Source organism: Phyllobates terribilis, unplaced genomic scaffold, assembly GCF_046119375.1.
Source record: "Phyllobates terribilis strain yellow unplaced genomic scaffold, ASM4611937v1 Scaffold_5__5_contigs__length_657084704, whole genome shotgun sequence".
NCBI classification, from domain to species: Eukaryota; Metazoa; Chordata; class Amphibia; order Anura; family Dendrobatidae; genus Phyllobates; species Phyllobates terribilis.
Window position 1 is genome coordinate 382,520,002 of NW_027362765.1, and position 72,089 is coordinate 382,592,090.

Consider the following 72,089-nt stretch of genomic DNA (forward strand, 5'->3'; position numbering starts at 1 on the left):
GTGCATCCAAATTTTCAAAGGGGTATTGGGGTGTGTCCAAATTTTGGCCAGCCCTTCCACTCACTGCATACTCAATAACAATATAGGAGACCCACTCTTTAGTAATGGGGACAACAACAAAGCATAACCGGCTGATGGCTTTCTAAGAACAGTGAGGGCCGACTGCTGGACCTTTAAAAATAGTAAAGGTCGTCTGATGGTCCTATAAAAATAGGCTTTGTGACTTTCAGAGTCCCTCCTTCATAAATGAAACAGGATGTCTCTGATCATGTCTCACACACCACATGGCCAAATAAGGTTGTAAAATGTTAAAATGACAAAAATCCATTTTGGTTTCGTTTTTGAATTAAGGCCTGGGTGACTTGTGTGGTTGGTGATTTACACCTAGTTGTGTTGCTTGTTTGTTAGATCGCTGTAATGTTGGCTTTGTTTGCCTCCTCTGGGCATTTCTAGTGTTTGCTCTAATCTTTCCTAATCTTGCTATTACCTGCCTAAACCTGTCTAGTTTCTCTCTTTAGAATTAGAGCACAGTGCTACCTGACAAATAAAACAAGAAAAATACCACAACCCTAGCACGATATCTTGACTTGCTTCAATATTCTATGTGTATTTTTTATACAAAAGTCAGCGGAAAATTAAAAAAAATTGTGGCATACTAAAAGAGATTGACTTTGTATAAGAGCATGTAGAAACAACTAGAGGAAGCTTATCTTTTGTATTCGTGACATATTTTTAGCATTTAGCCATATACGCCTTCCACCCTTTCCTTTCTCTTGTTTTTGCATGTACTTCCTTCCTTTCATACATAAAAGCTCTACTTTAATTTATAAAAATAAACACCATAAAGGGAAATTGACTTCTAACATTACCTGTTTCATGTGAATTTTCTTAAAAAATGTAATGAGTATACCTATGAGGAATACCACTATTTATGGCCATTATATAACTTGCTTCCTGTATTTTTCTACAGTTTTCCCATCTGCGGGACCTCTCTCTAATTTTCAGTTTTCTCTGAGCGTTTGGGAAGAAACTAGCTGGTATAGATGTCATGAGAGATTCCTGCTCCCCAGTTTCTATATAATCCATGTTCAGAGGCAGCAGCATTAAATAGCAGGACTGAGCTGTGTAGAAGTGAATCCAGTCCTGGGTGAGATAAAACAGAGAAAATAAATAGTGTCTGGGAATGTCTCTACCTTCCTCTGTCCCTGCCTTCTCCTCCCCACTACTCTCTCCATAGACTTCAATCAACAGCTAAGGGTATGTGCAGACGATCTGGAGCCGACTGCGGCCCCGAGGCTACAGAGAAGCCGCTTGCGGCTTCAGCTCATTATGCAAATGAGCGGCAACCGTTTTTTTTTTCTCATAGGCGGGCTTTCCCCATAGAGGTTAGGTCTATGGGGAAAGCCCACATGCGGACCCACAGGAGGAAATAGACATGTTGCGGTCTGGAAAGACGCGCCACACGCCAGTTTCAGCGGGTGTGCTGCAGATGCATAGAGGGCATGGGATTTGTATAAATCCCATCCACTATGCTGTAAAATCTGGCCTCTGCGGATTACACGCAGCGCACTTGCGTCCAATCCGCAACGAACACTGATCGTGTGCACATACCTTAATACTCATACCCTCCAGTGAGCTGACAGTTCATCTCGTCTTAACAAAGATGGATATTACCAGTTTTTCATAGTGGATGCTGAGTTCAGGAGGCAGGAGGAGGAGAAGTGGCTCATAATTGGAGAAAGAAGGTGTATAGCATAGCATGATAATACATATTGCAATGTTTGTTACATTCAGTTGTACTATAGATCTGTGTAAGTTACAGCAGTGTAATCTGTGTTACCAGGAAACTTATTTAAAAGTAAACACCAGTACCGGTTCTCCATTTTGCTGGTCATGCTTTGTACACAAACTCAATGTCACGTTGTAGACATAAATGAGGAGAGACAAGCTACAAAACGCAGCCAACCCATTACAATAATACACATAGCACAGGTTAGTTCATCCTGGTAATGATAGTTGACCAACAAGGATTACAGTAATATGTATAAGATATAATGTTCAAGTAAAAGGTCCAAGGATAGTCAGATTTCTATGTAAGTCACAGCAAGAACCAATCACTTCCAATTTAAACCAACAAAAGTAGTTTTTCCAAGTATGTGAACTTTCAGATGTTCCATAAAGCGACCTAGGTTCCTTTTAAGATATGTTGCCCCAGCCGGAAGCATGCAATAGTGAAGTACCACAGCCGAGCGCTTTTCTCTGTAGTCCATGTATTCTACATACAAGAGTTTAAATAAAAAAACATTGATACATCAAGTCTGACTTGAGTTTCACAATCACCGGCTTCTCCTGGGGCATCACTAACAATTTTTAATTAAGTAGAGAAAAAATACCCACCATTTACAAAGATTATATCTGTGGAGTGGCAGTGAATCGCCTTCCATCAGTTTCATCCATAAAAGCCAAATCACATATTCTTGATTAACCAATGAAAACGGCACATGAGGTGTTTTATTGACAAAAATAGGCCGATCGAGTGGGCAAAATGGATCAATGATTACACTTGCCTCATGGGCAGCACGATGGTTCAGTGGTTAGCACTGCAGCCTTGAAGCGCTGGGGTCCTGGATTCAAATCCCACCAAGGACAACATCTGCAAGGAGTTTGTATGTTCTCCCCGTGTTTGTGTGGGTTTCCTCCCACACTCCAAAGACATACTGATAGGGAATGTAGATTGTGAGCCCCAATGGGGACAGTGCCGATAATGTCTGTAAAGAGCTGCAGAATATGTTGGCGCTATACAAATAAAAAGATTACTATTATTATTATGTTCATCAGTACTGTAATGCTGGAATGGGAAGGTAAAGCCATTTTATCACCTGGAAAGATGGCAAGTGGTGCCAAAAGAATAATGCACAATTGTAGGGCTGAATAGAGCAGGACCTAGGAAGATGTTTTTTAAGGGGGTGTTGAAAAAGGGCAAGACCCTACTCATTTGTTTTTGGTTGTCAATGGTGTATAAGGCTAAATTAAGACACTATACACTTCAACTATCAGTTAAATAATAAACCAAACACTCAGAGAATGAGCTCAGATATTGGTGGTGAGGCACTCCCATGGATGTGGCAAATAGTAAATATTACACACAGAGTGATCTATTTCAAGTGTTTATTTCGGTTAATGTTGATGATTATGGCTTACAGCCAATGAAAACACAAAGGTCATTATCTCAGTAAATTAGAATACTTTATAACACCAGCTTGAAAAATGTTTTTAAAATCCAAAATGTTGTCCTACTGAAATGTCTGTTCAGTAAATGCCCTCAATACTTGGTCGGGCTCCTTTTGCATCAATTACTGCATCAATGCGGCGTGGCATAGAGGCGATCAGCCTGTGGCACTGCTGAGGTATTATGGAAGCCCAGGTTGCTTTTGTTATGCTCGCGCCCGGACTGACTGACGTGAGCGTGATTAGTGATCCCACTGTACCATGAACCGAGGAGTGCCTGGAGGGGCATAACTAAGTATCAACCCGATCCGACCAAGGTCGCACGGCGGCTTAGTCGACTCCGTGGACCAAGGAGGAACCGAGCAGAGGGACCAGGTGCGACTCCAGGTCAGACCCCGGTCACAGTTGTTGACCCACACTGAGGAATGCAGGAACAGGCAGGTTAGACTGGAATGCAGACAGGTGGGCAGTGGCAAGCACGGCTGGTATGCAGACAGGTGGGGACTGGCAAGCACGGCTAGTATGCAGACAGGGAGATACTGGCAAGCACGACTGGAGTGCAGACAAGGAGGTACTAGCAGGTTGGAGCGCAGGCTGGATAGGGTCCAGTACAGACTGGGAGACAGGTACAGAGCAGTAGACAAGCAGAGTAAAGCGAAACCGCCGGAGCGGAGGACAAAGCAGAGCAGAGAGGAACTGCTGGTGTGGTGAGCAAGCAGGTCGGAGCGAAAACCGCAGGTGAGGTGGGCAAGGCAGAGCAAAGAGAAACCGCAGGTGCGGTGGGCAATGCAGAGCAGAGAGAAGCCGCCGGAGCGGTGGGCAAGGCAGCGCAGAGAGAAACCGCAGGTGCGGTGGACAAGGCAGAGCAGAGGGGAACTGCCGGAGCGGTGGGCAAGGCAGAGCAGAGAGAAACCGCTGGTGCGGTGAGCAAGGCAGAGCAGATAGACGCCGCCAGAGCGGTGGGCAAGTCAGAGCATAGAGAAGCCGCCAGAGCGGTGGGTAAGTCAGAGCAGAGAGAAACCGCCGGAGTGGTGAGCAAGACAGAGCGGAGCGAAACCGCAGGTGCAGTGGACAAGGCAGAGAGGACAGGGCTCTGTTCACATGGAACAGACTGGAAAATACAGGAGGATGGCTAGAACACAGGAGGAAGATACGGAGGAAGGCAAAAGGGACAAGCAGAACCAGATACACATAAGGTACTTACTATGAAGTAGCGAGTGGACACAAATCTCACAAACAGAAGTACTGAGACAACGAGTTGGAGTAGGTGCAGGTTTAGATACTGCAGGAAAAGGGAAGTTACGGACATAGAGACAAACAGGTAACAGGCTAGGATACAGTTCAGACAGGAACTGCTACTGCAATGTGATACAAGAATGAGCCTGGGTATACAGCCCCCAGAGTGGCGGAACAGACTAGAAGTCAGAGATAACAGGCCTGGGTATACAGCCCCCAGAGTTGGCAGAAACGGACAAGAAGTCACAGATAACAGGTCTGGGTATGCAGCCCCCAGAGATGGCGGAAACAGACAAGAAGCAGAACTGGACCTGGCAACCTCAGAGTCAAGGAGCACACTGAATGTTAGTGTTGCTGAGGCACCTCCTACTGGGTGGAGGGGGTTTAAATATCCAGAGACTCACAGCAATAGGCTGGAGACGCATTAGGGGTGCGCCCACAGCATCTATAAGAATCAGGAAGTAACCGGGCCGCCGCCCTAAGCAGTCAGTCAAGAGACATGCACACAGCATGAACTGGAGCAAGATTTGCAGGCTGGACTGACAGGTAAGATTGCGGTCTTGCATAGTGGGAGGTGGTGCACTATGCAAGCACGCCACCAGGGATGTTACAGCTTTGATAGCAGCCTTCAGCTCGTCTGCATTGTTGGGTCTGGTGTCTCTCATCTTCCTCTTGACAATACCCCATAGATTCTTTATAATAGATTCTCTATGGGGTTAAGGTCAGGCGAGTTTACTGGCCAATCAAGCACAGTGATACTGTTGTGTGTAAGCCAGGTATTGGTACTTTTGGCAGTGTCGACCGGGTCCAAGTCCTGCTGGAGAATGACATTTCCACCTCCATAAAGCTTGTCGGCAGAGGGAAGCATGAAGTGCTGTAAAATGTCCTGGTAGACGGCTGCGCTGACTTTGGTCTTGATAAAACACAGTGGACCTACACCAGCAGATGACATGGCTCCCCAAACCATCACTGATTGTGGAAACTTCACACTAGACCTCCAGCAGCTTGGATTGTGGCCTCTCCACTCTTCCTCCAGACTCTGGGACCTCGATTTACAAATGAAAATTGGAACTCTGGGACCTTGTGGAGTGTGTCAATGACTGCTTTCAAGTCAGCAGTCTTTCCCATGGTTGTGCAGCATACTGAAACAGACTAAAGGGACCTTATTAAAAGCTTAGGAAGGAAGCCTTTTTGCAGGTGTTTTTTGTTAATTATTTAAATTTACTGAGATAATGACTTTTGTGTTTTCATTGGCTGTAAGCCATAATCATCAACATTAACAGAAATAAACACTTGAAATAGATCACTGTTTGTAATGACTCTATATAATATTTGATAATATAAGAGTTTCACTTTTTGAATTGAAGAACTGAAATTAATTAACTTTTTGATGATATTCTAATTTTGTGAGATGCACGTTTAACCCCTTAACAACATTTGACGTACTAATACGCGTCTGTGCCCTGGGACTTAAGAGCCAGACCCGTATTAGTACGTCATGGCGATCGCGCGCGCACACAGGCTGTGCGGGCGCGATCGCCACCGGGTGTCAGCTGATTGTCACAGCTGACACCCGGTACTATGTGCAGGGAGCGGTCCCGCACCGCTCCCAGCACATTAACCCCCACTATGCTGCGATCGAAGTCGATCGCAGCATTGCGGAGGCAAGGGGAGGTGATCGCCGATACTCACCTCCTCTTCCGGCTTCCAGCGCTGTCTGCCGCGGCTTCCCGGGTGTTGCCATGACGACCCGATGTCGTCATGACAACATCCGGGTCACCAGACAGCAGGAAGATTGTTTGGACATGCGCAGTGCATCTCCAAACAATCTTCTCCCTGTCCAGCGCTGACAGCCTGCATGGCACAGGGATGGTGCTGCATTCCTGTGCCATGCAGGCGATCAGAGAAAAAAAAGTGAAAGTCCCATAGTGGGACAAAGTAATAAAGTATAAAAACAATCAGAAAGTGAAAAAAATTTTTTAAAAAAATTGCAAAAATATAAAAAAAATAAAATAAAAAATAATCCACCAAAAATAAAAATATAATGTACCCATCAATAAATTTTATTATAAAAAAAAAACAAAAAAACAATAAAAGTACACATATTTGGTATCGCCGCGTCCGGAACAACCTGACCTATAAAACTGTCCCACTAGTTAACCCCTTCAGTGAACACGGTAAAAAAAAAAAATAAAAAACGAAGCAAAAAACAATGCTTTATCACCATACCGCCAAACAAAAAATGGAATAACACGCGATCAAAAATGCAAATATAAATAAAAATGGTACCGCTGAAAATGTCATCTCGTCCCGCAAAAAACAAGCCACCATACAGCTCCATCAGCCAAAAAATATAAAAGTTATAGCTCTCAGAATAAAACTATGCTAAAAAATAATTTTTTCTATAAAATTGCTTTTATTATGTAAAAGTGCAAAACATAGAAAAACTATATAAATGTAGTACCGCTGTAAACGTACTGACCCGAAGAATAAAGCTGCCTTATCAATTTTACCACACGCGGAACAGAATAAAAAAAACAAAAAAAACAATTCCTGAATTGTTGGTTTTTGTTTATTCTGCCTCCCAAAAATCGGAATAGAAAGCGATCAAAAAACGTCACGTGCCTGAAAATGGCACCAATAACAACGTCAACTCATCCCGCAAGAAACGAGCCGTCACATGACTGTCTGCCAAAATCTGGAAAAATTATAGCTCTCAAAATATGGCGATGCAAAAACTAGATTTTACAAAAAATGCGTCTTTTAGTGTGTGACAGCTGTCAGTCATAAAAATCCCATATGATTCTGGTATCGCTGTAGTCTCACCGACCCGAAGAATAAGGTCGTCTAATCACTTATACCGCATGAGGAATGGCGTAAAAAATAAACTCTCGGGTTAGGGTTGGGCTAGGGTTAGGGCTGGGTTTGGGGTTAGGGTTGTGATGGGGTTGGGATTTTTTTCAAAAGTAAGAAAAAAAGATGACGATATGGCGACTAGTGTTGAGCGCAAGTGGTCGCTACTTGAGTTTGCATCGGGTGTTCTGGTATGCATTGAGTATCGTGGGTATTTGAGTGACATGCTCGAGTCTCCGCCCCATATGCTTCGGGGCCAAAAAAACTTTGCGGGGATTGCCTGCCATGCACGAGCATTCCCCGCATGTTTTTTTTAGGGTGTCTAATAACCGTGAAACATGCTGAGCAGGGACTCGAGCATGTCACTCGAGCACACGCTGTACATGGTGCATACCTGCGTACCCGATGCAAACTCAAGTAGCAAGCACTTGCGCTCAAGACTAATGACAACTTATTCAATATGATGACCTAATGTTATCAAATTCTGTGTCGTACCTCTGGGTTCAAAATGTTCACTATACACCTTAATAAAATCCTTGAGGGGTATAGTTTCCAAAATGGGGTCATTTGTGGGGGAGCTCCACTGTTTAGGCACATCAGGGGCTCTCCAAACGCGACATGGTGTCCGCTGACAAATTGAATGGATAATCGGCTCAAATTGTTACCGGACGCCATGTTGCGTTTGGAGAGCCCCTGCGTGCCTAAACATTGGAGCTCCCCCACAAGTGACCCCATTTTGGAAACTAGACCCCCCAAGGCACCTATCTAGATGCATAGTGAGCACTTGGAACCCCCAGGTGCTTCACTAATTGATTTGTAAAAATGAAAAAGTGAAAAAAAAAAACACTTTCATTTTTATGAATCAATTTGTGAAGCATCTGGGGGTTCCAAGTGCTCACTATGCATCTAGATAGGTGCCTTGGGGGGTCTAGTTTCCAAAACAGGTTCACTTGTGGGGGAGCTCCAATGTTTGGGCACACAGGGGCTCTCCAAACGCAACATGGTGTCCGCTAACAATTTGAGCCGACAATTTGTTAGTGGATACCATGTTGCATTTGGAGAGTCTCTGTGTGCCCAAACATTGGAGCTCCCCCACAAGTGACCCCATTTTGGAAACTAGACCCCCCAAGGCACCTATCTAGATGCATAGTGAGCACTTGGAACCTTGGAACCCCCAGGGGCTTCACAAATTGATTCATAAAAATGAAAAAGTGTTTTTTTTTTCACTTTTTCATTTTTACGAATCAATTTGTGAAGCACCTGGGGGTTCCAAGTGCTCACTATGCATCTAGATAGGTGCCTTGGGGGGTCTATTTTCCAAAATGGGGTCACTTGTGGGGGAGCTTCAATGTTTGGGCACACAGGGGCTCTCCAAACGCAACATGGTGTCCGCTAACAATTTGAGCCGATTTTCCATTCAATTTGCTAGTGGATACCATGTTGCATTTGGAGAGTCCCTGTGTGCCCAAACATTGGAGCTGCCCCACAAGTGACCCCATTTTGGAAACTAGACCCCCAAGGCACTTATCTAGATGCATAGTGAGCACTTGGAACCCCTAGGTGCTTCACAAATTGATTCGTAAAAATGAAAAAGTGAAAAAAAAAACACTTTTTCATTTTTACGAATCAATTTGTGAAGCACCTGGGGGTTCCAAGTGCTCACTATGCATCTAGATAGGTGCCTTGGGGGGTCTAGTTTCCAAAATGGGGTCACTCGTGGGGGAGCTCCAAATTTTGGGCACACAGGGGCTCTCCAAACGCAACATGGCGTCCGCTAATTATTCAAGCAAATTTTACAATCAAAAAGTCAAATGGCGCTCCTTCCCTTTCGAGCCCTGCCGTGCGCCCAAACAGTGTTTTTTCCCCACATATGAGGTATCTGCGTGCTCATTGGAAATTGCACAACAAATTTTGGGGTCTATTTTTTCTTGTTACCCCTGTGAAAATAAAAAAAATTGGGTCTAAATTAACATTTTTGTAAAAAAAGTTAAATGTTCATTTTTTTCTTCCACATTCCAAAAATTCCTGTGAAGCACCTGAAGGGTTAATGAAGTTATTGAATGTGGTTTTTAGCACCTTGAGGGGTGCAGTTTTTAGAATTGTGTCACTTTTGGGTATTTTCTGTCATAAAGACCTCTCTTAGTGACTTCAAATGTGATGTGGTCCCTAAAAAAATGGTTTTGTAAATTTTGTTGGAAAAATGAGAAATCGCTGGTCAACTTTTAACCCTTATAGCTCCCTAACAAAAAAAAAATTTGGTTCCAAAATTGTGCTGATGTAAAGTAGACATGTGGAAAATGTTATTTATTAACTCTTTTGTGTGACATATCTCTCTGATTTAAGAGCATAAAAATTAAAATTTTGAAAATTGCAAAATTTTCAAAATTTTTGCCAAATTTCCATTTTTTTCACAATTAAACGCAAGTGATATTGAAGAAATTTTACCACAATCATGAAGTACAATATGTCACGAAAAAACAATCTCAGAATCAGGGGGATCTGTTGAAGCGTTCCAGAGTAATTACCTCATAATGTAACAGTGGTCAAAATTGTAAAAATTGGCCTGGTCATTAACGTGCAAACCACCCTCGGGGGTTAAGGAGTTAAATGCAGATAGTTGATAAGCAAGCAGGAGCTTAAGAGATGATTAGTCATCTGAGAGAAATGGATGTTGAAGAAAATTCCAAAAGTACACACAGAACTGAATGCAAAGCTTACTGAATACTCAGACAGCACAAAGCTGTCTGAGTCGGCCTTAAGTGTTCATGTTTGATATTGAAGGTAACTGACAGGTCACAGCTGTTCCTGTCATTGTAATCTGTGATAAGGAACCAAAAACTTGTGCCTGACCCACGACAGGTGAGTAACATTAACATTACTGTTGGCATTATAGAAATATTTGAAGTCTTGCTCCTAGTACTGTCTGTTACATAATCACTGCTCCTTTCACTCCCCTTTTACAAAGACCTCTAACATTTTTGGACAAAGGTTTACTTAATCCCTGACCCCGCGATCCCAAAAGTGGGCTCCGGAACCCCGAGAACGGCGCTCTGCATCTCCATCCTGAATAGAGCAAAGGTATACATGCTCAGCGACCACTCCATTCATTGTCTATGGGACTGCCTGAAATAGCCGAGCTCTGTACTCAGCAATCCCAAAGGCAACGCATGGACTGGAGACTGTGTATTTGAACCTACACTCTGTTGAGGGCCAGGTTCCGGAGACCCAGCAGTCGGACCCCCAGCGATCAGCATGTTATCTCCTGTTCTATATATGGGGATAACTTCATATTTTGGCATTAACCCTTTAATAATTATACTGAAGGGGGTGTTTCTCCCCCCGTAGAATTAGAGATCAAGTGCAAATTGCTTATAGTTAGTTGAATAAATTTTCTGAAATTGTAAAGCCATTAACATTAATGACCCATTTCTGATTAATTTATAACAGAGTGCTACAGGAGACCCAAGCCTTAAAAGTGGGCCGCACCATTCACGGGTCAGCGCTTTGGGCTTTTCCCCAGGCCAAAAATTGCCAGATAGCCCCTGTGCTGTGGAGAGGTGATATATGTTGTTAATTGAACTACCCTTTATGTCAGTGAGTGGTAATTATAATGATGACAAAACCTAATAAAGAGATTAGATTCTGCACTTTCATGTTATTCTAATGTAGAAAGCAGACGAACAAACGGAAAAAATAATCCTCATTTTCCAAAGTGTGTTGTATCATAGAGGTATTTTGGATATGTTACCCTGTTAATGAAATCCTGAGACCGCCCAAAAATTTGTCCATGTGCACTTGGTTTTTTATTCACGATAAACAGTACTTTTATCTGGAAAAACTGTGTGGATCAGTAGTGTAGCTATCGGGGGGGCAGAGGGGGCGGTGGCCCCAGACCCCATGCTCCGAGGGGCCCACCCAGTTACACTCTGGGGCAGAGCAGGGAGACTTGATGTCTCTGCACTGCCTGGCGGCCGCTATGGGGTCCTTGAGTAGCAGGGCAGGGGGCCACCGGTGCCAGCATCGAGCCCCCCGCCCGTCACCACAAGTTCAATTATGAGAGAGGGAACGAGACTTTCTGTCCCATCAGGCTCCTCTGCGTCTGATGTCACTGACGTCATCACATGGTGCCCGCTGTTCTGAAGATGTGCGGGTGCTTGGAGCAGCAGGGAATGAGGAGGAGAGGTGAGTATTGTGTTTATTTATTTTTCCTATGGGGGGATTATGCTACAGACTCTGCCTATGGGGGGGGTTATACTACAGACTCTGCCTTTGGGGAGGATTATACTACAGACTCTGCCTATGGGAGGATTATGCTACAGACTCTGCCTATGGGTGTGGATTATACTATAGATTTTGCCTATGGGGGGATTATACTACAGACTCTGCCTATGAGGGGGATTATGCTACAGAGTCTGTGAGGTGCATGGAGGTGCATTATACTATATGGAGGCCGATGGGGGTGCATTATACTATATGTAGGCTATTTATACAGTATGAGGATTACAGTTAGGGTCATACAGTGTGGGAGATAATGTGGGGTCTTTGCACAGTGTGGGGGCCAACATACAGTGTGGGAGATAATGTGGGGTCTTTGCACAGTGTGGGGGCCATCATACAGTGTGGGATATAATGTGGGGTCTTTGTACAGTGTTGGAGCCATCAGTTTGGAGGCTACTAAGGGGTCAGTATACTGTATAGTACCCCCCACACAGTGAGGGGGAATTATACTATGTATAAGAGAGCATTATACTGTGTAGAGAGGAGCTGCACATGGGGGGAGACTCAGGACATTATTAAATGTTAAGTGGTCCCCTTATCGTTATAGGGGAACTCAGGTTATTATGACTTTCAAAGGGGCACACAGGGCATTATTACTTTCTAGGTGCCAAAACTGTTTTCTAGGGCACTTACACACAGCATTACTATATTCTAGAGGTTTGTTTTATCATCTAGAGGGCACACAGCAGGAGCAGTAATAGGGACACTGCAGCAACAGAGGCTCCGTATTGGATTATCAGCAGGATGAGGAGTTTGTGCAGGTTGGGAATAGATGGGGACGGTGCCTGAAATGTAAGGAGTCAAATGTGTCTTTGTTGTGTTCTCTTCAGTCCTGGATGGAGAAGTTGTCTGTCGGTCTGGGCCAGATGGAAAATGTGACATGCAGAAGTAGTGCTGTTGCTTTAAAAGCATTCAGGAACTATCAGGGGTTAACACAGTCACAGGAGAAGGGGAGTGTTTTAGAAGAGCCCCAGGGGGATTGTGGGGAAGTTGTTTACTGTCTGGCTGGTGTGGAAGAGAAAGGTGGTGTGTGATCTGTATCTCACAGAAGCGCCCCTGCAAGTGAAAAGAATTCAAGTCAGGAGTGAAGCTAAGCACAGGTCAGGTAGAGTTTCTGAACTAGCAGTGCAGAGTATTGTCAGGCAGAAAGATAAGGACTGAAAGAAATTGTGTCACAGAGATCATCTCCCTCAGCAAACCCTCCCCCCTTCTTCATCTCACTGTGCTGTAAAGAATGCTGTGCTCATTAATGTGCCTTTGCATTAGAACTGTGCTGTCCTGTACTACCGAGAAGACTGTGAACTGCTGTGCTGCTAAGGAAACTGTACTGTTTGTCACTGGAGCCTGTTGCTCATAAGATTTAACTTGCACTGGCTGTGTGGCTTCTTATTAAATGCTACTGTTCTACCGTTTATGAGAACTCTTGTCAAGTGTGTCTGGTCAGCAAGTGAAACAACCTACGTGTCTGTGCCTGAGGGTCAATACCCCTGTGTGCCTGAGAGAAGCTGCAGCACATGGTCTATGGTCACCCTGAGTAACGGTTCCCCGGGATTCCAAAGAATTCATGTAACCTGTCTCGCCCCTATCTGAACCTAGCGGCGTGCGTGTAACAAAAAGATGGGAAAAGTGAACAATTTAATCAGAAAGAATGTCACCTGTAAGTTACTATATATAACTGTGCTGTGATCTCTTATATGTTCTGCAGGGCTGATATCTAGCAATATATGGTCACCATATGGCAGTAGTATCAGTGCTGGTCTTTGTATAGAGATTATTTTCAGTAGCGGCGCGGTATTCTGCAGAGGTTCTCCTACATCCACTATCTGGGTGCACCACCGTAGCTGTAATCAGGGTTACCTGGTTAGGGGCTCAGTCAGAAGTTTCATCCCCCCACCCCCGAACCAAAACCCTAGCTACGCCTCTGTATGGGGGGGGGGGGATTATGCTACAGACTCTGCCTATGGGGGGGATATACTATATACTCTGCCTATGGGAGGTTATATTACAGACTCTGCCTTTGGGGGGGATTATACTACAGACTCTGCCTATGGGGGTGGTTTTTTTTTTACATTCCTGCATCTGCTATGACTGTCTGTACCCTAAGTTTTTAAACCAATGGAAAGGGTGAAGGAGTGTACTAATGATCAATACATTGTGAAAGTAATGTTCACTGCTTCATACAAAAGTCAAAAGTGAAAGAAGACAAGTTTCATTTCTAAGAAAATGAAATTTAGCCAAATTACACAACAAATGCATTTGGATCCCGTAGTCCCAACCCTTTAGTGACATTGGCCGTACATCTACATCACATATGGGGTGTATGGAGCGGGTTCAGGAGCTGAGCTGCTCCTTGTCTGTAACAGTCAATGACTCCTTAGATGCTGCAGTCAGTTGTGGTCCTGGCATCTAAGTGGTGGCCTGAAGAGGACCGGTCCTAGTATGGCAATCCATCGTACCCTCTGCGATTATGGGGTGTCAATAGATTGTCATAGTAGCCTTTCATCTTTACAGGAGAACTGACAGAAGAATACACCAAAATAAAGAATTGTTGCAGTATATTGCACCAGTGATCGCAGGTTACAGTTCCCTAATAATAATAATAATTAATAATAAATGATAACATACAAAATAAATACTGTACATATTAAGATATTTATTCTGTATGGTGAATGCTTTTTTGGGGGTCATCTCACCTCTCAAATATAAATTAAATCAATGTTTAACCCCTTAATGACCGCCGATATGCATTAAAACGGCAATTAGGAATAAGGGAATAGCTTTTTGCGACCGATCGGGGCCGATTAACCCCTTAAATACCGATGTCAATCGCGACAGCGGCAGTATGTAAGTTGTTACAAGGGAGTCACGAGACCCCCTTAGTAACCATCGGACCCCTACGATGAGAATCGCGGGTCCCAATGGTTATCAAGGTGCCTTGAGATCATGTGATGATCTCAAAGTACGGTGGCCTGACTGCTCTCATGCACTGCAGTACACGAATACTACAGTGTATGAAACCAGCTATCAAAATAACAATTATACATGTCCCACAGTGAAAAAGCGCAAAAGAGTTAAATAAAATATGTAAAAAAAAGTTTAAAAAAAACACAAAAAGTGCACACAAATCACTAAAATCCTTTTCACCACCATCCTTTTTGTGATAAAACAAAAATAAACCAAAAAAAGTACACATAATTGGTATTGCCGCGTCCAGAACGACCCACTCTATAAAAGTGGCACGTTATTTATTTTGTTTGGCGAACGCAGTGAAAAAAGAAAAAAGCCCCAAATTTTGCTTTTTCATAATACTGACTCACAAAAAAGTGAATAAAAAGCAACCAAAAATTCATATGTAAAAAAAAAAATGGTACAAAAGAAAACACCAAACCGTCCCGCAGAAAACAAGCCCTAATATGGCTCTTTCGGCAAAAAAATAAAAAAGTTACAGCTCTCAGAATGTGGCGATGCAAAAACAGATTAATTTTTGTAAAATATTGTTTTTAGTCTGTAAAAATAGCAAAGCATAAAAAAATATATAAATCGCTGTAATTGCACCGACCCGATGAACAATTCGGTCTTATCACTTTTACCATACGTTGAATGGCGCAAAAAATAAAAGCTAAAAACAATGACTGTATTGCGATCAAAAAATATTATGTGCCAAAAATAGTACCAAAAAAATCTGCAACTCATTCCGCAAAAAATAAGCCCTCATACAGCTCAGAATATGGTGACGAACAAAAATACTTTTTATAAAAAAGCATTTTTATGTGTGATGGCAGCAAAACCTAAAAAAAAACACATTATAAATCTGATATCGCTTTAATAGCACTGACCCGAAGAATAAATCTGCCTTATTACTTACAGTGAACGACCAAAAATAAAAACTATTCTTGTACTGCTGTTTATTTGTTCATTCTACCTCTCAAAAATTGAAACAAGGCTTTGCTCACATTTATCCTGTGCTCTCTGCTGTGATCTAACGTGGAGGTTTCTGTGTAAATTACGCCAAACCGCGATTCAGACAAAACCCCGAAAGGAATCACTCACTTATGAGACCGATTGAGTCACTTTGAACTGGTCTCTGTTCCGGCGGTGTCCCATCATTTTAGGCGTCTTTTTAGCACACAAGTGTTGGCGACCACAGATCTGTGCATGCCTAAAAAAATAGAGACCATCGGAGCAGATTCCAGACGGACTTCAAAGTGTCTCTATCTGCCTCATTATGGTGGGTGGTTCTGTCGTGAGTTTTGTCTGAATTGCATTTTTGGTGGAATTTACATGAAAACCCCGTGGTAAATGCTCAGCGTAGAACATACGAATGTGATCCCGGCCTTATTCTGGAAGCGATCGAAAAATATTATTCACCCCAAAATATTACCAATAAAAATCTTAATTTATACCGCACAAAACCAGCAACCCACTCAGGTCCGTCATCTGTCACTGGAACTATATGGGGTTCCCACATTACTGGTAGAACAAACTCTGAAAAACAACATGGCTCCCTCCCCCCTCAAATAAAATCCAGTGAATTCTGCACTCCAAATCCAAATGCCCCCTCCTGAGCCCCACTGTGACTAAACTGCAGTAAGCAGCCACATGTTTGGCATTATTGTAGTGGGGAGAGAGCACTTAACAATTTACGGGGTGCGTATCGCTAGAAGCACAAGCTGGGTTCAATATATGGGACGCTACAATATATGGGGGCACTATACGGATCAGAGTGGGATCAGTTTTTGTTGGAGGTGGAGCGAATAAAAAAAAAAAAAAAGGTTTCTCCATCACCATTTTGTCAGTCTGTGAAAATTGGACAGCACTCAGATGACATCTGAGTGCAGTCTGATATTTTCCACAGACTCATAGACTTACATTGTCAATTTTGATCCAACACTCAGGTCAAGATCAGACATGTCACCAATTTTTTCCTTGGACCACTCAGTCCGATGAAAAATTCGGACTTGTGTACAGTGCGATAGAATGACATGGGTACGAGTGATATCCGTGAAAACCACAGATGCCACTCGTCGGAGATCATCGGTCATGTTCACAAGACGTAACAGCAAACACTGTCTAGTCTGATCCTGCAATCAAACTATGACTACAAGATCGGTACTCTGTTACCATTGAGGTGCATAGTTCTGCAGAGGAGCTGTGTACGCAACAGTGATCTAAATTCTGTCCTAAAAATCTAAGGTTACAAACATTAAAGGACATACTAACATTAGGTGAGTTGAGTGATTGGCTGCAGCTGTCTGATGGACAACATGCTATCACTTCATCAGCAGAGACCACTGAAGCCCCAGGAACATTCTCTGTTCTTTGCCCGATATTAAAACACCCCGCAGAATCCCTATAATATCTGAGTTTTCCAGTAAGTAGCAGTTTTATCTGTAAGAACCGTGTGGATATTAACAATCATGAAAACTGCACCAATTTGTGGCACGGCAGCAGCTCAGAGCCGGTTTGTCACTCTTGGCTTCATGATTCTTACTAGTTATTGAAAGCGAGAGGCAGAAATGTGAAGGATGTGGGTTCTTATTTCTAAAAAGATCTCACAGAGGCGAAAGAGAGAAAATTGCAGGCGAACAGCCAGAAATGGCCAAAATTTCAGAGTTTTTACAGCTCACTTCCTTCTTGGCAGGGGCTGAAAGCTCATTTTCTGATGATGACGAGTGCTATTCGAGCAGGGCGTCTCTTGTGCTGTGGAAACATAATCTTTGTACTCAACACCAGCTATTCACAGAGGATTGACTGTATCATGACTACAGCAAGTCTAAACTCTGCAACAGATTCTCTGTAAGAAGCTTTACCAGATCTACAAAAACCATGGGGGTCTGTGAAGAAGATGGAGTTTTAGAACACGAGAACATGATGCGCAAAGAGCAATATGGTGAGGATGGCGGGGATATTTTACATTATTATTATTAATTATAATTAACAGTCCCGTTACTATAATTATGTCTCATATAGACGGTTATCCTGAATATTCTCTTATTCGGAGGATCTGATATATAGATGATCTCTCCCTGAGCTCCATGTTGTCTTCTCTATCCTCTGCCGTCCTCAAAGAGGAGACGTCACAGATCATAATATCATGGATCTGATCTACATGAAGAGCAGAACCATCCAGACCAGGACTGATACATTGTACACAGCAGGAGAATGACACTTTGTGTCCCCCTTTATGACTTGATTCCCCCTCTCCACATACTGTGGTAAGACTGAAGGATCACTGGCCTCACACTGGCAAAGATCCATCACCATCATAGCTAAGCTCCACCCAATGCAGCTGTTTACCAGTTATATATTAACTCTCTCAGCTCTGCAAGATCTCTATCACCTGCACTAACTGCTGCAGACTCTGGACTCTTTATCACCTTTATCAGTCATTTCTAGGTTTTGTGTTTTTACCTTTGGAACTGCTCTGACAAACACAAACCTGACATTTATACCCTGACATGTATTACTATTATTCCTCATTATTCTTTATTACTGCCTTCTAGATTAGAATATTTTTCCCTACATGCTATTCTTTCTTTTTCAGCAAATCCAGAACATAGTACAATAAAGAAGCTTGGGAGTCCCTTCAAAAAGAATAAAGCCGGTAATAAATGTGTGATACATTTATCCGCTCTTTATATGCAATAATAATATTAATAACCAAAGCACACAGGATGAGCTTTCCCAGAAAACACTTTTAATTGCGAGCTAAGCCTTGATTTCTTTCATTTACCATTCCATTTACATGAGGCTGTTTTGGCACATGAGGAGGTAGGACATTTAGTGATAGGGTCCATCCATATTTAGGTCACCAGGACGTGGTTGAAGGCTTTTTCGCTCTTTAATCAAAAAACGCTACCTAAGTATCTTATGTTTGTAACATTTGCGGCAAAATTGAAGTTCATGTATTCGCTATTCGCAGTGTAGATGATTGCAATCACTTTTTTACATACAGGGAGTGGATCCAAATACAGAAGTAGTTGCCTCGTAATCACTGCTTTTTAACACAAACCTGTATTTCCAGTACTGAGAATCTCCATATTGTGAGACTCTTTAATACTGTAGCTATAGGGAGTGCAGAGACATTAGTGTATGATGATCTTGTGATAGTCACTTTTCTGTTCACGTGAGAAGAAAGAAAATAAAAAAGTTATGGCTCTTTGATCTTGGCCAATGAAAAAAAATTACAAAAGTTATTTTTTTTTAAAGGCGCAAATTAACCCTGGTGCTTTAGGCGTTAAACTGTGGAGAAATCTGATCTGTGTGCTTATTCTGAGAGGTAGAATTACACAAAGTAGTTACTGCCCCCTGCTGGTCCATCATGTATTTATTGTGGTGCAGAAGTTCTCCTTCATATAAGAGGGCAAACAAGTAACTATAATTACTGTATAAGAGGAATCGGCCTCTCTTTATAATATTTGGTCTGTGATATTGCATATTTCACTCTACACAGAACTGATTGATGTATCCGTCACTTATCTTGGTTTCTGTCCTATACACACATATGGTATCACCTGTCGTAACTACTCGTATACTGACATTTCCATGTTATTTGTATCACAGTGAATGACATAAAAAATTACAAGGTAAACGATAATTTACAAATACTCAAAATTAATTCTATCTTTTAAAGTTAAAAAAAAACAAAAACACACAAAAAAAGCGCACAGCAAAATATAAATAAGAGGTTAAAACGGAGATATGCATCATCTAATAATTCAGGATCGGATTCCTCAGAAATTTCCGCAGTGATTCATCTGTTTATAATCCACAATGAGGAAGAAGTAGAAATTCCCCACATAACTCCCAGTGTAGTAATCTCCCATGTGATAAGAATCACCCTCCGCTGCGAGGATACAAGAACTGGTCACGGACTTTCCTATAAGACTTGCTGCTACATTCCCTCCTTTTCTGTGGTGAATTAGTTTTATGTCTCTTGTTACAGTTTATTCACAAGTGATAGATTTTGTTTCGGTAATGTCTACCCCTTATCCCAGTCATCTGAATAGAGCGTCCAGAAAATGATGTGCTGTAAATATCTCCATTCTGAAAAATTGAGATGATTTTCACTTCCACAAATCTATAATGCAGACATCTGTGTAAGGGCTCGCTCTCACTTGCGATTAAATCGGAAAAATGCAATCCGATAAAAAAAAATCGGATTGCATTCGGACCAATTTAATCCTATGTTTCTGTGCTCAGTGGCGTTTTTTACCCAGCTCCGATCGGATTGCGATTGCACGCTGGATTCGGATCGCACGCACCCATATAAGCCTGTGGTTGTGTGTGAAACATCGCACTGCACTCAGATATCACCCGAGTGCAGTGCGATACCCGCCAATGCCAACAACAGAGGAGGTGGAGCAATTACTTTCTCCGTCTTCTCCGCAGCAGTGCAAGAGGACGGGAGCACAGAGTACGGACATTCGGCTCCCGCTCGCTGCAGAGCAGGAGCCGAATGTCATTAGCATATCACATCCGATGCTCTTGCATCAGATGCCATTCGTTAGAGGAACCCCGGATTTAGAAGAATATTGCAAGATTAATTTGCTGTGTGCACTTATCTGCAGAGCTAGAATTACATGCTGCGCAATAACCAGTGACTGCTCCTTCCTGCCGCCCTCCCTGCTGCTGGGCTTGTACTTACTGCATGCACAGACTTTTCCAAGAGCGCAGATCTCTAGCGCCACCTAGTGGAGTTAGCCACCCTGACAGTAAATGTAAACTCTATAATGAGCCCTGCCACATGATATTCTCCCAAACCAAAGACATCTCCATTTGCAGACAGCTGTTCCCAGGTTCCTGCCCCTCATCAGTGCACAATAGCAGCCTGATCGGCTGGTGAGAGGCCTGGTGGTGAATAGAGAACAATAACTTTATACCTTATTTACTTCATCGTACGATTTAAGACTCAAGCTTGTTGTATTATATTTTGCACCTTTGCCTTTGGTTTCAGATTTATGCAAATACAACCAAAATCTATCACCAGAATCAACTGGAATAATAAAGTTACCGGGTTATCTATTCCATGAGATGAAGGCATAAAACCACCACACAAAGAAATAACAGTAAAATGTATTTTGCCCAGCGACCAGCGGAGACGGTTGCTGATTGGTCCAGTTAAAAAAAGGGGGAGGAGTTTGGGCCAGAGGGGAGGAACAGTTATTCCTGTCAGGAATCAGTTCTGTCAGAGATGTCGTAGTTAGTGGTAACGTGTTAAGTATGTGCTGGAGGAAGACTGAGGAGAAGTTCAGGGTCCTGTATCCGCTGGAGGAAGACTGAGGAGAAGTTCAGAGCCCTGTATCCGCTGGAGGAAGACTGAGGAGAAGTTCAGGGCCCTGTATGCGCTGGAGGAAGACGTTCAGAGCCCTGTATCTGCTGGAGGAAGACTGAGGAGAAGTTCAGGGCCCTGTATGCACTGGAGGAAGACTGAGGAGAAGTTCAGGGCCCTGTATGCGCTGGAGGAAGACGTTCCGAGCCCTGTATCCGCTGGAGGAAGACTGAGGAGAAGTTCAGGGCCCTGTATGCGCTGGAGGAAGACTGAGGAGAAGTTCAGGGCCCTGTATGCGCTGGAGGAAGACTGAGGAGAAGTTCAGGGCCCTGTATGCGCTGGAGGGAGACTGAGGAGAAGTTCAGAGCCCTGTATCCGCTGGAGGAAGACTGAGGAGAAGTTCAGGGCCCTGTATGCGCTGGAGGGAGACTGAGGAGAAGTTCAGGGCCCTGTATATGCGCTGGAGGGAGACTGAGGAGATGTTCAGGGGCCTGTATGCACCGGAGGAAGACTGAGGAGATGTTCAGGGCCCTGTATGCGCTGGAGGGAGACTGAGGAGAAGTTCAGGGGCCTGGAGGCTGAAGGTCAGGAAACATACAGCGAGAAGAGAGGACACAGGAGAAGCAGACTAAGTGTGGAGCCTTAGGAAGTATGAGGAGCACACTAAAGGGTAGTATATACAGTATGCGGATAACGCGCCCAGGGTGTTGGGGACGACTCGGCGCCCAGGCCTTGCTGTTAGTTTTGGGGGATGTCGCGGTGGCCCGCTCCCGAGCCTGTGCCCTGGGGTCACTCTAAAAGCTTGAAGGGATGGGAGAAAAGGTGTATGGGATAAGGGAAAGTTCGTGACGCCACCTGTGGTGTCTGGTGAGAACCACCAGCGCTGCTACAGTCCTCTGAGGCTGGTGGTCAGGCAGCTTAGTTGGTGCGGCTCCCCACAGGTGGAGCGGGGCCTCAGGGCAGCGTAGGAAAAGGGATGCAGGACAGAGGGGACCCAGCCGACTCGGAAGAAGAATAGGCACACTCACAACAGTTCACTTCAGTACCTTTACTGGTGGTGTTTTCAGGCACGATCCAGGGCACTGTAGGGTGAAGGGTGCATATCAGGACTCTCTCCAGTGAGCGGGTGTGGGGCCTCCTGTTTCTTGCCTTTTCATGATAAGTTTATGACCTGCCTGAAGCTAGGCCTAACTTGGTCTCTGTCGTGCACCGGCTGACCTGGTGGTAGGGCCTTCTGATGGAGATCACGCTCCCTGGTCTCTTGGGCCTCTGTGATTCCTGACCCTGGGATAACGGTCAGTTTCTGGTGTTCCTGGGACGTATAGTTCGCCAGAGGTTCCGTTTTTTTCTGCTGGTCCTAGAGATCCTTGCAGACACGGACCCAGTGTCCGGTAAATGGTTTTGGGGTGAGCTGGCTAAGCTCCTCTGCCCCCTATGTAGCTCGCTTACTCCACTTGCCTTCAGCCGCGCTCGGGGCCCTCACTAGGCTTCACACTGGTAGTAGGCCTTGCTACTCTTCACTGCTCTTATGGCGTCGGCACGCCTTTGGCTCACTAACCTGAGCTCTATGAGTCTGAACTCTCTCCAGTGGATTGGAAGTACCTCTGTCCCCTGAGGAAACTGTTCTCTGGACACCAACTGCTGAATCACTCTCTGTGGACTCCAGACTTACACTGCACTGCCTAGCTCCACCTTCCCTATTTATATCCCTAACGGGCTCCCTCTGGTGGTGCTTTTGGATGCGGATTCAATGAGGATGAAGGGCGTTGAAGTGAGCAGACAGCACATCACAACGCCTTGTTTCCTCCTCACTGAAGTCGCTCGCTCACTACTTCCAAGTGCACCGAGTGGCAGCAGCAGACAGACAAAATGCAGGCATCAGAACGCAGCGACATTATGTGCACACCTGGAGCGTGCTGCTGTGCTCCTCCATTGTTGGTGCGCAAGCGCAGACAGGTGAGCTGATGTTAGACTGTGTTCCCTCTTACCAACAGATCACTATCAAGACAATGGACTGACTTTAAAGGGAACCTGTCACCAGATTTACCCCATATAAAGTATGGCCAGGACCTATAAGCCCTCTGTTTGGTATGCTGTCTGTTTGTCCCCAATCTCCTATGCAAGGCACAAAAAATAGGTTTTATTGTATCCACAGACTGCGGTCCAGTCCCATGAGCGTCTCTGGTCTTGATCCAATGCCTCCTCTCTTCTTATGATCACTGTCCTCCTTCCCTGCTTCATGTGAATGACGCGTCCTATGTCATCATCTCTGTGTTCCCCATTGCACTTCTGCGCACTTCTCTCTATCCTGCCAAAGGCAGAGCAAAGTTTGGTAGTGCGCATGTGCTGGCTTTACCTACATGTCATCAGTGCTCTTTTGTCTTTCCCGGCTCATGCACACTACAGTACTTTGCTCTGCCCTCAACATGGCAGAGAGAAGAGCACCTGCGCAGGAGCACGATTGGGGGACACCGTGATGATAATATGAATGCGTCATCGACAATAGACAGGGAAGGAGGATGACGATCATAAGAAGACAGTAAGCGGTGGATCAAGACCAGAGACGCCCATTGGACCGGACTGCGCCGTCTGTGCTTTGCATAGGGAATTGAGGACATACATACAGCATTCTAGAATGCTGTAACAGAGGGTTTGTATGTGCTGGCCGTACTTTATATGGGGACAATCTGGTGACAGTTTCCCATTAATTTTCAAATGTTAGGTAATAACAGAGCACCAAAGTTTAGGCCATGCCAAAGGTGCACGGAAGCGTCCTCATTTGCATATTAAATGTTGCTTTTGCAGCAAATGTTATGCCTAACTGTATATGCCTGGTATTTTAGTAGGGGCTATGTCCCCTATCTAAATCATTATGCTGTCTAATTGTCATTTTGGGGTGACAGACTCCCTTTCAGTAAGCCTAAAGTTAATTCGTTGAGTGAAATGACTGTTTTGCTCGTGCACTGGGTGATTGACAGCCTGGTTAGATAGATTGATAATCAGTTTCCCACTATTGGCTGCAGTGTCAAAGGGGTTGTCTGATCTAAAACTACAAATCTGCAGTCACTCTATGTGACTCTCTGTGAGATTCTCCAGTGTCAGTGTTGGGCACGGCAGTCATGTGATTTGCATACTTCCAACAATCTGACTATGTAAGTAAATTGAGTGAGGCCGTGTCCATCATCTAGTCGGACTGTGGTCGGGAGTGTGCATATCGCATACTTGCGGTCACATGACCACCACAAAGGGTGACTGCAGATTTGTAGCTTTATACCGACAACCCCTTTAATGCTTGTTAAAGGGGTTGTTTTAAGTTGGAAAGTTATCCGTTCTGTGGGTGGTCAGACCCCCAGCGTTTCCGAGAACTGGAGCATAGGGAGATCATCCACACTACCGCTCCATTCACTCTTAATGGGAGTACTGGAGATTACCGAGCGCAGCACTCTGCTGATCTTTGGCGTTCCCATTAGAATGAATGGAGCAGTAGTATGGATGCCTCTGCTTCATTCAACTGGGCCTCTTCAGATCTTGGTTCTCAGGATCAGTGGGAACCATGGCGGTTGGACCCACAGTGATTGGAAAGTTATTCTCCATACACTATAGACAGCAGTCCAATTGTTCTTACCCGTCTCTCCGATATACAGGATTGCTCACTCTGCCGAGCGTTCCTGTGTTCTCTATCAGAGACGCTGTTAGACATCTCTGGCAGCAGCTTATCACTTAGAGAACAAAAGGATCTACAGTCTGAAATCGGACATGCTGGATTCTTATCTCCCCTGACAATCGTCAGTCAGAGGCCTCCATACATATTGGACTGTCTGTTATCGTGGGTTTGGCCAAATTTAGTCTAATGTGTATGGGGGTCTTAACTAGCATCTGAAGGGTATGGGCACTGTCAGGATATGTGCACACAACTTATTTAAACATCTGCAAATTTTCTTTTCAGAGAGGAAGCAGCAATCCTAAAAGTCAATATTGACCCTTTAACAAGCCTTGTCACATGACTTAGGATAAAAGCCAAACCAGCAACACAGTTTGCAGACACTGTGTTTCGGGGTACTGCCCCTCATCAGTGCAAAGTGTGAGTTCTGGTTTGGCTGGATGAGAGGCGTCAGACCGGTATCTAATAAGTAGCACTCCACAAGGAGAAACGTTACTTTTTAGATATCTGTGAATGCCTAGAGTTTTTCAGACAGAAGACGCTTCAGGACACATAGTCATCATTTTGTTCTGAATTTACTTTTTTTGTTGTCTTTTCAGACATCTTTTAGCCAACTGGTTTTGTTTATTTTTATTCTTTTTAAATAAACTAGTAAGCGGCGTCCAAACAGAAGCCACCCATATAATGGACTGGTCACTTCTTTTAGCCTCTTCATGTCTTAGGAAACCTGAAATGGTTAAAAAACTCCAAGGACTGAACATATGAACTTCGAGTCGTCTTGCAATGTATGAGTTCATTGTTTTTAGTGTATATTTAGCACTTTTTCAGGGGGGCTACAGAGCGGATCTGCCTGAAAAAGAAGCTGGGCACATACCCTTAGTCTAACTGATCAGTAGGGGGCGTACCACTCTAAGTGCCTAGGGCAGCATGAATGCCAAATATTTCCCAGACTTATACACCAGTTTATGGTGTGTGAGGCGAATTTTCCCAGTTCTATGAGAGCATAACCCCAGTATTATACTCCTTTAGGCTTTAGAAATGTTTCTGTCATTTCTTCTGGTGAGCAAAAGAGACACCAGACAATGAGCTACATACAGTGAAAACCAAACACACAGACAGACACCTGTTTCTAAAAAAGCAATCACCCAGCCTAAATTGATCACCATAAATATAGATAACTCCCCTTCCTACAGTCATGTGTTCCCTTCAGTTAGTACTTCGGGGGGTCCAATACTTCGCTGCAGTTCAGAGAAAGGGCACTAGAAGTAATATGGTTGCAGTACCAAGAATGACCACTAGATGTTGGAGAAGAAAAAGAGAAGACAAAAATATAATTTAGAGAATTCTAAAGAAAACCGTCAGTAAGAAAACATTGCACGATATTTTCTGTCTCACATTTCCCCCTCAATCTTCTGCTGACCCCAGATGAGACTTTCTGTAATCTTCCACTTATAATTGTAGGAGAAGCATTTCTTATCCTGTAGTGCCATGAACAACCACCATTATCACCTAATGTCTCCAAAGTAGGAAGATCGGCCATGATTAGTAATGGAAGGAGAGAGAAATTATCTCCACACACAGCACATAACCCCTGACATGTCGCCTCCTCAGTGACATCTGGAGAAGCAGTTGTATCAGGTTGTTACATTGTGTCATTGTCTTCTCTTCTTTTATTGGATCCACAAGTAACAATCAATCTCCTCATTGTCTTTTCTGCAGAGCGTCTCCTGATTGTTGTTCTGATATTGGTGATAATCGGACTGACAGCGGCTCTCATCGTTGTCAGGACTCGTAAGTATCAATATTTTATACCCTCTAGCTGCAATAATATAACTATATGGGGTCTTAACTTTAGCATTTGAAGGGGCTTTTTATATGATGGAGAAGCCTAATTGGGTGGATTTATTAAGTAAAATGTGTATAAGATCTGTCTGAAATTGGGCCCAAATAATTGGCGTCCATGCTGTGTACAAGATCTATTATGTATTTTAGACATTTTTGCGCTAACTAAACCATTTTCAAAAGTGAGTGCAAAATAGTCTGTCAAAATAGAGCTGTAATTGACAGCAGATTTATTATTGATAAATGCCATTATTCTGCCTTTAATATTGGGATAAAATGAGCTGACTAAGAGGTGAAGTAAAAAAAGAAAGCTTTGAACATATCCAGCAGGTGTCTAACTGTGACATGCACAAGTATTGCTGTTTCTTTTTAAAGCATTCAGCAACTATTAGAAGTAACACAAGAACAGGACACAGGAAGTTTTGTGCTTCAGATGCATCCAGCAACTGGAGGGGTTAACCCAGTCACAGGAGAAGGGGAGTGTTTTAGCAGAGCTCCAAAGGGATTGTGGGGAAGTTATTTACTGTCTGGCTGGAGCCCAAGAGAAAGGTGACTTATGATCTGTATCTCACAGAAGCACCCCTGCAAGTGAAAAGGATTCAAGTCAGGAGTGAAGCTAAGCACAGGTCAGGTAGAGTTCCTGAACTAGCAGTGCAGAGTATTGTCAAACAGAAAGATAAGGACTGTAAGAAATGGTGTCACATGGATCATCTCCCCCAGCAGCACCCCCCCCCTCCATCTCACTGTGCTGTAAAGAATGCTGGATTCATTAATGTGCCTTTGCATTAGAGCTGCGCTGTCCTGTACTACTGGGAAGCCTATGAACTGCTGTGCTGCTAAGGAAACTGTACTGTTTGTCACTGGAGCCTGTTGCTCATAAGACTTAACTTGCACTGGCTGTGCGGCTTCTTATTAAATGCTACTGTTCTACCGTTTATGAGGACTCTTGTCAAGTGTGTCTGGTCAGCAAGTGAAACAACCTACATGTCTGTGCCTGAGGGTCAATACCCCTGTGTGCCTGAGAGAAGCTGCAGCACATGGTCTATGGTCGCCCTGAGTAATGGTTCCCCCAGGATTCCAAAGAATTCATGTAACCTGTCTCGCCCCTATCTGAACCTAGTGACGTGCATGTAACATAACTACTGATTGAACGGAGTCAAGCTTTCACCTCCCCCCCCAAACTATTTACATGCTCGTATAGCTGTTTGAAAAACAAGTCCAGCAAAACCTTTACATGGCCGATATCTGCCTCCATTACTGAGAAATCAGGGTTTGAATTGATATGCGAATGAGACTGAAGAACTATTAGTAGATCTGAAGCCTCTGTCACTCCAGCTCTATTCCCCACCCAGTGCTGCCTTCCCCTTCTTCTTGACTGACATCTTTTTTGCCTGTAGTAACACAGCTTAGAGACTGTCAGTGACGCAGGAGGAGGTGACACTGGGTGGGGAATAGACCTGGAGTGACAGAGGCTTAAGATCTACAAATAGTTCTTCAGTCTCATTTGCATATCAATTCAAACCCTGATTTCTCAGTAATGGAGGGACGGACTGACCAAGGAAAGGTTTTGCTGGACTTGACTTTGATAGGACTTCATGCACATATAAATAGTTTGGGGTAAAATCCTGCTGACAGATTCCCTTTTAGCTCTGAATATTGTTACATCTTTCCCATCTTTATATACATTTGTCAAACAAAATGCACCAGAAAAGTTCAGTAATGAGTGAAACATATGAAGGACGTGCGCTATTCTTCATACAAGTCAGATTAAAAAATAAAAGCACCGAGTGGGAGCTGCAGAAACGCTGCAGAAAGTTTGCACCACATTTATTAAGTCCTGCTCTAGTTTTTTTTACAGAAAACTGACATGAGGGTTTACTAATGTATATTGTTATTTTTGGTATAGTAAACCCTGTATCTCCTGACCAAAGCTCATCAGTCTTATAGATTTATATGAAGCTGTGCGGTTAAGGTCAGGAAACCTGCAGTCAGTCCGGAAATTGTGGTCTGTACTTGGGCTGTGAATGTCGGACATGTGAAGCCGGACTCAGCAAGTTTTCTGCTCACAATTAGTTTATTGCTATAAAATGCCCTCATCCTTTACGAATTGAAGTTCTGCAGCAGCTGAGGTGTATTATGAGGTTCTGCAGCAGCTGAGGTGTGTAAGATGAGGTTCTGCAGCAGCTGAGGTGTGTACCATGAGGTTCTGTAGCAGTTGAGGTGTGTAACATGGAGTTCTGCAGCAGCTGAGGTGTGTAACATGAAGTTCTGCAGCAGCTGAGGTGTGTAACAAGGAGTTCTGCAGCAGTTGAGGTGTATTATGAGGTTCTGCAGCTGAGGTGTGTAAGATGATGTTCTGCAGCAGCTGAGGTGTGTAACATGAAGTTCTGCAGCAGCTGAGGTGTGTAACAAGAGGTTCTGCAGCAGCTGAGGTGTGTAACATGATGTTCTGCAGCAGCTGAGGTGTGTAACATGAAGTTCTGCAGCAGCTGAGGTGTGTAACATGAGGTTCTGCAGCAGCTGAGGTGTGTAACATGAGGTTCTGCAGCAGCTGAGGTGTGTAACATGAGGTTCTGCAGCAGCTAAGGTGTGTAACATGAGGTTCTGCAGCAGCTGAGGTGTGTAACATGAAGTTCTACCGCAGCTGAGGTGTGTAACATGAAGTTCTGCAGCAGTTGAGGTGTGTAACATGAGGCCCTGCAGCAGCTGAGGTGTGTAACATGAGGTTCTGCAGCAGCTGAGGTGTGTAACATGAGGTTCTGCAGCAGCTGAGGTGTGTAACATGAGGTTCTGCAGCAGCTGAGGTGTATAACATGATGTTCTGCAGCAGCTGAGGTGTGTAACATGATGTTCTGCAGCAGCTGCGGTGTGTAACATGAGGTTCTGCAGCAGCTGCGGTGTGTAACATGAGGTTCTGCAGCAGCTAAGCTGTGTAACATGATGTTCTGCAGCAGCTGAGGTGTGTAACATGGTGTTCTGCAGCAGCTGAGCTGTGTAACATGAGGTTCTGCATCAGCTGAGGTGTGTAACATGAGGTTCTGCAGCAGCTAAGCTGTGTAACATGATGTTCTGCAGCAGCTGAGGTGTGTAACATGGTGTTCTGCAGCAGCTGAGGTGTGTAACATGAGGTTCTGCATCAGCTGAGGTGTGTAACATGAGGTTATGCAGCAGCTGAGGTGTGTAACATAAGGTTATGCAGCAGTTGAGGTGTGTAACATGAGGTTCTGCAGCAGCTGAGGTGTGTAACATGAGATTCTGCAGCAGCTAAGCTGTGTAACATGATGTTCTGCAGCAGCTGAGGTGTGTAACATGAGGTTCTGCAGCAGCTGAGGTGTGTAACATGAGGTTCTGCAGCAGCTGAGGTGTGTAACATGATGTTCTGCAGCAGCTGAGGTGTGTAACATGGAGTTCTCCAGCAGCTGAGGTGTGTAACATGAGGTTCTGCAGCAGCTGAGGTGTGTAACATGATGTTCTGCAGCAGCTGAGGTGTGTAACAAGGAGTTCTGCAGCAGCTGAGGTGTGTAACATGAGATTCTGTAGCAGCTAAGCTGTGTAACATGATGTTCTGCAGCAGCTGAGGTGTGTAACATGAAGTTCTGCAGCAGCTGAGGTGTGTAACATGAGATTCTGCAGCAGCTAAGCTGTGTAACATGAGGTTCTGCAGCAGCTGAGGTGTGTAACATGAGGTTCTGCAGCAGCTGAGGTGTGTAACATGATGTTCTGCAGCAGCTGAGGTGTGTAACATGGAGTTCTCCAGCAGCTGAGGTGTGTAACAAGGAGTTCTGCAGCAGCTGAGGTGTATTATGAGGTTCTGCAGCAGCAGAGGTGTGTAAGATGAGGTTCTGCAGCAGTTGAGGTGTGTAACATGATGTTCTGCAGCAGCTGAGGTGTGTAACATGAGGTTCTGCAGCAGCTGAGGTGTGTAACATGAAGTTCTACAGCAGCTGAGGTGTGTATCAAGAGGTTCTGCAGAAGCTGAGGTGTGTAACATGAGGTTCTGCAGCAGCTAAGCTGTGTAACATGATGTTCTGCAGCAGCTGCGGTGTGTAACATGAGGTTCTGCAGCAGCTAAGCTGTGTAACATGATGTTCTGCAGCAGCTGAGGTGTGTAACATGAGGTTCTGCAGCAGCTGAGGTGTTTAACATGGTGTTCTGCAGCAGCTGAGGTGTGTAACATGAGGTTCTACAGCAGCTGAGGTGTGTAACATGGTGTTCTGCAGCAGCTGAGGTGTGTAACATGAGGTTCTGCAGCAGCTGAGGTGTGTAACATGAAGTTCTGCAGCAGCTGAGGTGTGTAACATGAGGTTCTGCAGCAGCTAAGCTGTGTAACATGATGTTCTGCTGCAGCTGAGGTGTGTAACATGAGGTTCTGCAGCAGCTAAGCTGTGTAACATGATGTTCTGCAGCAGCTGAGGTGTGTAACATGAGGTTCTGCAGCAGCTGAGGTGTGTAACATGATGTTCTGCAGCAGCTGAGGTGTGTAACATGAGGATCTGCAGCAGCTGAGGTGTGTAACATGAGGTTCTGCAGCAGCTGAGGAGTGTAACATGAGGTTCTGCAGCAGCTGAGGTGTGTAACATGGAGTTCTCCAGCAGTTGAGGTGTGTAACATGAAGTTCTACAGCAGCTGAGGTGTGTAACAAGAGGTTCTGCAGCAGCTGAGGTGTGTAACATGAGGTTCTGCAGCAGCTGAGGTGTGTAACATGAGGCCCTGCAGCAGCTGAGGTGTGTAACATGAGGTTCTGCAGCAGCTGAGGTGTGTAACATGAGGCCCTGCAGCAGCTGAGGTGTGTAACATGAGGTTCTGCAGCAGCTAAGCTGTGTAACATGATGTTCTGCAGCAGCTGAAGTGTGTAACATGAGGTTATGCAGCAGCTGTGGTGTGTAACATGAGGTTCTGCAGCAGCTGTGGTGTGTAACATGAGGTTCTGCAGCAGCTGAGGTGTGTAGCATGAGGTTCTGCAGCAGCTAAGCTGTGTAACATGATGTTCTGCAGCAGCTGAAGTGTGTAACATGAGGTTATGCAGCAGCTGTGGTGTGTAACATGAGGTTCTGCAGCAGCTGTGGTGTGTAACATGAGGTTCTGCAGCAGTTGAGGTGTGTAACATGAGACCCTGCAGCAGCTGAGGTGTGTAACATGAGGTTCTGCAGCAGCTGAGGTGTGTAACATGGAGTTCTGCAGCAGCTGAGGTGTGTAACATGAGGTTCTGCAGCAGCTGAGGTGTGTAACATGAGGTTCTGCAGCAGCTGCGGTGTGTAACATGAGGTTCTGCAGCAGCTGAGGTGTGTAACATGAGATTCTGCAGCAGCTGAGGTGTGTAACATGAGGTTCTGCAGCAGCTGAGGTGTGTAACATGAGGTTCTGCAGCAGCTGAGGTGTGTAACATGAGGTTCTGCAGCAGCTGCGGTGTGTAACATGAGGTTCTGCAGCAGCTGAGGTGTGTAACATGAGGTTCTGCAGCAGCTGCGGTGTGTAACATGAGGTTCTGCAGCAGCTGAGGTGTGCAGAGTGTTCTGGAAAAGCAGAGACCAGAACTATATAGAAGCAGAGTAAAACTGGTCAGAGGGTGGTAGAATTTCTTCATCTATTCAATATATATAAATTGATATATCAAAATAGTAAAATGGCATGGATATAACTAAAGATCCAATACATTTCTGTTTAGGTTCCATTGCATTGTGTTATCTGTCATCTTACAAACAATATTTTATATATTTGATTTTGGTTTCATGTAATTTCCTGTTGAGTTGTCCGTTACCTGCACAGAAAATCTATAAAGTGATCAGCAGAAAATCGGAAATGTCAGCGGATTGTGTGATCTCCAGAGATCCCAGAGATCTCCAGTGAGAAACCCGGAATTATTTATTGTACAATGGAATATATGAAGGTCAAAACCAGGGCTGTGGAGTCGGAGTCGGTATAAAATGGACCAACTCTGACTCCTAAAATCTATATTAATAAATTGGGTACAGTAGTTCAATGCAGTTTGTGGGGAATATTTTTTCATAAGAATTTGGGAAAGTTATGAAATGTCCTATAAATGTCTGCCCTGTTACTGATCTAAGGGTCTAGACCGTCTCCCAGCACAGCATTTCCAATGCCAGCCGCCGGCCAATCAGAGGCCAGCAGCTGATATCTGCGTGTCGGCGCAGCGAGTATGACGTCATTGCCATATGCAGATGTCAGCTGCTGGCCTCTTGATTGGCCGGCGGCTGACATTGAAAATGCTGTGCTGGGAGACAGTCTCTGTGCGGCAATGCAGCGCTGCTGTCGGCGGCTCCTCCTGGACCAGGTCGGGATCGTCAAGGGGTCGGACTCTGTGGTGCCTGCGGCCACATCTGCAGGAAGGCCGCCGAGGGAACGGAGGACAGGTGAGAATCATCTATTTTATGTGTGTGAAGAACAGCACAGGGGGCACATAGCCACAAGAGGGGACCTGGATGGGGCACAGAGCCACAAGAGGGGACCTGGATGGGGCACATAGCCACAAGAGGGAGACCTGGATGGGGCACATAGCCACAAGAGGGAGACCTGGATGGGGCACATAGCCACAAGAGGGAGACCTGGATGGGGCACAGAGCCACAAGAGGGGACCTGGATGGGGCACATAGCCACAAGAGGGAGACCTGGATGGGGCACATAGCCACAAGAGGGAGACCTGGATGGGGCACATAGCCACAAGATGGGGACCTGGATGGGGCACAGAGCCACAAGATGGGGACCAGAGCCACAACATGGGGACCTGGATGGGGCACATAGCCACAAGATGGGGACCTGGATGGGGAACGTTGCCACAGGATGGGGACCTGGATGGGGCACATAGCCCCAAGATGGGGACCTGGATGAGGCACATTAGTACAAGATGGGCACCAGGATGGGGAACGTTGCCACAGGATGGGGACCTGGATGGGGCACATAGCCACAAGATGGGGACCTGGATGGGGCACAGAGCCACAAGATGGGGACCTGGATGGGGCACAGAGCCACAAGATGGGGACCAGAGCCACAAGATGGGGACCTGGATGGGGAACATTGCCACAGGATGGGGACCTGGATGGGGCACATAGCCCCAAGATGGGGACCTGGATGAGGCACATTAGTACAAGATGGGCGCCAGGATGGGGAACGTTGCCACAGGATGGGGACCTGGATGGGGCACATAGCCACAGGATGGGGACCTGGATGGGGCACATTAGTACAAGATGGGGACTTGGATGGGGAACATTACTACAAGATGTTTTCCATTATTACTATATGATGCTAATTGTAAGACAATATTACTGTATGTGGCCAATTGGGGGAAATAAAATTGTAAAAAAAATAAAAAATAAAATAAAGCATGAAAAAATATTGGTACTAAAAATGCTGTTTTATATGTAAACTAAAGTAAACACAAAAAAGTGCACGTTTATTATCGCCACATCCATAACGACCCAAGCCATAAAAAAATAAACACGGCAAAAATGTTCAAAAGGTGTATACAAAAAAAAATGGTATCACTAAAAATGTCACATTGAACAAAGAATGCGGCCCTCCAAATTCAAATTTTTTCCATGTGCGGCCCATATACCCAGCCGAGTTTGAGACCCCTGCTCTAGACTTTTAGCTGAGATGAATCTGTGCTACAGTAAATTTATCACTTAAACATGAGCCGTGTATGAGGGAGTCGGAGTCGGCGGCATGGAAATTGGAGTCGGAGATTTGGCTTACCGACTCCACAGTCCTGGTCAAAACCTTTTATTCCAAATATAAATAGGTGAATTGTAGATGATGATGATGATGATGATGATGATGATGTGTTCATTGTACAGAAATAGCTGAAACCAAGAACGAGAAATCTGCTCCATGTGAGGATGATTGGATCTGGTACCGGGGAAAGTGTTATTACTTCTCCACAGAACGTAACACCTGGAACAACAGCGAGAAATTCTGTAACTCACATAATTCATCACTGGCGATTATAGATAATAAAGATCTGGTGAGAAGCTGATAATGTACAGAAGAAACGTATAATATCCACACAGAGTTATACTGTATATAACTGTATAATAATAATAATTATTATTATACTAATAATATATCCAGACAGGATTATATATAGTAACTATGATTTTTTGGGTATTGCAGGATTTTGTGTTCCGGTGTAAGGGTTTAGACAATCACTGGATCGGTATCAGACGTACAGATGATAATAAGGCCTGGACCTGGACTAATGGATCATTATATGATGAAAGCTTGTAAGTTCTCACACGAGAGATAATTATAATGTACGATATATAGTTGGACTGTTACTTGTCTATCAGTTCTCAGAACTTTAAATTTCAACTCTACTTTTAGCAGACTCTTGACATGCCATGGAAAAATCTTTGATTAATTGGGGTCTGTGAGCTGAGAGTCCTCCAAGTCTAAAGCCTCCTTCACATGTACGTATTTTCAGTATGTCTGGCATCTGTTTTTTTCACGGATACCACATGTACCCACTATAACCTATGGGGCTGCTCATGTGATGCCCAGCTGTGCTTGGCATCACAGACTCAGAAGGGTGTATTGAAGGATTCCTCCACAAGAGGCCCCCATAACCATTCACACATCTCCACCTTCCACCTCAGACCACCAGAGGGAGCTCCTTAGGGAGATATAAAAGGGAAGGTGGAGCCAGGCAGCAGTTAGTCTATGCTGGAGTCTGTGAGTCTGTTGACGAGTTCCTGCAGTGAGACACAGAAACAGGTCAGTCTGCAGTGGAGCTCAGTGACTCAGCAATTCCTCTGCGAGTTCAGTTCGTGCAAGCCTGAATACAGAGTGGAGTCCAGACTCAGTGAAGCTCAAAGAGGTGAGCTTAGGTGTGCCGGCGCCATAAGATCGTTGAACCGCGGCACGCTGCCGTTTGTGTGAGTAGCCTATTGAGGGTCTGAGTAGGCCGAAGGCGACGAGTAGAGAGTAAGAGGGCAGAGGAGCCTAATTAGCTCACCCCTAAGAATAAGTTACCGGACACCGGGTCCGAAGCTTGCCGGGATCTCCATGACCCAGTAAGATAAACCGGAATCCCTGGAGAACTACAGGTCCCAGGATCGCTAAAGTGCTGATACGTACCAGAGCCAGGAGACACATAGGCCCCGTAAGTCGGGAGCGTGCACTCCAAGAGAAGGCCCTACCACAAGGTCAGCCAGCGCAGGACAGAGACAAAGTTAGGCCTAGCTCCAAGCAGGTCAGAAACTTACTACGCAGAAGCCAGAACCAGGAGGCCAAAGCCTGCTCATTGGGGAGGATCCGGGCATACACCCTTCACCCTACAGTGCTCCGGGGAGTGCCTGAAATTCCACCAGTAAAAGGTACTGAAGTGACTATCGTGTCCGTCCCTGTTCTTGTTCTGGCCCGGCGGGGTCTCTTTGTCCTGCATCCTCGTTCCTATACTGCCCTGAGGCCCAGCTCTACCTGTGGAGAGCTATACCATCCAGCTGCTTTATCATCAGCCTCAGTGGACTGCGCAGCGCTGGTGATCCTCACCAGAAGCCACAGGTGGCGTCACAAACTTTTTCCTTTATAAACTTTATAAATATCACCAACCCCTTTTAAAAGAGAGGCCCAGGTACGGGCCCGGGAGCCGACCACCGCGACATCCCTAGAGGCCAGGCTAAAGGCCCAGGTACCGAGTCATCCCCCATCTTCCCCTAGGCTAGACTTTCTCTTTCCTGGCGTCACGAACACGATTGCGTGCCCGCTGCAACAACGAAGTGTTTTGCCCGTTGCCACCGGGTACTGTGCGCCTTTATTTTGAACTGTGTACGTAAAGTTGTGGTGAAGATAGCCGCCATTGTTGGGCCGTTGAGAGAGAAGAAGGGCGTAACCGCGGGAAAATAAGGGGCGTACCTGCAAAAGAGCGCGAAGTCCAGGACACGCCCCACGCCTTGATGTCAAATCAGGAAGCGCCAGGTCCTGTACAGAGCGTCGCTGAACGCTCTGACGTAGGACGCAAGCGACGCAAGGTCCTGAAGGCAACCGTCACCAGCGGAGCTGTGGCCTACCGGAAGAAAAACCAGAAGGTAGGCCACGGTTAACTAGGGGGGCGCTAAGATGTCCGTCGAGCAGCAGAACGCCGGCCTACCGGTCAACGTCCCTGAAGCTCAGCCCGCACCTGATAATGGGCAGGCCGAAGCCGCCGCTCCACCAGCAGCGCCTGTAACGCCTGTTATTCCTATGACTTTACCGTACATCCCTGGAGCAAAGTGGCTCCCCCAGTACAACGGCAAACCAGATACCCTGTCTGGATTCAAGCGGAAGATATGTGGTATCTTAGACATGTACTCTATGACCGGCAAACAAAGAGCCGCCGTTGTATTAGGACAGCTGACCGGTGCTGCGGAGCGGGAAGTGGAAACATGGCCGGCCGCAGACCGGGAGACAGTGTCCGCAATATTCCAAAAACTACAGACTGTCTTTGAAGACCTCACTGAGGCGGACCTCCGGATGAGGTTCTACAGCTGCTTCCAACAACCAGAGGACAATGTTCGGGACTACGCCTGGCGTCTCCAAGGGGCCCTGCGGGCTCTGAACCAGGTTAGTCCGACCAGCTTTGAGAATGAGAACAGAATGGTGAAGGAACAGTTTGTCCGGGGACTGAGGTCTCCAGAGGAGAGCAGGACTGTGCGTTGGTGGTCCCTGGATCATCCAGATGCCACCTTTGACAATCTCAAGGACATGGCTATAAAAGGACTGCAGCCCCTGGAAACAAATACCATCCAACGTTACCAGGGAGGGGTTACCCCAGAGCCTGCTACACCTACCTTTTCCCCAGTGACTGCTGAAGCTAAAGTTCCAGCAACGTCCCCTAAAGAACTGGACAGTCTGCGCTCTGAGGTTCGTCAATTGAGCAAAACCCTGACCACCATGCTGAGTGCTCTGCAGCTGCGGACGGAGCCTGAGGTCGGAGGGAAAATCCTGCTAGCCGACGGCCCTGAGGATGTCCCCTGGATGCGGAGGAGGAGGAGGCCAACACCACCCTCGCCGAGGACCAGTGACCAACGCAGTCCACCAAGGGAACCTATCTGCTACCGCTGTGGCAAGACCGGAAACCTCGACCAGAAGTGTCCTTTAAACGAGAAATCCCTGGGTCCGAGGGCCGCCACCCAGGAGTAGACTCACCAGGCCCATCAGACTGGTACAACAGGTTTGTCAGAGGAAGACCTTTCCTGTCCATTGTGCTGGACGGGATCCCGACGCATGCCCTGCTGGACACAGGATCTCAGGTAACCATCATGTCTGAAATCCTCTACAAGAGGTTCTGGTCCATGGACGACCTACGTCCGCCAGCTCCAAATTTGTCTGTATACGCCTCAAATGGACTCCCCCTTAACCTACTCGGGGTTAAGAATGTGACTGTAATGGTGGGGAGAGTGGAGTTGAAGGACCAGGGACTTATTGTAGTGGAGACTAACCCTGATGACAGCAACCCCTATATGGTACTAGGCACTAATGTTGTTGGTAACTGTTTGGGAGAGGTTGTGTTCTTACTCCAACAGATCTCTGACACTGCCAGACCGAGACAGAGGAGGGCGCTGCAGAGAGAGATCCGTGTCCTGATGTATCAACAGCAAGTAAAGTTAACAGATGGTGAAATCGGTAACGTGCATGTAACAGACCCTATCCCCATTGTCGTTCCCCCTATGAGTGAAATGCTCATCTGGTGTAGAGCTGCCATAGGTCTTAGAGGACAGAGCTACCAGGCGGTAGTAGAACCCCTTTGCTCTGAGCACAGACCCACGCTGTTAACTGCCAGGGGACTGGTAGATGTACGTAATGGGAGGGTGCCTGTCCGTCTTCTTAAGATAGCGGAGGATGAGGTTAAACTGCCACGTTATGCCACTGCTGCTAAGTTACATGCTGTCAACAACAACTGTATCCATGAGGCGGAGTCCTTAACTTCACCAGAAGAAGTGGAGGATAAGGACCCGGCAACCCAGGTGGAGGATTGGTGTCAACAGCTCCATATTGGGACAGACACCACTCCTGCCCATCAAAAACAGGGTGTACACCGGGTGGTTCAAGAATACTCGCAGGTGTTCAGTAAACATCCTCTAGACTTCGGGAGGGTTAAGGGGGTTCAACATCATATCCCCACAGGCAACCATTCCCCAATTAAAGAACGTTATAGGCCTATACCCCCAGCTCACTACCAGAAGGCAAAAGAAATGCTGCATGACATGAGGAAGGCGGGAGTAATAAGGGATAGTTGTAGTCCCTGGGCGGCTCCCCTAGTGCTGGTTAGGAAAAAGGATGGGAGCATGAGAATGTGTGTAGATTACCGTCAAGTAAATCGCATTACACATAAAGATGCATACCCTTTACCACGCATAGAGGAGTCCCTAGCTGCCTTGAAGTCTGCAAATTACTTTTCCACCCTTGACCTCACTAGTGGTTACTGTCAGGTCGCTGTGGCTGAGGAGGATCGGGAGAAGACGGCCTTCACCACACCGATGGGACTCTGCGAGTTCAATAGCATGCCGTTTGGAATCTGCAATGCCCCCGGAACGTTCCAGAGATTGATGGAGTGCTGCCTGGGACACCGCAACTTTGAGACTGTGTTACTTTACCTGGATGACGTAATTGTGTACTCCAGAACGTACGAGGACCACTTGAAACACCTGGCAGAGGTATTTGAATCACTGTCCCGGTACGGGATGAAGTTGAAGCCCTCAAAGTGCCACCTGCTCAAGAGGAAGGTACAGTACCTGGGGCACATTGTCAGTCCGGAAGGGGTAGCACCAGACCCGGAGAAAGTCACAGCCATCCAGAAGTGGCCGGAGCCGAAGAACCTCAAGGAGGTGCGTCAGTTCTTGGGACTAGTAGGATACTACCGGAGGTTCGTAAAGGACTACACTAAAAAGGCAGCTCCTCTGCAAGACCTCCTGGTAGGGCAGTCCCCCAAAGGCAAAAACCCTCCATTCCACTGGGGTAAAGAACAGGCTGAATCATTTCAAGAGATGAAGGAGATCCTGACAGGTGATGAGATACAGCCAACCGTTCCTGCTGTATACAGATGCCAGCAACGAAGGCCTGGGAGCTGTCCTGAGTCAGAAGCAGAATGGGCAAGAGAAAGTCATCGCATATGCAAACAGGAAGCTCCGCCCGACTGAGAGGAACCCAGAGAACTATAGCAGCTTCAAGTTGGAGTTCCTGGCCTTGGTCTGGGCCATCACAGAAAGGTTCAAGCACTATCTAGCCTCCAGCAAGTTCACTGCCTTTACTGATAACAACCCCTTGACCCATCTTGAAACACCTAAGTTGGGGGCTCTGGAACAACGATGGATGGCTCGGCTGTCAAATTACCAATTTACAATCAAATACCGGGCGGGCCGCAAGAACGCCAACGCTGATGCCCTGTCTAGGATGCCTCACCAGTCAGACACGGAGGAAGAAGTGGATGACTTGGAAGAGATTGAGCTACCTGCCTTTCACCGGAATGAGATGATCCATGAGCAGAGAGTCTCCAACAAGCAGCGTGGAAAGACATTAAACACCCTGCCTCTCCACAGCTGGAAAGAGACCCAGGACACTGACCCGGTTGTCAGCCGCATCAAACAGCTGATAACCCAAGAAGGTGCCTCCCTGGAGAAAGATGCGTCTCTCCAAGCAAAACAGCTGTGGAATGATAGGAGCCGGCTGTTTATCTACCGTGAGAAGCTGTGCCTGAGGTACGTCAATCCAAGAACTCATGAGATGGTTTGGCAGATAGTAGTCCCTAAGACAGACATCCAAATGGTATTAGAAGCTTACCACGATCAGGCGGGGCACTTTGGCTGGAAAAAGCTAGAGACCCTGCTGAAGTGTCGATTCTACTGGGTAGGAATGCGCAGCTCCATTGAAAGGTGGTGCCGGGACTGTGGACCCTGCGGCCTAAGAAGGAAAGACTTCAGCAGCCAGAAGGCGCCCCTGCAGTCTATCAAGTTGACTCGACCTCTGGAGATCGTGGCCCTGGACCATGTCAAGCTGTCCCCCAGCAGGTCAGGGTACTCCTATGCTCTGACTATGGTGGATCACTACTCACGTTTCCTGGTGGTCGCCCCTGTCAAGGACCTGACAGCAGAGACAGCAGCAAAGACGTTCCAAGCGTATTTCTGCAGACCCCATGGATACCCTGAGCAAGTACTGACTGACCAAGACCCGGCCTTTGAGGCTGAATTGTTCAAAGAGTTCTGCCATCTCTACGGGTGTAAAAAGATCAGAACTACACCATATCACCCACAAACAAACGGTCTCTGCGAAAAGATGAACAACATCATCATCGACCTACTGAAGACCATACCACTTGAGGAGAGAAACCAGTGGCCAGACCTATTACCTGACTTAGTGGATCTGTATAATCATATACCAGTCAGTTCCACCAATTGCACTCCGGCATGTCTCATGCGGGCAAGGCCAGGAAAGCTGCCCATGGACTTGGAGCTTGGTGTTGTGGAGCCTGAAGCTGATATGACCACTAAGGACTGGGACGCCACCAGACAAGAGCAGTACAGAAGAGTACAAGCTTGTGTAAAGGATAGTCTTACTCGGGTGAGAGAAAAACAGGAAATTCAATACAACAAAAATGCACCCGCAGAACCTTTCACACCTGGTGAAACAGTACTTAAAAGAAAAAGACGTAACCACAAACTCGATGACCAATGGGAAAAAGACCCCTACACTGTGTTACCATCAAAATTTGACAACAAAAAGACCCGTATCATCAGTCGTGATGGAGGAAAAACATCTGCTACAGTGTCCAGGGACCATCTAAAATTGTGTCCACAACTATTAAAAACTCAGGAAGAAGTGTCTTTCACAACCCAGGAAGAACCTAAAGAAACAGTGATACACACTGACCTTGGAGACTTCCCAGCGGATTGGCCTCAAATCAGAGGTGCAGTAATCATTCCAGTACTTCAATTCTATGAACAGCCAGAAAACCCTCCACAGCAAGTTGTACCTGTAAGTGCTGCAGAAGAGCCAGCTCAAGAAGTATCCCCGGCAGGAGCGGAGCAAGAGGGCCCAGCCAATGGTAGACTTGCCAGTTCAAGAGAGAGGTTAAGGCAATTTTACAACATGGTTACACCTAGAACTGGTAGAGTAACTGAGGATACAGATACTGACACTCCACTAACCACAGCACTACGCAGATCAGTACGCAGCACAAGAGGTAAACCTCCTGCTACAGTAGGTACACTGAGTAAAGTAATAAAAGTTCCTGAAAGTGTAGATAGTTACCCCTGGGGTATTGTATATTAAATTGTGATGTACTGCATAATTGTTTATTGTAATGCATGCTTATTAATTTGTGCTTTGTCCTATTAATTCTTTATTTACATAATGAACCGTGTGGCTGAGGACTGTGTGCAGCCCAAAAACTCTTAGTGTATATAATTGCGCTCCCTGGAGTGCCCCTTTTAGGTGACCTCAGAAGGAAAACCTGTCTGGAGTGGCACGTGTGGAGGTCCAACATGGGATCTTCATGCCCTGCAGCCACCCCAGGGCCTACGTAGAGGGTTTAGGACAGTTCCCTCAAAACCACCAAAGTACTCTACCTTGTGAGATGGACATCCTGTATGGGAACCTCACCACAAGAGACTTGGATTCTGAGGACGCTTTGTATTTGTTAATGTTATGCAACGTTTAAGATTCGCGCCTCCCATAAAGGGAAGAATGTTCAAGTATTGCTTATGTTTACTATTGTTACTGTTTTTATAAAATGTACTTCAGCCCGGGAGTGCTGAGTTTAACTAGGGGGGAATGTGAAGCCCAGCTGTGCTTGGCATCACAGACCCAGAAGGGTGTATTGAAGGATTCCTCCACAAGAGGCCCCCATAACCATTCACACATCTCCACCTTCCACATCAGACCACCAGAGGGAGCTCCTTAGGGAGATATAAAAGGGAAGGTGGAGCCAGGCAGCAGTTAGTCTATGCTGGAGTCTGTGAGTCTGTTGACGAGTTCCTGCAGTGAGACACAGAAACAGGTCAGTCTGCAGTGGAGCTCAGTGACTCAGCAATTCCTCTGAGAGTTCAGTTGGTGCAAGCCTGAATACAGAGTGGAGTCCAGACTCAGTGAAGCTCAGAGAGGTGAGCTTAGGTGTGCCGGCGCCATAAGATCGGTGAACCGCGGCATGATTGAGGGTCTGAGTAGGCCAAAGGCGACGAGTAGAGAGTTAGCTTAAAGGGGGCAGAGGAGCCTAATTAGCTCACCCCTAAGAAGAAGTTACCGGACACCAGGTCCGAAGCTTGCCGGGATCTCCATGACCCAGTAAGATAAACCGGAATCCCTGGAGAACTACAGGTCCCAGGATTGCTAAAGTGCTGATACGTACCAGAGCCAGGAGACACATAGGCCCCGTAAGTCGGGAGCGTGCACTCCAAGAGAAGGCACTACCACAAGGTCAGCCAGCGCAGGACAGAGACAAAGTTAGGCCTAGCTCCAGGCAGGTCAGAAACTTACTACGCAGAAGCCAGAACCAGGAGGCCAAAGCCTGCTCATTGGGGAGGATGCGGACATACACCCTTCACCCTACAGTGCTCCGGGGAGTGCCTGAAATTCCACCAGTAAAAGGTACTGAAGTGACTATCGTGTCCGTCCCTGTTCTTGTTCTGGCCCGGCGGGGTCTCTTTGTCCTGCATCCCCGTTCCTATACTGCCCTGAGGCCCAGCTCTACCTGTGGAGAGCTATACCATCCAGCTGCTTTATCATCAGCCTCAGTGGACTGCGCAGCGCTGATGATCCTCACCAGAAGCCACAGGTGGCGTCACAAACTTTTTCCTTTATAAACTTTATAAATATCACCAACCCCTTTTAAAAGAGAGGCCCAGGGTACGGGCCCGGGAGCCGACCACCGCGACATCCCTATAGGCCAGGCTAAAGGCCCAGGTACCGAGTCATCCCCCATCTTCCCTCGGGCTAGACATTCACATGTCCGTGTTTTTACCAGCAGCACGGATGACAAGGGCCAATACAAGTCTATGGGTGTCTGAAAACCATGTACAACACGTGGATGGCATCAGTGTCCAGTCCATGTGTCATCCGTCTGTGTGCTGTACGTGTTTAACATTGCAAAGTATAGGGGAAGCATTGTAATTTCTTTATTTTTTATCCATTCCGGAAAAACACTAATGACCACACTGATGGTAAAACCTTACACACTGATGACACATGGATGACACACTGATCCAAAACACTCATGACACCGGTACCATTTTTTTCATGTACAGGTTTAAATAGACGTGTGAATGAGGCCTAAAACAGAGAGGCAGAAACCCACAGCTGAATTAAGCAAATCTTCCCAAATCGAATTTTGGAAGATTCGCTGAACTCTACTTATTCTGTTTCATCAAATAAGAGAATCAATATATTAAAAAAAGTTATAACATTCCCAATATACTTTACATACTGACTGCTCATAATTTATAAGATATCTGATTGGAGTAATTCATTCACTAATTATTTCTGGAAATAAAAATAAAAATATGTCTTATCCTGAACATACAGGAGACACAGGAGTAGAAGACACGGCACTGATAATAAGAGCTCGTTAAGATGAGCGTATAATTGATCTGTATGATGTCTGTGTGTGCCACCATCCACACAAGTAAAGCACTCTGCCCTATTTTATCCAGTGTGCAGTGCACATGGACAATTTTAATTGCAGACCGATGATGTAATAATGCATTCATTGTAAATTTAGCTGTGTCACACATCCACCATATGGACGAGCAAACGGAGCTGCACATGCCGCCAGTGATGAGCACAATTCACATTCGTAATTTGTGGATGCAACTACCCATTTTTTCTAAACCAATTCAGTCTGTATTGCACTTGTCCGTGAGCGAGCCCTAAAACCGCAAGTTTAATATAGCACATTAAAAACACATAAAACAGCCACTTAAACATTTCAGACCAAATCTTGGTCACTGGTTACAGTGACATAACAAGGTTAAAATACACAAACATGGAATTACTGTGCCAACCAATAGCAAGCATTAATTACCATACAAGTACGTGAAAAGGAGGTTTTCCACTGTTAGTTTTGGCCATTAGTAAAATTCAATGATAATAAAATCACATAGTACTTTTCCTCCCCAAGTCAAGCGCTTGACCGTGTACGGCCAACCCGGGTTCCTTTTTCAACATGCCCCCTCCCCCTATTTTCACATATAATAAATAAAAACACTGCACCCGTATTTTCTCTTTGGATAAATTTTGGCCACAGCGGCCGTTTTATTAACAAACAAACATGTTAACACATAAACATTATAATAGATAAATAGTAAAGGGTAGGGTTCTTGGAGTTAAAATTAGATCTGGCATAAACCAAACAAAAAACTCGCACCACCGTGTTACCCTCACCGTGTTACCCTTAGCCGTCCATCACCAGCTCCCAGGGTAAAACCCCGTCCAGAGCCAAAAACCAAATGCCAGATCACCCCGCTTAATCAAGCCAATCCTGTAACTTTACAATATTTTTTTACCGACACCTCTGTGCCAACTCCAAGAACCCCACCCCCCGCCAAGCCACTGCGACAAACCTCTTAAAAACATCACTTATGTAAGAAATAAACATTTTATTTTTTTTTTTAAATATTTTTGACCCCTCCTAATACACCATAACAATTACACTTTACAGTTCTCCTTTATAAAACCACCCTATTCCATTACATCCAAACGAAACCATCCGATACTAAAGGGGTGGGTGGGTGGGAAATTTCCCAATGCTTTCTTCTCCAAACTGACCGTTTTCCCGCACTTCTCCTGTTTTATCTACGTCCCCCCCTTCCCCCAAATGCCCGCCCCTAAACCTATATCCAATACCTGTCATTGGAATTCAAATTCCACCCTCCTGCCCCATCCCGATCATGTGGGGCTTCCATCTAGGTTCCCATGCTTCCAGCCCCCTTCTTGACCGTGTACGGCCAACCCGGGTTCCTTTTTCAACATCCCCCTTCCCCCTATTTTCACATATAATAAATAAAAACACTGCACCCGTATTTTCTCTTTGGATAAATTTTGGCCACAGCGGCCCTTTTTATTAACAAACAAACATGTTAACACATAAACATTATAATAGATAAATAGTAAAGGGTAGGGTTCTTGGAGTTAAAATTAGATCTGGCATAAACCAAACAAAAAACTCGCACCACCGTGTTACACTCACCGTGTTACCCTCAGCCGTCCATCACCAGCTCAAGGGCACCGAAAGCTCCCAGGGTAAAACCCCGTCCAGAGCCAAAAACCAAATGCCAGATCACCCCGCTTAATCAAGCCAATCCTGTAACTTTACAATATTTTTTTACCGACACCTCTGTGCCAACTCCAGGAACCCCACCCCCCACCACAAACGAACAGCCCTGACCACCTCAGGCTTGTGAGCGCCCCAACACCGCCTTTCAATCCCCTCCTGTATGGCCAAAGCCCATAAATCGATGCCTATATCATTCAAATGTACGCCATCCTTTGCCCAGAATTCTCCAACTCCTGCTTCCAAATCAAGATGTCGCACGCTCGCACCCCCATTCCTGTTAACAAAAGCTGATATGGCTCTGTTCAACTTTATACGTGCCCTATAAATTCCCTTCAATGATCTGGCCTCCCTCCATTTTTTACTGGGCACAGTGTCGGACCAAACAGTCAACACCTCGGGAAAAGATGTCCATAACCTTAACAGATCGATTCTAATGTCTTTTATCAATTCCCTAACTGGCCGAGCCCCTAAATCATTCCCTCCCATGTGCACCACCAAAATATCCGGCGCCCGATCCAAACGAGCTGCTTTATGAAACTCTGGCAGTACTCTTCTCCACACCATTCCTCGAAAACCCAGCCACCGAACCACCGCTTGCTCCGGCCTGAAGCCCAATTGCCTACCGTCGGGCCTCACGTCCGCTCGCAGCGCACCCCTGTGGACGAAAGAGTGTCCCAGAATCCAAACTAACAACGGGACGCCACCTGTAACAAGATAACCAAAAGTGTTCACATCTAAAAAAGATAACTTACATAAGACCAGCATATCTAATGCCTTACATAAGAAAGGTAACGATCGGAACTCCATCTCCCAATGCGTTTTATCATATCCTTACCTAACTCCAAGCCATCCGCTTCTGACGCCGTGCCAATTCTGAAGGAATGTGACCCGTATAACACTAGTTTTCTTCTTCCCAATTGATCTATCTTCCCCCACCTAATCCAAAATTCAAACGTTCCAACATACTAAGTGTTACCGGCCCACTTTTTTCCAACACTTTACCTCCTATCCTTCATCCCCTGCAACTTAAAACCAAATACTAATCCTGCAACAAACTTTCAAACTTTTGAAACCGACCATCCGCTCTCCGCTGCCCTTCCGAGCAGAAATAACACCGCCATCTCTCTATCCACCTCGCTCTACACTCCACCCCACTCCAGAATCCAACTTTGCCATACTCGCCACGATGCCTCGTATGATGCCCAGGTCTGATTTGTGATAGATTCTTGTATTAACCGTCCTGCTTTTCCATAACCAGCTGCCACAAACGCGAAGGGCACTCTTGTCCCACGTCCTCTGCCTCTGGTGCTAGTGCCCGAAAACGATCCCACTGAAAACGAAACAAGGCATCCGCTATGGAATTTTGTACACCTGGCACATGGACTGCTGTAATCCAAGCGTTCAAATTAAGACAACAAAGTACCAGTTCCCTCAACAACCTAATCACTGGCGGGGACGAGGCCGACAAACTGTTAATCACAGACACAACTCCCATGTTATCACAATGAAACCGAATTCTCCTGTTGGCAAAACATTCCCCCCAAATGTTGACCACAACAACAATAGGAAACAACTCCAAAAATGCCAAATTCCTTATCAAACCCTTCTCCTTCCACATGTTCGGCCACTTACCTACACTCCACCGCCCCTTCCAGTATGCCCCATAACCAGCACCACCTGCTGCATCTGTAAATATCTCACAATCATAGCTGTTCAAAAACTCCTGCTGTATTAACGACCTACCATTATAACTTTGCAAAAACAACTTCCAAACTTTCAGATCCTCCTTGTGATCCTTAATTAACCGAATAAAATGATGCGGAGCCCGCACTCCTGCTGTCACTCCCGCCAACCTGCGACAAAATATTCTGCCCATTGGCATAATCCTATACGCAAAATTCAAACGCCCTAACAGCGACTGTAACTCCTTCAGAGTCACCTTGCGCAACTTCCCAATCCTATCAACCTCCTGTTTAAGCAAACTCAATTTATCATCCGGTAACCGGCACTCCATCCTTTCGGTATCAATTACAATGCCCAAAAAACTTAATGTTGTGCAAGGGCCTTCCGCCTTTTCTTCTGCCAAAGGTATGCCAAGATGCTTCGCCACCCACTCCATAGTACCTAACAAATTCCTACACACCAACGATTGTGGGGGACCTATAAACAAAAAGTCATCCAAATAATGAATGACCGACTTAACAGAAGCCAGGTCCGTCACTACCCATTCTAAAAAGGTACTAAAAGTTTCAAATAAAGAACACGAAATTGCGCAACCCATTGGCAAACATCTATCAACATAATACTTCACTTCCCAAAAACAACCTAACAACGGGATGCCATCTGGGTGAACCGGCAACAACCTAAAGGCTGACTCAATATCAGTTTTTGCTAGCAACGAACCTGGCCCATACCTCCGAACCCATTGCACCGCAGCATCAAAAGAAGTATATTCAACCGAACACAATTCCTGCGCAATGCCATCATTAACCGAAAGCCCCTTCGGGTACGACAAATGCTGAATCAAACGAAACTTATTCAACTCTTTTTTGGGCACAACCCCTAATGGCGAAATAATCACGTTGTTACCCGGCAATTCCTGAAACGGTCCCGCCATCCTGCCCAATTCAACTTCTTTAGCCAACTTTAAACTAACTACCTCCGGATGACGGGAAGGTGACATTAAATTTTTAACCGTAAAAGGAACTTCATGATCAGGAGAGGGTATTCTAAACTCCTCCAAAAAAACATCCGCAATAACTTTTGCCTTCAACTGATCCGGATACCTATTTAGAAAGGGGACTATCACGTGAATCCTCACCAGAGTCAACCCCATGACCGGTACCCACTGTCGGTTTTCCCTTTCCCTTCTTAAAGCATTTAAATGCTCCATGTGAACTTCCATTACAATGGGTGCACACATGTTTGAAATTACAGGAGTTCCCGTATTTGCATTGCCCTTCATTAAATTGCCAGCCGGTTCCGGCTTCCTTTTTATTGTTCTGCGTCCCTTGACTACTTCTCCCGTGTCCCGCTGATGGGTTTCCGCTACTATAACTCCCGTGAAAGGACTGCCCATACCGCACTGGGCCCATAACTTTTAACCACAACCGAATATCTTTTTGATCTCCGGTCGGACTGATTTTCTCTGCCGAAATTGCTCATCATATCTTAACCACGCTTGACCCCCGTAAGTTCTATGAGCCTCCCCAATAGCATCAAGGTAACAAAATAAACCCGAGCAATTTTCCGGAGCTTTTTCCCCAATCACACTAGCCAAAATAGCAAAAGCCTGTAACCAATTAACAAACGTCTGAGGAATCAACCCCCACCTACGCTTCTCCTCCTCCTCCTTTTTACTATCATCTTTTTTTCCCTTATCCAGGTTAAATTTTTCTAATGGAAGCAGGGAAAAAATCTCAACATATTCATCCCGCCAAATTCTTTCCTTCACCTCTTTTTTCAAGTGTGCCCCCAACGGCCCCTCAAAACACACATATACTTCCCCTTTTGCCCTATCATCCAGCTTAACGCTATCCGCTTTGTCCTTCTCTGTCTGAACACAAACCGATATCCCAGAATGCATACCGGCTGCACTCCCTGCCGACCTCGTCATCTCGCTCCCCACCAGCGACAACACCGGTTGACTAGGCACCCATGCCGCCGAGGGTGACCCTCCCTGATTAACTACCCCCCTGTCTATCCTAGCCAAAATTTGCGACATGTTAAACAATATGTCCCTTAGACCCACGATGTCCAAACCACGACCTCCCCTATTATTCTCCCTGCTGGGCCCCGCCAACTGCTTATCAACTCCCTCCTCCACTAATGACCCAGTGAGTGACAAACCAGACATAGACGTAAACTCACCAAGCTGCGCAGGTGCTGTGTCCCTGCCAGCCGACCGTCCCGAGTCCTGATGAATCGTGGGTTCCGCTCCAGACTCTGATCCGTCTGACTCCAGCTGCTGCTCAAGGCCCGCGCCCCCGGCCTCCTCGTCACCAGGGGGGACCTGAGCCCGTGCCGACGTCCCCGCTCCTCATCCGTCAATTATAGCTCCGATCCTTCCGATCATCCATGGCCCTCCTCGACCTTCAGACCCTGACCCCAGTATCCGGTCCATGGTGGTCCAAGTGTGACTGCCAGGCAGCCCAGTGCTACTGCCCGCCGCTTCCCTGCCGTGAATGCGGTAACCCGAGCTAGGCAGCAGATCTTCAAATTGCTGCTGCCTGCCCGTGCCCTTCCTCTGATGTCTCCCTCTGGTGAAGTTTATGGCAGGCACCCTGACTGGAGCATCGCCAGGTGTGCCTGCCGTGCTGGTTGTCCCTCTGGTGTCACCCTCTGTTGCGCGACCTGCGGGCCCACGGCGCCTTGAATATGTGCCGGATCTAGCAGCGGGGGGCGTGGTCTCAGCTCCAGCGCTAACTTCCTGGTATCCGACACGTGGGCTCGGCACCGGAAGTGACGTTGGATGCACTTCCGGTGAAGCCACGCCCACCGGATGCCGACGCAGCATCTGCGCAGGCCTTGCTTCCGGCGCGGCCTGGGCCCTGGTATTGCGGCGCGGCACCGGAGCAGGCCATACTATCACCGAGCTGGGTCCTTCTGTCGCCGACCGTGACACTCTGCTTGAGGAGCCTGCAGACCGGCTCGTCGGATTCCTGCTGTGGCGGGCCTGCTGTCGGGGGGTTTCGACAAAATGCTCGCTGAACGCAGGGTCCCCACAGGGGTTCCGCGGCCTGCGCCTGCTGCTCGCACCAACTATATCCGGGGAAAATCTCGCGGGGGCCCGCGTCCTCCTGCTTGTCCTTCCCGAACCAGACGATCCTGAAGGGGGCGCTTCTGCCCCTGCACTCCCCAGCAAACCGGACAGCTGGGCCTCCAGCCACCCTCCACGCCTGGATCTGGCAGTCTCCCTCAATCTGGTGATCAAGGAATCCACGGTTTCCATCTTCTTTGTAAGTTAGGGGTGGGTGGGTGGTAAATTTCCCAATGCTTTCTTCTCCAAACTGACCGTTTTCCCGCACTTCTCCTGTTTTATCTACGCCCCCCCTTCCCCCAAATGCCCGCCCCTAAACCTATATCCAATACCTGTCCTTGGAATTCAAATTCCACCCTCCTGTCCCATCCCGGTCATGTGGGGCTTCCATCTAGGTTCCCATGCTTCCAGCCCCCTTCTATCTCTCTGCTGCTACTTCTGTCTCTGTTTATTGACAGCAGTGGTAATTTTCCAACTACAGTGCACATCACCACTGCTGCCAATCATTCTTTAAGACTAAGAACCTGAATAAGTGCCCATTGACAGGTTTTGTAGAACAATTCTTATTCAAAAGTATCTTTAGTACCTGGCAGCGGTCACTACACATTGGATCGAGCTGCGCAGTGCAGCTCCGAACAATGTGTTTATGTACGGCGACTGACGGAGGTTGTAGCAGCTGATCGTTTTTTACTATCCTTTAAATTAATTCCGGTTTTATGTAGAGCAGTGCTGGATTTATCTATTTTAATGTTTGAAGCGTCCCTGGACCTGATACGAGTCATGCCATCAGGCTATCTAGCTACATTGCCGGAGCACAACACTGAGGATTCAGGTCTGATACTGTAACAAGCCATGTACCTGTGTAATCTTCTCGGGTCTAAAACAGATTCTTTTGTTAGATTAAATGACAGTAAGCAGAGATCCTGACAGCACGTGGGATCGATACAGAAAGTATATTGTAAAATAGCATAAGTGATTTACAGAAAATGTAATACCTATGTGTTAATTGTAAAATTGGATCCAATTGAATGAACACGTAGGTGGGCTGCACTGCTGAAGTAAATCAATTCTTCAGAGATGATGATGATGATGATGAAAAGGCTTTTTATTAACAGCGCGTTTCAACGCCGTACCAGCGTCTTTTTCAAGTGAAAAAAACCAAATGTGTACAGCATGACGACGGTAGGGTTTTTAAAGGTCCAAAATGGATGCCTTTAAAAACCCATCCGTTGTCATGCTGTACACATTTGTTTTTTTTACTTGAAAAAGACGCCGGTACGGCGTTCAAACGTGCTGTTAATAAAAAGCCTTTTCATCATCATCATCATCATCATCATCATCATCATCATCATCATCATCTCTGAAGAATTGATTTACTTCAGCAGCGCAGTCCACCTACAGTATGTGTTCATCCAACTGGATCCAATATCTCCTGGAGGATCTATCTTCCAGCCGCGGGGCAGCAGCAGCTGTTTTTCTTCATGCCTTCATAGGAGTTGTGCCTGTCACATCTCCATCAGGTGAGTGTAACCAGCGCTCTCCCACTCTCCCTCCATAGAGTATCACCATATTGTGCGCTCTGTTCCCCACATTTACATCTACATACAATTAATTGTAAAATTGTTACACAGTGAGCAGTAACTTATCAAACACAAATCCAATGTTGGTGATATGGTTATGTGATAAAACCACGCTGATGTGATATTTCTCTCCTCTTTTATTTCCAGATTCAAAATCAGAAGATCGTCACAAGAAAACATTGAATATGTTTATCTGAATTCTAGAGACATGCGAAGTGACAGAGGAATTTTTGATTTCAAATGGATTTGTAGCAAGACATAAAGGTTTTTCTGATCCATGTACAGTCATGGCCAAAAGTTTTGAGAATGACACCAAAATTATATTTTCACATGATCTGCTGGCCTCTGGTTTTTATTAGTGTTTGTCTGATGTTTATATCACATACAGAAATATAATTGCAATCATATTATGAGTACCAATAGGTTATATTGACAGTTAGAATGAGTTAATGCAGCAAGTCAATATTTGCAGTGTTGCCCCTTCTTCTTCAAGACCTCTGTAATTCTCCCTGGCATGGTCTCAATCAACTTTTGGACCAAATCCTGACTGATAGCAGTCCATTCTTGCATAATCAATGCTTGCATTTTGCCAGAATTTGTTGGTTTTTGTTTGTCCACCCGTCTCTTGATGATTGACCACAAGTTCTCAATGGGATTAAGATCTGGGGAGTTTCCAGGCCATGTACCCAAAATCTCTATGTTTTGTTCCATGAGCCATTTAGTTATCACCTTTGCTTTATGGCAAGGTGCTCCATCATGCTGGAAAAGGCATTGTTGGGCGCCAAACTGCTCTTGGACGGTTGGGAGAAGTTGCTCTTGGAGGACATTCTGGTACCATTCTTTATTCATGGCTGTGTTTTTAGGCAAGACTGTGAGTGAGCCGATTCCCTTGGCTGAGAAGCAACCCCACACATGAATGGTTTTAGGATGCTTTACAGTTGGCATGAGACAAGACTGGTGGTAGCGCTCACCTCTTCTTCTCCGAATAAGCTGTTTTCCAGATGTCCCAAACAATCGAAAAGGGGATTCATCAGAGAAAATGACTTTGCCCCAGTCCTCAGCAGTCCACTCCCTGTACCTTTTGCAGAATATCAGTCGGTCCCTGATGTTTTTTCTGGAGAGAAGTGGCTTCTTTGCTGCCCTCCTTGAAACCAGTCCTTGCTCAAAGAGTCTCCGCCTCACAGTGCGTGCAGAAGCACTCACACCAGCCTGCTGCCATTCCTGAGCAAGCTCGGCACTGCTGGTAGTCCGATCCCGCAGCTGAAACAGTTTTAAGATACGGTCCTGGTGCTTGCTGGTCTTTCTTGGGCGCCCTGGAGCCTTTTTGACAACAATGGAAGCTCTCTCCTTGAAGTTCTTGATGATGCGATAGATTGTTGACTGAGGTGCAATCTTTGTAGCTGCGATACTCTTCCCTGTTAGGCCATTTTTGTGCAGTGCAATGATGGCTGCACGTGTTTCTTTAGAGATAATCATGGTTAACTGAAGAGAAACAATGATACCAAGAACCAGCCTCCTTTTAAAGTGTCCAGTGATGTCATTCTTACTTAATCATGACTGATTGATCGCCAGCCCTGTCCTCATCAACACCCACACCTGTGTTAATGGATCAATCACTAAAACGATGTTAGCTGCTCCTTTTAAGGCAGGACTGCAATGATGTTGAAATGTGTTTTGGGGGTTGAAGTTCATTTTCTGGGCAAATATTGACTTTGCAAGTACAGTAATTGCTGTTAAGCTGATCACTCTTTGACATTCAGGAGTATATGCAAATTGCCATTACAAAAAATGAAGCAGTAAACTTTGGAAAAATTACTATTTGTCTCATTCTCAATACTTTTGGCCATGACTGTAGAAACATGCATTTATGTTCTGCATTTATACCAATTTATACCAATTTAAACCAAGCTTAAATATTTTTTTTTTTCAGCTGTACTGTTAGTGATAGAACTGAATTCTGCTCAGCAATAAGTAGCTAACAGGGACAGTTAAAGTAAATGGTTGTGACTTGCCCAAAGTGGGAGGTGCTAAGCTGAAAGGACAAGAGGTAGTTCCTGTCAGGAAGTTAGAAAGAGACCAATGTGGACATAGAAAGGACCTAAGGTCCAAAGTGAGCAACTCCACATTCTGGAGTTTCCCTAAAGTGAGAGGACTCTGAAGGAAAGAGATAGCAAGATCCAGAGAAGTAGTGACTAAGAGACAGATTGATCTACTGGAGATGGGTCCTGGGAGAGAACGCCTAGGAGAAAGGCCCAGAGGTTACAAATCTTGAAAGTAACAGGCCTAAACAGGAATGAGTACATGTGACGAGTAACATGATCCCGGCGGGAGTTCCACAGCATCTGTATTAGAAGCCTGGCCATACTGGCACCCTTAGGGAAAAGACGCGGAACTGCGGGGCAAGTAAATAACTCTTGCTAAGTAGGACTGTAGTGTCGAGCTCGGTTGTGGTGAAGTAGTGAGAAACAGAGGGCCATTAGAGAGAGAGTAAAGAGGAAAAGTAAAGATAGAGAACAAAAAAAGTCAAAAGGAAACTGTGGAAATGCTTCATGTTGTAAAGGAAACATTGATAAGACTTTGTACACGCTATCCTTTGTATATATTCCCCACCAAGTTCCCATTCAGTAAAAAGTTTATTTTTGAATGGTGGTCTCCCTCATTGAACTGTAAAACATCTGGTCCTGCCTAACCAGAAACATTGATTAGATGCGGCCTGCACAGGCGTATTGACCTTATAGACAAGTCCACACATCCAGGCAGGACCTCCACCTTCATGTAACGGGGTACCATACACTCCCTGGCAGAAGTTATGTCGCTTATCCATGTTATGTAAATTCATCCATTGGTTTTATAAATTACTCTTTTGAAAGCTGAAACCCTCCCAAATTTGTTATAGGTTAAGAAAATAAGTTGGCATCAATGCTGAAATATTGATCATTTAATGAACACAGAATGGTCAGATTTTGGCAAGACAAAACTTTTGTCACCCACAGAAAGTAATGTGATATTCAAACAAATAATTATCTTAAAATACAATTATATGTTGCATAACATTGGTGAATGAAGTTGTGGTGCTATTAGAGTCACATTTAATATTTTGTGTGACTTCCATGAAGGACTGCATCCATGCGGTTCAACAATGATTCATACAATTTATTAATGAAGTCATCAGGAATAGCAGAGAATGCTATCTTCCATGCCTCCCAGAGGTCATCTAGATTCTTTGGTTTTGTCTTCCAAGCTTCCTCTTTCATGCTACCCCAAACATGCTGAATGATGTTCATGTCTGGTGACTGAGCTGGCCAGTCCTTGAGCACCTTCATCTTTTTTGCCTGGAGGAGCTTTGTTGTAGAGATGGATGTATGAGATGGAGCACCATCCTGCTGCAGAATTTGACCCCTTTTATTATTTGGAATGTAAGAGGTAGCTAATACTTCTTGATATTTTAGGCTATTGATATTGCTTTCCACCTTGCTAATGTTTCGCACACCCCATACTGAATGTAACCCAGACCATGATCTTTCCACCACCAAATGTAACTGTTTTCTGGGTGTATTTTGGATCCATACGGGCTCCAGTAGGTCTCCTGCAGTATTTGCGGCAGCTGTGGTGTAATTCTACTGAAGATTCATCAGAGAAATCCACCTTCTGCCACTTTTCCAGTGTCCATCTGTTTAGCAGGCTGTGGGACTTTGCAAATGCCACACGTTTTTTTATTTGCCTTTTGTTTAGTGCTGGCTTCTGGGCACTGATTCGACCATTTCGAGACAGAATCCTGCAAACTGTTCTAGTTGACACAGGGACTTGAGGTGACCAGGCCAGTTGGAGCTCTGCTGCAGTGGAAGAGGGGCTTGCTTTGGATTTTCTAACCAACAAACATTCCTCCTGAGCAGTTGTCTTGCGGGGTCTGCTAGACCTTGGCTTGTCAAATACACCTCCAGTCTCTTCAAATCTTTTTTTTAATTCTTTGTACTTGGCGCTGAGACACATTAAAGGTGTGAGCCACCTCTGCAGTGGATCTGGTCTTCAGCCTCTTGATAATCAAGGCTTTGGTCGCAGGGTGGATTTTCGGCATGTTGTCAGAGCTCAAGTTGCAGTTCAAGTGAAGGTCTGGGGTGCTGGGTTTCTTTTTATACACACCCACTAATTAATCGATCATTTACTGAGCACTGGTGAGGATGTAAACTAGGATTCGGTGCATTATATGACCAGGCGACAAAACTTTTGTCTTGCCAAAATCTGACCATTCTGTGTTCATTAAATGATCAATATTTCAGCATTGATGCCAATTTATTTTCTTAACCGAAACCAAATTTGGGAGGGTTTCAACTTTCAAAAGAGTAATTTATAAAACCAGTGGATGAATTTAACGTCAGGTTATAAGCTTTTATTTACATAACGTGGATAAGCGACATAACTTCTGTCAGGGAGTGTAGATGAGAATATCGCCCACAGCTACCGCTCTGCGTCAGGTTACATAATTACATTTAATTCAATTATTTATTTTTCTATATAAAAGGTTTCAGTTTATTTTTCTATTGAATTGTACATATTATGTGTAACAATAAATGTTCTGAAATGATTCTTCTTGGTATGATTTTTTTTACATGTCAAAAATCTGGCATTTTAATTAGAGTGTATATTCACTGTACATAATGCATGTCTGATTGTTTGATTTTCCAAACATCACATTACAAATCAGAAAGCAGCAATGCCATCATCAGTGAACAAAATTCAGATTTTTCATTGTCTACATGAAACTATTTGCAAAAAAGTCAAAATGTAACCAAGTCTATCAAATATATATATTGAAATACAGTACAGACCAAAAGTTTGGACACACCTTCTCATTGAAAGATTTTTCTGTATTTTCATGACTATGAAAATTGTACATTCACACTGAAGGCATCAAAACTATGAATTAACACATGTGGAATTATATACTTAACAAAAAAGTGTGAAACAACTGAAAATATGTCTTATATTCAAGGTTCTTCAAAGTAGCCACCTTTTGCTTTGATGACTGCTTTGCACCCTCTTGGCATTCTCTTGATGAGCTTCAAGAGGTAGTCACCGGAAATGGTTTTCACTTCACAGGTGTGCCCTGTCAGGTTTAATAAGTGGGATTTCTTGCCTTATAAATGGGGCTGGGACCATCAGTTGTGTTGTGCAGAAGTCTGGTGGATACACAGCTGATAGTCCTACTGAATAGACTGTTAGAATTTGTATTATGGCAAGAAAAATGCAGCTAAGTAAAGAAAAATGAGTGGCCATCATTACTTTAAGAAATGAAGGTCAGTCAGTGTGAAAAATTGGGAAAACTTTGAATGTGTCCCCAAGTGCAGTTGCAAAAACCATCAAGCGCTACAAAGAAACTGGCTCACATGAGGACCGCCCCAAGAAAGGAAGACCAAGAGTCATCTCTGCTTCTGAGGATAAGTTTATCCGAGTCACCAGCCTCAGAAATCGCAGGTTAACAGCAGCTCAGACTAGAGACCAGGTCAATGCCACACAGAGTTCTAGCAGCAGACACATCTCTACAACAACTGTTAAGAGGAGACTTTGTGCAGCAGGCCTTCATGGTAAAATAACTGCTAGGAAACCACTGCTAAGGACAGCCAACAAGCAGAAGAGACTTGTTTGGGCTCAAGAACACAAGGAATGGACATTAGACCAGTGGAAATCTGTGCTTTGGTCTGATGAGTCCAAATTTGAGATCTTTGGTTCCAACCACTGTGTCTTTGTGCGACGCAGAAAAGGTGAACGGATGGACTCTACATGCCTGGTTCCAACCGTGAAGCATGGAGGAGGAGGTGTGATGGTGTGGGGGTGCTTTGCTGGTGACACTGTTGGGGATTTATTCAAAATTGAAGGCATACTGAACCAGCATGGCTACCACAGCATCTTGCAGGGGCATGCTATTCCATCCGGTTTGCGTTTAGTTGGACCATCATTTATTTTTCAACAGGATAATGACCCCAAACACACCTCCAGGCTGTGTAAGGGCTATTTGGCCAAGAAGGAAAGTGATGGGGTGCTACTCCAGATGACCTGGCCTCCACAGTCTCCAGACCTGAACCCAATCGAGATGGTTTGGTGTGAGCTGGACCGCAGAGTGAAGGCAAAAGGGCCAACAAGTGCTAAGCATCTCTGGGAAATAGAAGAGAGTAAATTTCAGCTCACCTGATTGCTATAGGCTTAAGGAGGAAGCACGGGTACGTGTTGCCTCACGTGTTTGCATGAAAAAAAGGGTTGAAGAAACCAGCTTCCAAAGTGCAAAAATATTTATTGAAACAAATCCATGCAGTTTAAAAAAATTTTTTTCCAAGTTACATCAGGGAATCTCACATAGAAAATGCTACGCGTTTCGAACACAGAGCTGTGTTCTTTGTCAAAGCTAACATGCATATGACACACTATAGTATTATATCCAATGACAACCAATCAGCTCGATGTACTTGGTCACATGAAAGTGTGAATAAAGTGCATGATTAGTGTGAGCCAATCACATAAAATGGAATAAAGCAGTAAAATCATTATAAAGAAAGGGAACAAAAAAAGAAGGATTAAAATACATGAAATATTACAAAAATAAACTGTCAGAAACATGAAGTATGATCAATAATGAAACATGATTTCACGGCGTGCACTAAGTCCATCAGGGAAGGGGGATCCAAGGTTGTAAATCCAGAATGCTTCTCTGGTAAGTAAATGATGTCTGGAATCTCCTCCTCGGATGATGTCTCCTATTCCTAGCTATATTTTTGGCTCTATTTAAGGTCCATTTGGGATACCCCCTTTCTGACAATTTGGACCATTTATGTGTGAATTCTGTAGATAGAGTGTTTTCAACATTACAATTCCTTGCAACACGTATGAATTCACCCACAGGTAATGCTTTTGATGGTGTGACGTGGATGACTACTGCTTGCATGCAAGATAGTATTTCCAGATTGAGGTTTACAGTAAGTACTAGTCAATATGTGTCGATCCGGAATACCCCGTGAATTCAAATCCAGAAATGAGATGGTACAATTTTCAACCCTGTACGTAAATGTCAGATTACAGTGGTTGACATCTAAATAATGCACAAAGTTGGGTATGACAGACACACCGCCCGACCACACAAACAGCAGGTCGTCTATGTACCTGCCATACCAAACCAGGTGTTCAGCAAAGGGATTATCAGTACTGTAAAGATAACTTTCCTCCCAATAGGCCATAACTAGATTGGCCAATGATGGGGAATGTTTGGCACCCATTGACACGCCTCTAGATTGTAAATAATAATGCCCATCAAAAGAAAAATAATTGCAAGTCATGAGAAAATTGACCACTTGTATAATGAATGTACATAGATCTTCCGTATAATCACTGTATTTTTTCAAATGATATGAGAGTGCTTCCACTGCAATCTCTGGAGGAATTGAGGTATATAATGCTGTTACGTCACAAGTAGTGTTGAGCCTTCCGATACTGAAATATCGGGTATCGGCCGATATTCACGGTATCGGAATACCGATACTTAATTCCGATACTTTTAGAATATCGAATACCGGAATCGGAAGTTCCCATAATGCCTGCGCTCTGCAGTGTCTCTGAAGGATGACAAGCTGGATGGCAGCGCTTAGCTGCGATCCAGCCTGTCATCAGAATGCCATCCCAGCGTGAGAGAGAGAATTCTCCTGATTGTTTAAAAGCCGGCAGGCGGTAAAAAGCCGCCAGCTTTTAAACAATCACACAGCCCCATACTGCTTCCCCGTAGCCTCCCACCCCGATCCTCCGCTCTCCTCGCCACCTCCCATCCCAATCGTAAGTTAGGACCGGGTGCAGAGCGCAGCACCAAGGAGCAGGGAGCGAAGGACCCGGGCGGGGAAGCTGGCAGTGAAAAGACTTCACCGCCGGCTTTCCCGTTCTGTGCTGCGCTTTCCCCCCGGTTATTTCAAATGAACAGCTGAGGTATCAGGTGATGCCGATCAGCTGTTCATTTGAAGTAGCCGCGGTGCCCTCAGAGGGTTCATGTGAGTTCATGCTTGACTGCATTGCATGAACTCACATGAACTTTCCCACGGCCGCACAGGTCAGCCTCACCTCCCAGACCATCAGACCCGTCATTATTGGTGTGTGTGGGTGTCTGTGCGATGTGTGCGCGGTGTGTGTGCGGGGTGTCTGTGTGATGTCTGCGGGTGTGCGCGGTGTCTGTGCGATGTCTGCGGGTGTGCGCGATGTCTGTGCTATGTCTGTGGGTGTGTGCGTGCAGGCAGACATAGGCCGATGTGACACTACTACTCCCATCGGCCTATGTCTGTCCCCAGTCCACTCGTGCCAGCAGGATCAGCTCGATGGGAGCAGTAGTTCCCATCAGCCTGATCCTGCTATTTAAACTGCCCCATGTGTTATTTTTTTGCCCCTATACATCTTTTAGTTTTTTAGGCCCCCATATATATTTGTTTTTGGTCCCCAATAAATTTTAAATACATGTCATTGGTGGCCAGTGGTTACCTAAAATAAATTAGTTCATTACCTGTCTCCGCCGATCGCCACCTAAAATAAAGTAAAAAATAAAAAACTACACCTATACTCACCTAGACACCTAATTCCCCGAAGCCATCGATCTCCTGTAATAAAATATAAAATAATAAACCACAACCTTATCCTTACCCCTCCGTAGTAGTCCACGAGTGTCCCACGAAGATCTCCAGTTTAGAGCAGCCACATAGAATGTGACCGCTCTAAACCGCTGCCGCCTCTATAATGACGGGGCCGTAAAGCAGCCCCGTCATTGCATAAGCGGGTTCACCGGAGTTCAGGCAGCGCTGCTCCGGTCAGCTCCTTTACGGCCCTGCTGTACCATGACAAATTCCCACGGTACAGCAGTGCCGTAAAGGAGGTCTCTGGAGCTGCGCTGACTGAATGCACTCCGGTGACCTCAGTCAGTGGCTCCCGCTGCCGGGAGTGGACGTGTTCCCGGCAGTGTGAGCTTACAGCAGCCATGCACAGCTGTCACCATCTCCAGATGTGACAGCTGTGCATGGGAGATCAGCGCAGGAACGTGGACAGGTAACTATTTTTTTTTTAGTAAACTAAGAATTAAATAAAATGGTGTGTTTTATTTCAAATAAATTATTTTTTTCTGAGTGTAGTGTGTGTTTTTTATTTTTAACACTTTGTAGGTTAGTAATGGGGGTGTCTTATAGACGCCCATCATTACTAACCTGGGCTTCATGGCAGCTGGCGCTGACATGAACCCCACCACTATTACCCCCTGCCACCGCACCAGGGCAGCGTGGAAGAGCGAGGCTAAGTGCCAGAATTGGCGCATCCTATGGATGCGCCATTTCTGGGGCGGCTGACGGCTGGTGTTTCTAGCCTGGGAGGGGGCCAATATTCATGGCACCGTTCCTGGGCTATTAATATCAGCCCCCCGCTGTCTGCCTAGCCTTTGCTAGCTATTAAAATAGGGAGGACCCCACGTCATTTTTTTGGTGGGGTCTCCCATTTTAATAGCTAGTAAAGGCTAGGTATTCAGCTGGGGGCTGATATTAGTAGCCTGGGAAGCTCCGTGGGTATTACCCCCCTCCCAGGCTTCAAACATCTGCCCCAGCCGTCTGCTTAACCTCCGCTAGAGACTAAAATTATGGGGGATCCCACGCCAATTTTATTTTTAATAAATCCTTTATTTTAACACTAAATGACACTTGAGGGGTTAATAAAGATGCAGTCCCTAAATTATTATTTATTTTTTAATTAATTTTTCCCAAAAATTTTGACGCAGGCTTCGCCATATTTTTGTATGCCAGCCAGGTACAGCATCCAGGAACGGGCTGCCCCCAACTCCCAGCTGCCTATTTGTACCTGGCCGGACAAAACAATATAGGGAAGCCCTTTTTTTATTATTATTTCATGAATTTCATAAAATAAGTAAAAAAAAAAAAATACGTGGGGCTTCGCCCTATTTTTGTGTCTAGCCAGGTACAACTAAGCAGCTGGGGGCTGGAATCTGCAGCGCAGGGTGGCCCAAGCTTTCTGGGCCCCCCTGCTGCGAACTGCAGTCCGCAGCCACCCCAGAAAATGGCGCGTTCATAGAAGCGCCATCTTCTGGCGCTGTATCCAGCTCATCCAGGGCCCTGGTGCGGTGGCTCACTGGGTAATAAAGGGGTTAGGGCCAGCTTTGTATTATCCGCTGGCCCTAAGCCCGAAATTCATGGGGTCACGCCAATATTAGACATGACCACCATGAATGTCTAGTAAAGTATTTAAAAAAAACACAACACCCAGAATAAAGTCCTTTAATTGAAATAAACACACAATTCTTTAATGTTCTAAATTAAACCATACTTACCATCACGCCCATTCCAGCTGAAGCCAATGATCTCCTGCAATAAAAGAAAAATAATCAAAAACCAACATCACCTTACCTTTCCATGGTTCCCAGGACAGCTTCAGCTCTGCTACATCGAGATGACAGGCTGGATCACAGCATGGGAAAATTCTCACGCTGAAGCGCTGAATGCAGGAGAATTTTCCCATGCTGTCAGTGACTTGCATGAGGTGAGCTGAGTTCATTGTCGGCTCATCTGGATGCCGTCACAGAGAGACACTGAGGAGCGCAAGCATGCCTGCGCTTCTCAGTGTCTGCGGGATGACAGGCTGGATGGCAGCGTTCTGCTGCGGTCCAGCCTGTCATCTCGATGTAGCAGAGCTGAAGCTGTCGTGGGAACCATGGAAAGGTAAGGATGATGTGCTTTATTATTTTTCTTTTATTGCAGGAGATCGTTGGCTTCAGCTGGAATGGGCGTGATGGTAAGTATGGTTTAATTTAGAACAATAAAGAATTGTGTCTATTTCAATTAAAGGACTTTATTCTGGGTGTTTGTGTTTTTTCTTAACTTTGACTATGGGGTTAGTAATGGGGGTGTCTTATAGACGCCTCTCCATAACTAACCTGGGCTTGATGTCAGCAGGTATTATAAGCTGACATCAACCCCAGCGCTATTACCCCACTGCCACCGCTACAGGGCAGTGGGAAGAGCGAGGCTAAGTGCCAGAATTGGTGCATCCTATGGATGCGCCATTTCTGGGGCGGCTGATGGCTGGTGTTTCTAGCCTGGGAGGGGGCCAATATTCATGGCACCCTTCCTGGGCTATTAATATCAGCCCCCAGCTGTCTGCCTAGCCTTTGCTAGCTATTAAATTAGGAGGGACCCCACGTCATTTTTTTGGGGGGGTCCCCCATTTTAATAGCTAGTAAAGGCTAGGTATTCAGCTGGGGGCTGATATTAGTAGCCTGGGAAGCTCCGTGGGTATTACCCCCTTCCCAAACATCTGCCCCAGCTGTCTGCTTAACCTCCGCTAGAGCCTAAAATTACGGAGAACCCCACGCCAATTTTTTTTTAAATAAATCCTTTATTTTAACACTAAATGACGAGTACAGTAAGCAACACTGTCACTGTACTTCATATATATGTGACTGACATGTTTCTATCTATCTAATCTATGTGTGATTCTCTATTCCTTCTATTCTAAATTGTCGGGTACCGCTGCTGAATTGCCGGCCAGCTTTTTTAAAGAGACGGTGCATGAAAACACTAATATTTTTTTAAATAAATCCTTTACACTAAATGACAAGTACAGTAAGCAACACTGTCACTGTACTTCATATATATGTGACTGACATGTTTCTATCTATCTAATCTATGTGTGAAGCTCTATTCTTTCTGTTGTAAATTGTCGGGTACCGGTGTATGCGCTGATGAATTGCCGGCTTTTCGCGTAATACATTCTACATTATTTTTAGTTGTTTTACTTCATGTAGAATTAACCTACAAGGAAAGAAAGGGTTTATTTTCATTCCGATATTTCTGTCCCATTGACTTGCATTGGTTTCCGGTATCGGAATCGGCGATATCCGATACTTTTTGGGTATCGGTCTGATCCAATCCGATACAATATTTCCTGATATCGGAAGGTATCGCTCAACACTAGTCACAAGCAATCCATGTAATGTTTTGTCTCCAAACTATATTAGAAAGTTGTCCCAATACATCTCCAGTGTCTTTGAGAAAACCAGCTGTTCATTGTGATAATGGTTGCAAAAGAGAGTCAACCCACTCGCTTAGTCGCTCAGTGACCGATCCTATGCCCGAGATGATGGGCCTCATAGGGGGTGGGTTGATTCCCTTATGCACCTTGGGCAATGCGTGCATAATAGGGGTGATTGGGAAATCTACCAAAAGGTAGTCTCTTTGATTTTTAGATAGTACACCCAACACGTAACCATCATTAACAGTTTCGTAGGTTTGTTTTTTGATTACTGCAATCGGATCACACCTTAATTTGCGATATATAAGTGAATCCTCCAATAAAGATGCAATCTGAGATCTATATGTGGCAGTGTCCAGCACGACTACTAAACCCCCCTTGTCAGCCATACGTATAACAATATGTGACATGTTTCTCAGTTCCTGCAATGCTTGATAATGTGAAGATGATAAGTTATGGTGGGAACCATGATGTTTGACATGCTGTGCCAACAATTTAAGCTCTCTTTCCATTGTATCCTGGAAACGATCCATACAGTCCACCCTTGCTTGTAAGGGATAAAAAGAAGAATTTTTGGTTTTAAATGAGGTGGATGTGGCGCCCCTGGGGGTTCGGCCGCCACAGGGGTACTGCATCTCTTTAATGAGGTGTGGTATCTCCCTTCGAGGTAAGGATGGTGCTGCTGTCAGGACCCCACTTCTGCATTCACCAGTACACTACTCCCACCTGAAGGGGGGCTAAGTTGCACTAGAGTGCTGCCCCATACGGGATAAGTGGAGATGGGGGAGCCAAAGGATAGGGGGAGCCTAGTAGTGGGTGAGGGTGGAGGACACACTTAAGGTTACATGTACTAAATTTATATATAATAGCCAGCCATCTTAAGTTCAAGGTTCTTTGATTGTGTTCTTCACCGCTGAACGTGGCTTTCTGTGATAGAACCTGCAGCATGTGAAGACGCACGGTCCTCGTACTCTGGCCTTGAGGCGAGGAGTGGGTGATTGTTAATGGTTGTCTCTACCCGGTCAAGTTCCCTACTTAAGAAGGCCTGGAGGGGAGCAAAGTAGAAGAGCTCCACAGGCTAAAGGAGCCCAGGGAATATGGACAGAGCGGCATACGCCACCTGTACTCTCCATTCTGGCCTAGTCAGAGGGACTCCAGCTGCAAAAGGGGTACCAGCCCCCGATATCTGACTTTATTACTTCACGTCTCTGTCAGAGAAGCCCGGAGGCTAAGTGGATCCCACCGGGTGATGGATGGAACGGAATTGCCACCGTACCCTAGTTCTATGCATAGTCCAGAGGGAGACCCGGCCTTTCTACACACGGACAGGAGAGGACTTAGTAAGAAGTCTAGGAACACTCTGGTGCGGGGAACTGACTAAGCATCTGAGCTGCCCGGAGGATGTCGGACCCCCGGTCCTGGTGGCCGCAAAGCGCCGTGAGGAGCAGAGAGAAGCCTTGCCGCTGCATTCTCTACTGTGAGTAAAGCCTTGGAAGACTACCCCTTTGGCCTCCGGACTCTTATTCTCGCACCGCACCGCACAGCACCAGAACTACACACTACTACTCCCTCCATCCGCGTCCTCTGCCCTGAGGCCCAGCTCCGCCTGTGGGGAGTTATACCATCGCCTGCTGCCGACACATCCCGTCTCAGATGACTGCTGCAGCGCTGGTGGCCATCACCAGATACCACAGATGGCATAGTCAAAACCACCCGAATCACTGTCACCCCGTCACTGTCCCTCCTAGCACTTATTTTCGTGTGACAACCCTGGGCACGGACCGGGCCAAGGCCGCGACTACATCCACCCTAGCACAGTGGCCCGACTCCGGGTACCCCAACTCCCAGGGTGGGCTAGCAAGAGGGGAAGGAGAGCTGAAACGTCATCCCCGTCTCTCCCTCCATTTCGCCGAGGAGTCGTCACATGGACATCGAGGTTTGAATAGAAGCCGGTTCCAACGGGTTCTGAAGATCCTGCAAATGCAATAAATACATCTGTTCCTTGAAATTCAAGTCTCTATAGTCATTAACAGTAATTCGAGGGGATTCGGGTTGCTCATTATCTTCTGTTGCGAAATGTTTTTTGATAGTAAGATTTTTTATGAATCTATTTAGATCTAATAAAGTAGAAAAAAGGTTGAAATTATGGTCCGGTACAAAATTCAAGCCAAGTGAAAGAACTTCATCTTGTTTCTGAGTTAAAACTTGTTTTGACAAATTCAGAACATTGGATTTATATGATGTTAAAAATATTTCTTTCGGCGAGTTGTCATGCCTGGGGGATTTACTATGTTTACGTCCTCCCCTACTTTTCCGTTTTTTGTCTGTTTATGGCTCTTGTAATATTTGGGCTTGCGATAATAAGTGAGATTCTCCCGAATTTCTGTGTCAGTGACATTACTGTCTATTGACTCTTGGTCCGAAGAACTAAAACTGATGTGGAAATCAGATGGCGTATTGGACTGATGGTTTTTCTTTTTTAAAATGGACTTAGGTGATTGGGAGGTACGTATCCACCTACCCCAATCATACACCTGTTGCTGTGTATAATCCATTTGATCCCTTTGGAATTTGGACTTTTTTCGTGTCATAATAGTGGTTTCTAATCTGGAAACTGCTTGTTCTATGCGATCATTATAAATCTGATAATCCGGATTAATTTTATATTGCTCCAATTTGTTATGTGTGGCTTCAATTTCTTTTTGTAATTTGATGAGTTTTAACTCCTCATGTTTGATAATGAGCCTCATCAAATTCAAAGAGCAGTCTGAAAAAGGCTGATTCCAGTTCACAACAAATTCCTCAGAATAAATGGTTGTAGGTATTTTTTTGGTTCTTAAACCTCTGGGGATCATATTTTTATGTATGTAATTTGACAAAGTAGTCTGATCCCACCATATTTTGGTTTCATTTAACATGAGTTTTTCCAGTTGCTTAAATAAAGCGCTCATATCATTCACATCTGAGGGGTTAATGGAGTCCACAGAAAAAACACTCTCCGCCTTACGTAGGCGTTCAGATTGAGAGTATGTCATCTAATTTTTGCACAAAAAATTCTAAAGAGATAGCCTTAACCAAATAATTTCATAATATTTATTATCTTCAATAGTCCTAATAAGGTTCAATGTAAAAAAGATTATATTGTGGTAAAATTGTGAGCACGAAAATGTGACCATTCAAAGTGAAAAATAGAAGAGAGTAAATTTCATCTCACCTGATTGCTATAGGCTTAAGGAGGAAGCACGGGTACGTGTGGCCTCACGTGTTTGCATGAAAAAAAGGGTTGAAGAAACCAGCTTCCAAAAGTGCAAATATTTATTGAAACAAATCCATGCAGTTTAAAAAATTTTCCAAGTTACATCGGGGAATCTCACATAGAAAATGCTACGCGTTTCGAACACAGAGCTGTGTTCGTTGTCAAAGCTAACATGCATATGACACACTATAGTATTATATCCAATGACAACCAATCAGCTCGATGTACTTGGTCACATGAAAGTGTGAATAAGGTGCATGATAAGTGTGAACCAATCACATAAAAGAAAAGGAACAAAAAAAGAAGGATTAAAATACATGAAATATTACAAAAATAAACTGTCAGAAACATGAAGTATGATCAATAATGAAACATGATTTCACGGCGTGCATTAAGTCCATCAGGGAAGGGGGATCCAAGGTTGTAAATCCAGAATGCTTCTCTAGTGAGTAAACAATGTCTGGAATCTCCTCCTCGGCATGCGGGTTTAACCCTCTCTATACCAATAACCTGTAGAGAACTGCAAGATCTCTGATGAGATTGAATAAAATGCCTAGAGGCAAATGAAATATTGTGGTTGGTACTAGAAAGAGAAGATATATCAGTTAAATGTTCTGAAATGCGAACTTTAAGATTTCTTGTTGTGCAACCAATATATATAAGATCACAAATTTTACATAGGATTATATAAACCACATTCGTGCTGTTGCAATTTATATATCCTTTGATTTTAAAGATTTCTGTGTGATTATGATTGGAAAATTCTTTAGTAGCTGATGTATATTTGCATGTCCGGCATCTGTTTTGGCCTCACTTATAGAAACCAGAGTAATTTAGCCAAGTATTGCTTTTTAATTTATTAGAGGAGAAAAAAGACGGTGAAACGATGTTACCAATAGTAGCACCTCTCCTTGCTATTACAGAACAATTGGATTGTAAAATTTTAGTGTGGTCGGGCGGTGTGTCTGTCATACCCAACTTTGTGCATTATTTAGATGTCAACCACTGTAATCTGACATTTACGTACAGGGTTGAAAATTCTACCATCTCATTTCTGGATTTGAATTCACAGGGTATTCCGGATCGACACATATTGACTAGTACTTACTGTAAACCTCAATCTCGAAATACTATCTTGCATGCAAGCAGTAGTCATCCACGTCACACCATCAAAGCCTTACCTGTGGGTGAATTCATACGTGTTGCAAGGAATTGTAATGATGAAAACACTCTATCTACAGAATTCACACATACATGGTCCAAATTGTCAGAAAGGGGGTATCCCAAATGGACCTTAAATAGAGCCAAAAATATAGCTAGGAATAGGAGACATCAAAATTTGGGATCACGTGTTGTTCATAATAATTCCAATAGACTAGTCCTGTCATTGCAATATACCCCTCAGTTCAATGCAATTAAATCTATTTTTTTCAAACATATATCTATTTTGTAGGAGGATGCAATTTTATCTAAAATTTTACAATCCAATTGTTCTGTAATAGCAAGGAGAGGTGCTACTTTTGGCACTTTCATGTGACCAAGTACATCGATCTGATTGATTGTCATTGGATATAATACTATAGTGTGTCATATGCATGTTAACTTTGACAAAGAACACAGCTCTGTGTTCGAAACGCGTAGCATTTTCTATGTGAGATTCCCTGATGTAACTTGGAAAAATGTTTAAACTGCGTGGATTTATTTCAATAAATATTTTTCCACTTTGGAAGCTGGTTTCTTCAACCCTTTTTTTCATCTCTGGGAACTTCTTCAAGATTGTTGGAAGACCATTTCCGGTGACTACCTCTTGAAGCTCATCAAGAGAATGCCAAGAGTGTGCAAACCAGTCATCAAAGCAAAAGGTGGCTACTTTGAAGAACCTAGAATATAAGACATATTTTCAGTTGTTTCACACTTTTTTGTTAAGTATATAATTCCACATGTGGTAATTCATAGTTTTGATGCCTTCAGTGTGAATGTACAATTTTCATAGTCATGAAAATACAGAAAAATCTTTAAATGAGAAGGTGTGTCCAAACTTTTGGTCTGTACTGTATATACCATGTCAGCAGTGAGTCCAGCCTGCAAAGAATGTTTCATGGGGGACGTACTAAAAAGAATGAAAAAAAGGAATAAATAAAAAGAATGAACATAATAACTTTTTGGTCCAAAAATATAGTTAGTAATTATAGATTTATTGGGCATCTTAGACAAGGAATGAGCATGGAATATATGCAGATAAAAAGGAGATCAAAATATATCCCATATAAACAGGTATATATTTTATTCTCTGGGCTTGTTAGGTGAGGAATGAGCATAAAATATATGTAGATAATAGGAGAATGAACACTTATCCCATATAAATAGGTGTATATTTTATTCCCTGTGCTTCTTATGTGGGGAATGAACATGAAATATATGTAGATAATTGAAAAATAATTATGGTGAGTCCCAAGAATAATTAAAATCCTCAATTTATTGAAAAATAATTAAAAGATTATACAGGTTGGGGATACATCTCAACACGTTGAGATGTATCCCCAACCTGTATGATCTTTTAATTATTTTTCAATAAATTGAGGATTTTAATTATTCTTGGGACTCACCATATTTATTTTTCTTATGTGAAGCCTTAAGTCACGGCTATTGGTTGGAGACCCTCAGCATTTCAAAACGGAGTGAGCTATACAAATAGGACACAGTGAGGCTGCTTTTTTTGTTTATCTACCTTATGTAGATAATTGGTGAATCATAGAATCATAGAATCTTAGAGTTGTTCAACCCCCTGCTCAATGCAGGATTCACTAAACCATCTCAGACAGACGTCTGTCCAGACTCTGTTTTGAAGACTTCCATCGAAGGAGAACTCACCACCTCTCGTGGCCGCCTGTTCCACTCATTGATCATCCTCACTGTCAAAAAGTGTTTTCGAATATATAATCTGTATCTTCTCCCTTTCAGTTTCATCCCATTGCTTCTCGTGTTTCCATGTGCAAATGAGAATAAGGATGATCCCTCTACACTGTGACATTCCCTTCAGATATTTGTAGATAGCTATTAAGTCTCCTCTCAGTCTTCTCTTTTGCAAGCTAAACATTCCCAGATCCTTTAACCGTTCCTCGAGGGACATAGTTTGCAGTCCACTCACCATCCTTGTAGCTCTTCTCTGAACTTTCTCCAGTTTTTCAATGTCTTTTTTGAAATATGTCGCCCAGAACTGGACACAGTATTTCAGATGAGGTCTGACCAAGGAGGAGTAGAGGGGGATAATTACTTCACATGATCTAGACTATATGCTTCTCTTAATACATCCCCGAACTATGTTTGCCTTTTTTTATTCTGCATCACACTGTTGACTCATGTGCAGTCTGTGATCTATTAGTATACCCAAGTCTTTTTTACACGTGCGGTTGCTTAGTTCTATTCCTCCCATTCTGTAGATGTAATTTTAGTTTTTCTTGCCCAGATGTAGAATCTTGCATTCTATTAGTCGATGCCCATTGTTCAAGCTTATCTAGATCCTTCTGTATCCTGTCTCTGTCTTCCCTAGTGTTAGCTATCCCTCCTAGCTTTGCATCAACTGCAAATTTGATTAGTTTACCTTCAGTTCCCTTATCTAGATCATTTCTAAAAATGTTGAACAACAATGGGGCCAGGACAGAGCCTTATGGTACCCCACTTGAAACACTCTTCCAATTGGATGTGCAACCATTTATTCTCATTCTTTGAGTATGATCACTGAGCCAGTTATGAATTCACCTAATCATAGCCTTGTCAATCCCATACTTGGTCTTTTTTCAATAAGGATGATATGAGATACTTTATCAAATGTTTTGCTAAAGTCGAGATATACTCTATCTACCGCATTTCCCTGATACACCCAGGCAGTGATTCCATCATACAGTGGTGTTCAAAAGTCCTGCATTTTTCCCCCATGTTAAAAACCATTCTGTTAGTTGCTGCCCACTGCTCCAGTTTATTTAGGTCTTTTTGAATCCTCTCTCTCTCTCTTCTCTAGTGTTAGCTATCCCTCCTAGCTTTGTGTCATCAGCAAATTTAATCAGTTTACCCTCAATTCCTTCATCTAAATCATTGATAAAGATGTTGAACACTACAGGTCCCAGGACAGAGCCCTGTGGTACCCCACTTGAGACATTCATCCAGCTGGATGTGAAGCCATTTACGACCGACCACCCTTTGAGTCCCATCACTAAGCCAGTTATGAATCCACCTAACAGTTGCCTGGTCCATTCCATACTTGGTCATTTTTTAAATAAGGATGGTGTGAGAAACTTTGTCAAATGCTTTGCTGAAGTCAAGATATACTATATCTGCAGCATTTCCCTGATCCACCCAGTCAGTGATTCTGTCATAGAAGGAAATTAAGTTAGTCTGACATGACTTGTTAGTTACAAACCCATGCTGACTCTAGTTAATCACTTCATTCTTATCCAGGTACTTACATACATGTTGTTTAATAATTTGTTCAAAGATCTTTCCTGGTATAGAAGTCAGACTCACCGGCCTATAGTTCCCTGGGTCCACCTTCTTCCCCTTTTTGAAGATAGGAACAACATTTGCTCTTCTCCAGTCCTCTGGGACTTCTCCTGTTCTCCAAGAATTTTCAAAGATTATGGAGAGTGGTTCTAAAATTTCTTCTACGATCTCCTTCAGTACTCTGGAGTGTAATTCATCTGGACCTGGAGACTTGAACTCATTTATGTTAGTTAAATATTCCCTCACAATCTCTCTGTTTACAGATAACCTGGATTCTTCTATTCCTTTAATTGGACAGTGAAGATCAGTTGATGTTACATTTTCTTTCTGA

General features: G+C 44.9%; 1 protein-coding gene across 4 annotated transcripts; it reads left to right on the top strand.

The window, feature by feature from the left end:
• The first annotated feature begins 17,252 nt into the window (after nt 1-17,252).
• LOC141273287 (C-type lectin domain family 2 member D-like) lies at nt 17,253-54,106 on the top strand. 4 transcript variants are annotated; one of them, XM_073684915.1, is made up of 6 exons: nt 17,256-17,485; nt 18,140-18,199; nt 26,247-26,318; nt 34,181-34,347; nt 34,497-34,606; nt 34,710-34,792. In XM_073684915.1, the coding sequence occupies exons 1-6, from the start codon at nt 17,422-17,424 to the stop codon at nt 34,741-34,743; spliced, it is 507 nt and encodes a 168-aa protein (XP_073541016.1). In that variant the 5' UTR covers nt 17,256-17,421; the 3' UTR covers nt 34,744-34,792. The 4 variants fall into 4 exon arrangements, with proteins under 4 accessions (XP_073541013.1, XP_073541016.1, XP_073541014.1 ...); XM_073684913.1 differs by having other exon boundaries at nt 17,257-17,485; nt 34,707-34,792; XM_073684911.1 differs by lacking the exon at nt 34,710-34,792 and adding an exon at nt 52,111-54,106 and having other exon boundaries at nt 17,258-17,485.
• Nucleotides 54,107-72,089: the final 17,983 nt, after the last annotated feature.

Bases quoted from the DNA above. Each gene is read 5' to 3' on its own strand.
- LOC141273287 (XM_073684911.1), top strand. From the start codon at position 17,422: ATGGGGGTCTGTGAAGAAGATGGAGTTTTAGAACACGAGAACATGATG. The intron at 17,486-18,139 runs GTGAGGATGGCG...TTTCTTTTTCAG, and splicing joins GATGCGCAAAGAGCAATATG to CAAATCCAGAACATAGTACA. The intron at 18,200-26,246 runs GTAATAAATGTG...TCTTTTCTGCAG, and splicing joins CTTCAAAAAGAATAAAGCCG to AGCGTCTCCTGATTGTTGTT.